Genomic DNA, 72,089 nt, shown 5'->3' with positions numbered 1-72,089 from the left:
ATGTTGATAGTAATTGCTAGCTCCCTTAGGTTATTAGTAACCTTTGCGATAGTCCTTGAAGTTCGTGGTATTTCCTTCTTCCAAATACTATGAACCGCTTATGGCAGATGTTTATTGGATCAATAGATCACAATTAGAGTACTCTTGAGGAGTTCTCGATTCATAAATCGTGACTCTGCCAGTCCTACCTCTCTGCATGGCTTATCCGGAAGAAACATGTTGAACTTGGTTCGACATACTAATCTATGCATCCACAACTCAGAAAATTATATGTTCTTGAGTTGTCCCTCTTAGTTGTCTTCTGACCCTCGTCTATCATTTGATAGTCAAGAGTATGCGTGCATTTCTATTACTCTTGTGGTCCGTCAAGCCATTCTATTCCGGAATAACTTGGAGAAACAAACTCTAGTACCTTGTCCATTTCCAGGATTGGGTCAAAGCAGTCGTACTCCACAGATCAAATTGCTAATCCAGCTTTTGTTCTGCTCTACCTTGGAGTATTACCATCTTTATATCGGGATTGTTATAGGAATTGCACACCATCCTATGAACTCTTGGTACAGTGATACTTCTTGCCATCATTGTTCATTCCTCGGTTCCTGTGTTATTGTAACCGGAATACCGACAAATGAATTGTGATGTGTGAAATCAATACTCCTAGCAACCTCGTTGCTTGGTAGTTAAAGGACAATAATTTCATTCTTAGCGTGTTGGTTTTTGGATCATCCTTCTAAGACTGATCGTGCTACCTAGTCCTTATTTAGGTGCACCCTTCGATTGATGAGTTAGGATCTTGTCAAGCCCTCACTCATTTGATCATATCGTCTTGCCCTCAAAAGCGAGATTGTTCTCGAGCTTAGTAACATACAGGTGGTTCGTGATTTTCCGAATATCTTCTCGGAAGTATTACCAGGTTGTCCCCTGACTGTTATGTTGAGCTCGTGATCAATTTGGTTTCTTGTGAACCACCCTCTCTCCAAGAATCAGTGTTAGATATCCCTGAGCTAGTTGGTTAAGCTAGACAACAACTTGGAGAGTTGGAAGATAAAAGCTTGCCTGACTTAGTTCGTTCCAAAGGGATATTCTTGTGTAGTGTGTGTTGAAGAAAGATGATATCTTCATCGATTGGTCCCTGTGATCAGTTGCTAGACCTATTGTCTTATCAATCCTTTGATTTGAGTGTGGGCTATCGTCAAATCAAATCGGTACCAACGATGCTCGTAATGATGTCTTACTCGTGGTTGATCCCTCGAGCATACACCATTACATCTTTGGTCTGACCAATGCTATCACCGTGTTCACATGATGGTGGAAGTCTAGTGATATGGAAATTCCGATGAGTTGCTGTTGAGCCCATCAGTAGCATTTTGTCTCCCCCCATGAATCATGTTGAACATCAACCTAGTGTTGAAAATTTTGTAAGCAATGCCTTCGTGCTCCGTTCATGAAGCCTATGTTTGGATGAAAGTAGTGACTTCCTCTAATTCATGTGCATCTGATGTAAGTTGCCGCCATGAATTCGAGGAAGATTGTTTTGTTTCCTTTGGAATCATCACAAGGTGAACATTTATTTGGGACCTAAATGCAATTTTGAACTACGCACTTTTTTCCTAATTCAAATAAAACACCGAAAAAACTCCGAAATAAAATCTTATTTGATTTTATTATTAAATCCTCAATATTTCTTTATTTTGGGAAAGTCATTTTATTCCCTCTCTCATATTTTTGTAATAGAAATATTTGATGATAAAATAAATAAAACCAAATGATCCTATTCTCAAAATTTGAGAGAACTCAAATATGAAAATACCGAAATCCCCAACTCTGTCCATGGGTCATTGAGTTACGTAGAATTTCTAGGATCAACCAAAATGCAAAAGAAATATGGTATGCATTGATGATCTAATGTATAACATTCCAAATTGAAAATTTGGGATGTTACAAGTTGACACCTTGCTTCCGTCTCACAAACAAATTAGATAAATGCCACTCTAATTATGGCGATTCAGAAAAATGCCACTACAATTTCCAAACTTTGAAAAATGCCACTTCAATTTTTGCAAACTTTGAAAAATGCCACTGCAATTTTTGCGAACTTTGAAAAACACCACTCCATACTTTGAAAAATGCACTGGAAATGGCATGAAATGGCATTTTTCAAAGTTTGGAAATTGCAGTGGCATTTCTCGGAATCACCAGATTTGGAGTGGCATTTATCAAATTAACCCGAAAAAAATAACTGGGCACTTCCTTACGTGCGAATTAAGGAGGCACTTCTTTGCGTGTGAAGATATAGTTGGTGAGTCCGACCTGTCAGTGGGGGGAACATTTTTTCGCAGAATACAGAGGCCCTTCCGGTGGGTCCCAGCTGTTAGGTGGAGGAACCATTATTTTACGCATAATAAGGAGGCATTTCCTTGCGTGCGGCCGTGGACCCAGCTGTCAGCCTCTCCACGTATAGTCCACTTCCGATGGATGTCGTCCGTTGACCGCGTTGACCACACCGCGCCGAGAGCACCAGGGCGGTGGACGACGGCGAGGCCTAGGAAGGGAACGACACAGAACTAGGGAAGACTCGGCAGTTGATTCCCACGTGGATGGGAGTACGAGGGTTTACAGGTTCGTTTGCCATCGCTGGAGAATAACAACAGGTGTGGGTGAGTAGAGGGATGGCTAGGCCAGCGATGGGACTACGGTGGGGCAGTGAGGCCTGCGCGGCAGCATATCCGGCCATGGGAGGAGAGAGCAGGCAGTCCCGCCGGCGCTTGTTTGAGCGGCTGGAGCAGGAAGAGCAGAGATTGAAGAAGCACGACGGCCGTTGGATGGACATCCAATAGTCACTGCTCTCGTGTGTTGACTAAGTTGACATGACGTTGTGTGTGCGTCAACCTTTTTTTAGGAAAGCATACGCGTCAACCTGTAGTAGGCGCACAAGTCAGCCTCAAATCTGTGGAAAAGAGCATACATCCCATCTGCCATTATTTCTAATAATTTACAACTCATTTTCTAATTCTTAAGAATTTTTTTGGAGCCCATCTTCTTTTTCTTAGCACTACACCCAATATTGTGGCCATGGTTAAAAATTATACGAAATTTTGCATATTTCGGTGCGATCAACTGTTTTTAATCCCGAAATATCGAGTCACATTCAAACTATTTTGAAAAATAATTTATATAAATATAAAATCCAAATAATTGTCCACGCATAAAAATCAATGGAATTTTAAAATCTTGTAATGAAAAAAAATTGAAACTAATTCCCGGTTTGATGTGTTTTAAAAATGTGCGACCCATTTCTGGGCAAACCGAATGAAACTCTCCTCGTCTTGAAAGATTTGTTGCCCAGCAGGGCTGGTAAAGCAAGTAGGCCTCGTTTGGGTATTTCTTTAAAAATATAGAACTGGGCTAGCCATTTTTAACAAGAAAAAACACAACTAGGCTCATGATGTGGTAAACATAAATAAAACCCTGGCTAGATGGGCCACAGCTCCCGCACAGCCTCGTTGTTACCCTGATCGCTAATACTAGTATAAATAACAACTACTTGTTCCTAAAAAAGTAAATAACAACTGCACGACCTGCTGGGTCCCTGGTGTCAGCCGCTCATTGTGTAATTCTCTCGTTTATTGACTATGTTAACAATGACGTGAGCCCCAGATGTCCAACCATTAGGAGGAACCATTTTTTGGGCTTGTAATAATAAGGCACTTTCTTACGTACTGCCATGATGCTGGTGGGTCCCTACTGTCATCCTCTCCATGTACAGTCATCTCCTTGTTCCTCTCGGTTGTTGACGACATTGAAAACACAAGAGGGCGGCGCACCACGCACGGCGAGCGAAAAAAGGTGGAGGACAACAGCGAGGCCTCGGACGGAACGAACAAGAGCCGTGGAAGATGCGCCGGTCCAGTCGCAGGCGGAGGGGAGTAAAAGGGTTGACTGGTTCGGGTGCGGATGCGTGTTGGGGCTGACATTGTCGGAGAATAACATGACGTGTGGGGGAAAAGAGGGAGGGACTGGCCAACATTGGAGGGTACGGTAGGGCGGCGGAGGCGCAGCCAACTATGGGAGGCAGGAGTAGGCGGAGCCGATGGGGTGGTTTGGTTTGGGCGACTTGAGGAAGAAGACAAGAGGTAGAAGATACACGGCAGATGTTGGATGTCAATCCAATGGCTGGTAGGCAGAATCGTTTGTTGACTAGCTAGTAAGTCGATACCACCTTTGGATAGGCTATTTCCTTGTGGGTCCCAAATGTCAAAATCCAAATCATTCGCGGTCATGTAGCCTTTCCTATGAAAATTTACAGCCCATTTGGTGTGCTAGTTCGAAATAAGTTTGTGGGTGCTGGTGGGGGCTAATCACTTGGCTTCCGTAATGCACAGTGAGCTCAAGCAGCTGGTGAGAGTGATGTTATTTCCCTTTGTTTGGATTTTGTAACACCCACGATGCGGCTATATCTCCCACGTATCGAAGCACGACTTAGAGGCATAACCGCATAGTAGGCATGTCGCAAGAGGGGTAATGTTTACACATCCCATGTACTGAATAAGAAGGGATAAAGAGTTGGCTCACAATCGCCACTTCACACAATACATAAATATAGCATTACATCATCTAGAATACAATCAAGGTCCGACTACGGAACCGAAATAAAGAAAGACCACCCCTAATGCAATAGATCCCCGATCGCCCCGACTGGGCTCCACTACTGATTAACTGGAAAATGAAACAACGCAACGAACACGATCGTCATTGAGCTCCCACTTGAGCTCGGTTGCGTCACCTGCATGGTCATCATCGGCACCTGCAACTGGTTTTGGAAGTAATCTATGAGTCACGGGGACTCAGCAATCTCACACCCTCGCGATCAAGACTATTTAAGCTTATGGGTAGGAAAAGGTAGTAAGGTGGAGCTGCAGCAAGCACTAAGCATATATGGTGGCTAACTTACGCAAAATAGAGCGAGAAGAGAAGCAAATCACGGTCGTGAACTAGAAGTGATCCTGAAACTACTTACGTTCAAGCATAACACAAGAACCATGTTCACTTCCCGGACTCCACCGAGAAGAGACCATCATGGCTACACACGCGGTTGATGCATTTTCATTAAGTTAAGTGACAAGTTCTCTACAACCGGATATTAACAAACTCCCATCTGCCCATAATCGCGGGCACGACTTTCGAAAGTTCAAAACCCTGTAGGGGTGTCCCAACTTAGCCCATCACAAGCTCTCACGGTCAACGAAGGATATTCCTTCTCCCAGGAAGACCCGATCAGACTCAGAATCCCGGTTACAAGACATTTGGACAATGGTAAAACAAGACCAGCAAAGCCGCCCGATGCGCCGACAATCCCGATAGGAGCTGCACATATCTCGTTCTTAGGGCAACACCGGATAGGTCAAGCTACGAGTAAAACCAACCCTGAAGATTCCCCGAGGTGGCCTTGCATGCTGCCCGTTTCGGACCAACACTTAGAGAAGCACTGGCCCGCGGGGGAGGGGGGGGTTAAAATAAAGATGACCCTTGAGTCTGCAGAACCCAAGGGAAGGTGGTAGGTTGTTAGGGCAAATGTAAAACCAAGGTTGGGCCTTGCTGGAGGAGTTTTATTCAAAGCGAACTGTCAAGGGGTTCCCATTATAACCCAACCGCGTAAGGAATGCAAAATCAAGGAACATAACACCGGTATGACGGAAACTAGGGCGGCAAGAGTGGAACAGAACACCAAGCATAAGGCCGAGCCTTCCACCCTTTACCAAGTATATATATGCATTAAATAAATAAGAGAGATATTGTGATATCCTGACAATAATCATGTTCCAACATGGAACAAACTCCAATCTTCACCTGCAACTAGCAATGCTATAAGAGGGGCTGAGCAAAGCGGTAACATAGCCAAACAACGGTTTGCTAGGAAAGGTGGGTTAGAGGATGAACATGGCAATATGGGAGGCATGATATAGCAGGTGGTAGGTATCGGAGCATAGCAAAAGAGCGATCAACTAGCAAGCAAAGATAGAAGTGATTTTGAGGGTACGGTCTAATGCCTGCAAAGTTCTTCGAGAAGACGAAAGCTTGATCCTCGTAAGCGTACTCAACGGGTACCTCGAACACGAACTCGTCTCCCGGCTCTACCCAAGGCAAGAACACAAGCAAAGGAAACAACAATCAACCACGGTGCAATGCGCAAGCAACATGATGCAAAACATGGCATGATATGCGGGATGTGATATGCAAAGCATATGCATGCTTCACAAGGGAAATATTGAACCAGGCCTCAACATGGAAAACCAAGCGCGCCGCTGGAAAGATGAGATGATTTCGGTCGAAATCGATATAAAGATCACCGGAATCGGATGCACGGTTTGCAAATGGCAAGCAAAACAATAATGGCACAATCCTGCGATTAACAGCATGATGCCATCTAAATGCAACAAGAAACTAAGCTACTGCACTCCAACATAGAAACAATGCACATGGCAGTGATCTAGTCAAGATGCTTGACAACAGATGAACACTGAGCTGCGACTAAATCACACAAGAGCAGGTTCAAACAAGCATGGCAAAAGTGCAAAAGATATTAACATCACAGACTTAGTGAAAATACTAACATGTCAGGAATTAACATCTGGAAGCAATGTTTAGAGCAAGATAACAACATGCTACAGGATCAGATCATAGCAATACAAGGCATGGCAAGAATCTACTCAGAGCATATAACAAAAGTCCCTTACTGACCATAAGGCAAAAAGGATCAGAAGATATGATGGCACCCATGTAAACATAGCAAGTTTCGTTAACAGATTCAGACTTAGTAGAAAACTGGACATGGCAGAAACAGAATTATGAAGGCATGTTTGCGAGCTCGATTCACTCAACACAAGGCATTGCATGACAAGCTAAGCATACTACCAGCAAGAAGACATGATCAAGAAGCTAAACATGGCAATAACAATCTCATAGCATGCATGGATCAACTACAACAACCTTGGCAAAATTGATTAACACGTAAAAAATCTTCCAGGAACATTTTATAGCAAAAGTAGAGCAAGATTGAGTCATGCTATGGCACTCCATAAATGCAAACAAGGACATGGATGGATAGAGCACAACCATATGCCCAAATCATCCTTACTGAACATAATCAAAAGAGGCATGGATCACTCTGTAGCAACATGAATACATGTCATTAAAATAACAGCAGGGAAATGACTTAGTGAAATTCTAAGTCCCTGAAATCAGCAACATTACGAGAGCTACTTTGCATGCTTGTGCTAGTCACCACATTGATCACAAAAATACATGGCATACACCCCTGTAAAGATGGCATGGCATATCCCAAAACACCTGTAGAGCTCATAGCCATATGCATCACACAATAATCATGGCAAAAAATGACAAATGCTCATAAACTGATAAGAAACAGGAACTAACATTTTATAGCACTCTTGCATCAACTATTAGGGCATCAATATGGACTCAAATAAGCATGGTGCAATGGAACAAAATGAAGAGGACATCTAGATGAAAAATTTTATATCTCATGCATGCAAAATGGAGCAACGGTGATGAAGTTATGATGCGATGAATAGGGGCTCAGAATGTTAGAAAACAGGGACTTAGGATATGTCGGATTTCGAGGATGGCCGGGGTAACTCACCGGGGATGAGGAGGACGACGGCCGGCGGGGCTCGGGGATGGCCGGAGATGCTCGGGGTGGCCGGATCCGGTCCGGCCCGACAGGATCTGGCCGATGAAGACGAGGGGGCACAGTGGAGGAGATCCCCGGTGGCGGGCGGAGGCGAGTTCCGACACGGCGGACGCGGCGCCGCAGGAGGCGAAGCCGCGCGGCACGGCGAGCGAGGTCCGTGGGCGGCGGCGGGAGGCGACCGGTGGGAGGCGGAGCCGAAGTGGCGGCTGCGGGAGGCGCGATGGAGCGCTCGGGCTCGCGGGGCTCGGCGGCGGGCGCGGTCGGGCTCGTGCGGGCCCACGATGGGCTCGGCGGGCCGCGGCCGCGGGGAGGAGAGAGGGAGGCCGGCGGGGTGCCACGTGGCGGCGCGGGAGAGGCTGCGGGCGACGGGGACGATGATGTGGCACGATGCGATTGGCCGGGGCGATGTGGCTGGAGGCGGTGGACGCGTCCGGCGTCGGAGTGGACATGCCCGGTGGCGCGAGGAGGAGGGAGACTAGGGTTTCATCCGCGAATTTTCAGGGAGGCACACATATTTATAGGTAGAGGGAGCTAGGAGAGTCCAAATGAGGTGCGGTTTTTGGCCACGCGATCATGATCGAACGGACAAGGGGATGGAGGGGGTTTGGATGGGTTTTGGGCCACTTTGGAGGGGTGTTGGGCTGCAACACACACGAGGCCTTTACGGTTCCTCGGTTAACCATTGGAGTATCAATCGGACTCCAAATGGCACGAAACTTGACAGCCGGTCTATCGGTGGTATACCAAGGCTGCTTGGCAAATCTCGCTCCATTCCGAGAAAGTTTAACACCCGCTCACGGAAAGAGGCAAAAGGGGCACCGGAGGACATAGGAGTGTCGGAATGCAAAACGGACAACGGGGAAAATGCTCGGATGCATGAGACGAACACGTATGCAAATGCGATGCACATGATGACATGATATGAAATGCATGAAACGCAAACAAATGACAAGACAACAACAGCGAATAACTGGAAGACACCTGGCGCAACGGTCTCGGGGTGTTACAACACTCCACCACTACGAGAGGATCTTGTCCCGAGATCTAGGATGGCACCGGAGGGAAAACGGAAGAGGAAGATAGCAGGTAAAACTAAGTTACCTCTTTGACAAATGAGTGAAACCAAAGAACCTTGGAAGGTTGAACAAATTGAAAGAAAGAATGCAACAGAGATGAACAAAGTTGATAACTCTCCATTAGAAAAGAGGAACAAGGTAGAACCAATTCGGGCAGCACTCCGGTTGAAAAGCGATGAAAGACTTGATAAGGTGAAAAGAACTTGAGCAGAGGACACAACACTCCGGTTAAATGGATAAGCACGAAAAAGAACACGATCCTCACAACTAGAGATGATGAGAGAATAGAGAAACATCACAAAGCCTCCATAAGAAGAAATAATATAGATCATTGAAATGAAAGGATGGAGAAGAAAAAGGTCAACTTATGCCACAAATGAGCTTGAAGATCACCCTTCCAAGAAAGTTTAAACGAAGTTGTTGGAAAACCAACAAAGAAAAGGATAAGCTTGATATGGACTTATAGAAGACATCTTAAAGTTATGAGGTGACAACTTGCCACTACCGGAAACAATGGATTTGAATTGATATGAACAAGGAGACGAGAAAATATTTCACCGGGAGGATAGAAGAAGAACTTGGGTCATTTATGAGCATCATAAATAGCAACAATCCTTAGGGAAGGATTTAGGTGAAATATAACCCAAGATAACTATAATGACGAGATTGATGGATTTAAAAATATATCATACTTGACAACTTGTGAATCATGAAACACGAAGGGAAATTATCAAGAATGATATAACACCATTCCAAAAGATAAGGCAGAAACAATTGCACTCCGGATTGCAAGATGAAAAAAAACTTGCGCTCCTCTGAAAAGAATCTCGATGAACACTTCGAGAAGAAATTAAATCTTTAAAGAACCATCATGTAGAGCCTCCATGAAGAACTCCGGTAAAAAAAGGATGATCAAATGGAAGGAAAGAGAGGTTGAAAACACAAGGTGAAGCCTTGAAATGATTGGATGAAGCTTTGCGACAAGATAAAGTGGAAACTTGGAACTCCGGAAGGAAAGATAAAGCATCTCGAACTGAGAATGTGATATGATGAACCACTCCGGAAAGCAGGAAATTAGATCACTTGGATGAAACAATAATAAGGATTACATTATGCGTATCCTTCACCAATTAAATTGATGACAAACAACGGATTTGGCATACTACTTATTCTCGTAGAAAGGATTAAGATAGATATAGCGCCAATTTGATAAGGTCTTCAACCATCCACCGGTAGGATTGAAAAAAACGAATGAATTGATATTATAACAAAGGAAGAGAGATCTTGAACAAACCACCGTAAGAATTGAAAATGGAAGTAGCAAAGGCACAATTCATCAGGAAGAATGGGAAAACGAATGAAGATACTTGCTAGCATTTAGATACATGAGAACAAAGAGATCCTGAACTGATTAGAGGATATTTGAACGATGCACTGGTAAGATTTGGAGAATGAGAGCTGAAAGCTGGAATGAATAATCTCGAAATGATGGCCTTCGGTGAATCAAACTGAAAAGGCTCCTGATTTGCTCCGGAAGGGTGAAAAGAATAGCTCACAATCGAAAATAATTATGAGAGGATGACATCAAGCTAGAATCATGAATCTTCGAGAGAATGGACAAGATTGAGAGAGAGAAAAAAAATCTCCTTCGGTCTTCAAATCCGAGAATGACGACGAGAAACACCACCATGAATTGTTGAGATACTCCGGGATGAAAATTAGAAAGGTTGAACCAACAATGAAAAGAGTTATAAAATCTTGGAGAAACCAACTGACTGATGATAATTCATTCTTACGTCAAACTTTGAAAGATCTGAGAATAACTCCGGTAAAATTAGAAGAGTCAGGTAAGATCCTAGAAAGAGACCTGTGTGTTAGGGCCCACTCAAAGAAACACCGTTGAATGATTGCTTGAAAAGAGAGCTTGCACCGGTTGAATTAAATGGCTTGAATGAGATTACAACCTCGAAATAGGTTGAGCGGATCTTGAATGAAAAGACGAGCCTTCTGAGATATCTTCAGCACTCCGGAACAAATGAACAATGAGAGATGAACGATTAAAAGGTGTGCCGGTATGAGAAAAAATTTAAAACAAGGAAAGGATATGATCAACAAAACTTGAATTGGATCCACCAGAGAAAAAGAACGAATAATGATGAACTTGTAGAGCATCTTCATGAGAATCACCGGATAAGAATATTGACGGAAAAGAATGGAGAGACTTCACATCAATAAGATGGATACTTGATTAAGAAATCCGAGTCCTCGAAGAAAAAGGGTGGGTGGGAGGGAAAAACAAAGGCAACTTGAGGACAGATGAAACGAACAACATCGGGAAAACCGAGAGGTGATCTTGCGGATGTTGAAAATGATCGGATCCACTTGAAGAGAAGCATGTCGGTTGAAAAGGATTGACACGGCAACCTCGATGATCAAGAAGGATTAGTATTCACATAGAAGTATGAGAACACCGCTTAGGAAAGGTATGGATTCCACATTTGACTTCGAAGCAACTCGAATACCACAACTCAAAACAAAAACAGAGGATTGGCTTGCAGAAAAAGCCGGAACAAACATATGATAGAGATCTTGTCCGAAGTTTTCATGGTGGGGCCCACACGGGCTCGATCGTATAGCACCATCATGTACAAGGCAGTGCACATGACATATGAAGCGTCCCTGAGTCATCATAGCCAAGGACTCTTTAAGACACAACGAGACCATTGTAAAACCAACCGTGGATAGGCGGACTACTAGACGTCGAACCCCAATTTCATATCATACATCTGTCGGAAAGATATCCTAGGAGCTACTTGAATTCCCACTTATAAACACCCAAAACTTTCTGGTTATGCAATCAGGTGTTGGGGATACAGGGGAAGCATAATATCTCACCCAAACTAACAATACCTACATCCAGCTGTATCCATCCTTCAACACATAACTAAGCAACCTTCGGAAATCGTTTACCTCAACCTTCGAAAAGCATCCGGTATACGAGTTATGGCAATACTCCCAAACTGCCACCCTAGTACTGGGTGGCGTCGAGGTTATCTCACCAACAACTGCATAAAAGAGATTTTCGATGTTGGCGAAACTCAAGTATTCCAGAACTGCAACGATAAAATTGTGACGACAACACCTCGGAGCTCAACTCCCCGGGACAGTGCCACAACCCCTAAATGTCAGGAGGCACTAAGAACAATGTTCTTGTCACAAAACCATCAAAACGATTCCAAGATACCCGCGTGATCCTAATTTTTTAGTGAAATTTGTGAAGAGAATAGTCAAAACTCTATGCCAGGAGGCCTCACCAGAGCGACGAAGGGACTGAGGAGTAAAAAGAATCCTACTCTCCTATAAGACTCAAAACATTTTTCTAGACTCAACAACGCCAACAATTCAATCAAGCAGGGGGCTACTAAGTCGGGGAAGGCTCTGATACCAACTTGTAACACCCACGATGTGGTTATATCTCCCACGTATCGGAGCACGGCTTAGAGGCATAACCGCGTAGTAGGCATGTCACAAGAGGGCTAATCTTTACACATCCCATGTACTGAATAAGAAGGGATAAAGAGTTGGCTTACAATCGCCACTTCACACAATACATAAATATAGCATTACATCATCCAGAATACAATCAAGGTCCGACTATGAAACCAAAATAAAGAAAGACCACCCCTAATGCAATAGATCCCCGATCGCCCCGACTGGGCTCCACTACTGATCAATTGGAAAACGAAACAACGCAACAAACACGATCTTCATCGAGCTCCCACTTGAGCTCAGTTGCGTCACCTGCATGGTCATCATCGGCACCGGCAATTGGTTTTGGAAGTAATCCGTGAGTCACGGGGACTCAGCAATCTCACACCCTCACGATCAAGACTATTTAAGCTTATGGGTAGGAAAAGGTAGTGAGGTGGAGCTGCAGCAAGCACTAAGCATATATGGTGGCTAACTTACGCAAACGAGAGCGAGAAGAGAAGCAAAGCACGGACATGAACTAGAAGTGATCAAGAAGTGATCCTGAAACTACTTACGTTCAAGCATAACACAAGAACCGTGTTCACTTCCCGGACTCCGCCGAGAAGAGACCATCACGGCTACACACGCGGTTGATGCATTTTAATTAAGTTAAGTGACAAGTTCTCTACAACCGGATATTAACAAATTCCCGTCTGCCCAAAACCGCAGGCACGGCTTTCGAAAGTTCAAAACCCTGCAGGGGTGTCCCAACTTAGCCCATCACAAGCTCTCACGGTCAACGAAGGATATTCCTTCTCCCAGGAAGACCCGATCAGACTCGGAATCCCGGTTACAAGACATTTCGACAATGGTAAAACAAGACCAGCAAAGCTCCCGATGCGCCGACAATCCCGATAGGAGCTGCACATATCTCGTTCTCAGGGCAACACCGGACAGGTCAAGCTACGAGCAAAACCAACTCTCCAGTTTCCCCGAGGTGGCCCCGCAGGCTGCCCGTTTCGTACAAACACTTAGAGAAGCACTAGCCGGGGGGGGGGGGTTTAAAATAAAGATGACCCTTGAGTCTGCAGAACCCAAGGGAAGGTGATAGGTTTTTAGGGAAAACGTAAAACCAAGATTGGGCCTTGCTGGAGGAGTTTTATTCAAAGCAAACTGTCAAGGGGTTCTCATTATAACCCAACCGCGTAAGGAATGCAAAATCAAGGAAGATAACACCGGTATGAAGGAAACTAGGGCGGCGAGAGTGGAACAAAACACCAGGCATAAGGCCGAGCCTTCCATCCTTTACCAAGTATATAGATGCATTAAATAAATAAGAGAGATATTGTGATATCCCAACAATAATCATGTTCCAACATGGAACAAACTCCAATCTTCACCTGCAACTAGCAACGCTATAAGAGGGGCTGAGCAAAGCGGTAACATAGCCAAACAACGGTTTGCTAGGAAAGGTGGGCTAGAGGCTGAACATGGCAATATGGGAGGCATGATATAGCAGGTGGTAGGTATCGCAGCATAGCAAAAGAGGGAGCAACTAGCAAGCAAAGATAGAAGTGATTTCGAGGGTATGGTCATCTTGCCTGCAAAGTTCTCCGAGAAGACGAAAGCTTGATCCTCATAAGCGTACTCAACGGGTACCTCGAACACGAACTCGTCTCCCGGCTCTACCCAAGGCAAGAACACAAGCAAAGTAAACAACAATCAACCACGGTGCAATGTGCAAGCAACATGATGCAAAACATGGCATGATATGCGGGATGTGATATGCAATGCATATGCATGCTTCGCAAGGGAAAGTTTGAACCAGGCCTCAGCTTGGCAAACCAAGTGCGCCACTGGAAAGATGAGATGATTTTAGTCAAAATCGATATAAAGATCACCGGAATCAGATGCACGGTTTGGAAATGGCAAGCAAAACAATAATGGCACAATCCTGCGATTAACAACATGATGCCATCTAGAATGCAACAAGAAACTAAGCTACTGCACTCCAACATAACAACAAAGCACATGGAAGTGATCTACTCAAGATGCTTGACAAAAGATGAACACTGAACTACGGCTAAATCACACAAGACCAGGTTCAAACAAGCATGGCAAAAGTGCAAAAGATATTAGCATCACAGACTTAGTGAAAATACTAACATGTCAGGAATTAACATCAGGAAGCAATGTTTAGAGCAAGATAACAACATGCTACAGGATCAGATCATAGCAATACAAGGCATGGCATGAATCTACTCAAAGCATATAACAAAATTCCCTTACTGACCATAAGCCAAAAAGGATCAGAAGATATGATGGCACCCATGTAAACATAGCAAGTTTCGTTAACAGATTCAGACTTAGCAGAAAACTGGACATGGCAGAAACAGAATTATGAAGGCATGTTTGCGAGCTCGATTCACTCAACACAAGGCATTGCATGATAAGCTAAGCATACTACCAGCAAGAAGACATGATCAAGAAGCTAAACATGGCAATAACAATCTCATAGCATGCATGGATCAACTACAACAACCTTGGCAAAATTTATTAACACGTAAACAATCTGCCAGGAACATTTTATAGCAAAAGTAGAGCAAGATTGAGTCATGCTAGGTGTCGGAGTAATGGGCCACGGGTAGGCCAACCCGAGCCCCACGACCTTTCAAGACATCGGGGCAGGCTGCGCCCCTCAAGACCACAGGGCGAAGAGCCGCCTCCTGGGGAGTCTACGGCAAGGCGGCCAACTGCCCGCTCACGACCGAGTCCCGGGGATGACTTCCATAGAAGTCGGCTTTGGGGAGTCGGCCGGCGACTCCAACAAACCGTGACCTCATCGAGGGGGACGGGGCAGGGGCGTGGCTACAATGAAGCCCACTCCCCGCCCCTTACCAAGGGCAGGCATGGCTACAGCGCGCCGTACTTGGGAAGATCTCCCCGCGGCGTGGCACTGTTGCCCAGCCGGCCCTGACATCAGCACCACTGTACCTGGTCCTGTGCCCACGACGGCTTGTCTGTACGGCCTGGAGGCAGCAGGGCCCACCAGCCAGCGAGACCTCGGGAGACGGCGGGGGCATCGCCAGTCGGACCCAACGGGAGTCGGCCCGGGGGAGTCGGCCGAGCCCTCCCCCGGGCCCACGCGCCATTAATCAATAAGAGACGGGGAGTGGCCACAGTGATCGCCCGCCAGGCGGCGGGGCTGCTGCCACGACCCCATGACCAAGCTTGCTTCATCAGGAGCACGGCTATAGTAAACAACAGCCGGCAAGACCCGCCCACGGCGGACGCGGCCAGTCGGCTCCGTACTAGACCAGTCGGCGGGCCCTAGCAGTCGGTGGAGAAGTCGGAGGTCGGAGACGCTGACGGCTGGGCCCGTGCCCAGTCACATTACCATTGTACCCCTGGGGGGTAGGCCTATATAAAGCCCCCCAGGGCACCCACGCAAAGGGTTGGATCCCAGTAGTTCGATACCTCACCAGATAGAGGGAGAGAGCTAGCCTTGCCCTCTCCTACCACCATACACAGCTCAAGGAGCAACCGTGTTAACACTTGACCATAGTGATCCTGCGGAGACCCCGCAGAGCAGCAGTAGGGGTATTATCTCCCCAGAGAGCCCCGAAGCTGGGTAAGATTCGCCGGCGTGCATGTCTTCGCCTCAGCCCGTTTCCAGGCACCGGCGACGTTCTACTCGCCCCCACCATGATAGGCCATCTGTTGGCATATGTCGCACCAAACCCCCAACACTAGGGCACTCCATAAATGCAAACAGGGACATGGATGGATAGAGCACAACCATATGCCCAAATCATCCTTACTGAACATAATCAAAAGAGGCATGGATCACTCTGTAGCAACATGAATAAATGGCATTAAAATAACAACAGGGAAATGACTTAGTGAAATTCTAAGTCCCTGAAATCAGCAACATTACGAGAGCTACTTTGCATGCTTGTGCTAGTCACCACATTGATCACAAAAATACATGGCATACACCCCTGTAAATATGGCATGGCATATCCCAAAACACATGTAGAGCTCATAGCCATATGAAACACACAATAATCATGGAAAAATGACAAATGCTCATAAACTGGTAAGAAACAGGAACTAACATTTTATAGCACTATTGTATCAACTATTAGGGCATCAAGATGGACTCAAACAAGCATGGTGCAATGGAACAAAATGAAGAGGACATCCAGATGAACATTTTTATATCTCATGCATGCAAAACAGAGCAACAGTGATGAAGTTATGATGCGATGAACAGGGGCTCAGCATGTTAGAAAACAAGGACTTAGGATATTTCAGGGTCAACCTTCTAGATATGGATCTTGCATGGATTTCGAGGATGGTCGGGGTAACTCGCAGGAGATGAGGAGGAGGATGGCCGACGGGGCTCGGGGATGGCCGGAGATGCTTGGGGTGGCCGGATCCGGTCCGGCTCGACCGGATCTGGCCAGCGGAGACGAGGGGGCGCGGTGGAGGAGATCCCCGGCGTTGGGCGGAGGCGAGTTTCGGCGCGGCGGACGCGGCGCCGCAGGAGGCGAAGCCGGGCGGCGCGGCGAGCGGGGTCCGCAGGCGGTGGCGGGAGGCGACTGGTGGGAGGCGAAGCCGAAACGGCGCTGCAGGAGGCGCGGTGGAGCGCTCGGGCTTGCGGGGCTTGGTGGCGGGCGCGAGCAGGCTCACGCGGGCCCACTATAGGCTCGGCGGGCCACGACCGCGGGGAGGAGAGAGGGAGGCCGGCGGGGTGCCACGTGGCGGCGCGGGAGAGGCTGCGGGCGGCGGGAATGATGATGTGGCGCGATGTGATTGGCCGGGGCGACGTGGCTGGAGGCGGTGGACGCGTCCGGCGGCGAAGTGGACATGTCCGGTGGCGCGAGGAGGAGGGAGACTAGGGTTTCATCCGCGAATTTTTGGGGAGGCACACATATTTATAGGTAGAGGGAGCTAGGAGAGTCCAAATGAGGTGCGGTTTTCGGCCACGCGATCGTGATCGAACGACCGAGAGGATGGAGGGGGTTTGGATGGGTTTTGGGCCACTTTGGAGGGGTGTTGGGCTACAACATACACGAGACCTTTACGGTTCCTCGGTTAACCCTTGGAGTAACAAACGGACTCCAAATGGCACGAAACTTGACAGGCGGTCTACTGGTGTTATACCAAGGCCGCTTGGCGAATCTGGGTCCATTCCGAGAAAGTTTAACACCCGCTCACGGAAAGAGGCAAAAGGGGGCGCCGGAGGACATAGGAGTGTCGGAATGCAAAACGGACAACGGGGAAAATTCTCGGATGCATGAGACGAACACGTATGCAAATGTGATGCACATGATGACATGATATGAAATGCATAACACGCAAACAAATGACAAGACAACAACAATGAATAATTGGAAGACACCTGGCGCAACGGTCTCGGGGCGTTACAGATTTGTTATAATATTTCACTCTAAATTAAACGAATGTCAAGCCATTTTCCCTTTTTCAAAGAAAATATGACAGTCACAGATGAGTTGAAAAGGGCAAGAACATATAACTCCAGCTTACAAACTGTACAAAAGCACGAGGGTTAATTGTTCATCAGGTTTATACAAAACCCAGGTTGAAAAGGGTAACAACATCTAACTCCAACACTGTTTTCGGCAGTCACTGTCAAATGGACCGATCAGGTCCATAGAATGAACATCCTGGGTCATAAAATTTACTGGATTATGACCACAATATGTTGTAAATAGAAGCCCGGCATGTTCAGAAGCTCTTTTGCCCACCTGAAAGACCTTTTTTGCTCTTTGATAAACTTAAGTCTGATGGATAATGGTAACCTCGCATTCAGCAGGAAGAATGTGACAAATCTAGTGTTTGCATGGTTGGCTACATATTGTTCTAGTGTTATTGTCTTCAATCGAATATCATGAGAAGTGAGAAAATCTCGGTGCTTACGAATCCACCGACTGGTAATAACCTTCTTACCTCGTCCTGTTGCCTAAATAGACATGAAGATTGAAAACATTTAAGGTCTAAAAAAAGAGTGTCGAAAAAGCAACAGCTGAACAGTTAATTCTAGTACACTGTATGCGTGCTACAAATGTGCGTGAAATTATCACCTTTATATACAACTTCTCCAGACATGGAAAGCATTGTAGAAAGCCAATAATCTTGTTCATATCAAAACTATTCATTTGGATATATAAGATCTTGACAGAATCCAGCACCATTGATAGGCTATCCATGGAGAAACTCTTCATTGAGCATAGAATATAATATTAGTACAAAATGTGTACTCCGATATGATATATAACTTATGCACAGAAATTTAAAATGTAGCTTATGGTTACAAGTGTAGATGATAATATAAAGTACCTGAAGAACTATGGAGCCAAACACCATATTGAAATGAGCACAGAAATCATGTATTACACCCAAGGTCTCTAGTTTAGGCGCAGAGAGGACGGTTATTTGTGACGGTGAATAACTAGAATCAAGGATCAACCTTTGAAGTGCAGGGGCATCTTGGATCATGAGATGCCTTCCGTCAAAAGAAATTCCAATTCTTACAGGGTTAGGTGATGACCCACAAGTATAGGGGATCTATCGTAGTCCTTTCGATAAGTAAGAGTGTCGAACCCAACGAGGAGCAGAAGGAAATGATAAGCGGTTTTCAGCAAGTTATTCTCTGCAAGTACTGAAATAAGTGCTAACAGATAGTTTTGTGATGAGATAATTTGTAACAAGCAACAAATAACAAAAGTAAATAAACTGCAGCAAGGTGGCCCAATCCTTTTTGTAGCTGTAGGATCGAAAGTATGTCTAGAGGGGGGGTGATTAGACTACTTGACCAAATAAAAACTTAACCTTTTCCCAATTTTAGTTCTTGGCAGTTTTTAGCTACTGTAGGACAAGTCAAGCAATCATCACACAATTCAAGCAAGCATGCAAAGAGTATATTGGCAGCGGAAAGTAAAGCATGCAACTTGCAAGAATGTAAAGGGAAGGGTTTGGAGAATTCAAACGCAATTGGAGACACGGATGTTTTTCCCGTGGTTCGGATAGGTGGTGCTATCCTACATCCACGTTGATGGAGACTTCAACCCATGAAGGGTAACGGTTGCGCGAGTCCACGGAGGGCTCCACCCACGAAGGGTAATGGTCGCGAGAGTCCACGGAGGGCTCCACCCACGAAGGGTCCACGAAGAAGCAACCACCCACGAAGGGTCCACGAAGAAGCAACCTTGTCTATCCCACCATGGCCATCGCCCACGAAGGACTTGCCTCACTAGCGGTAGATCTTCACGAAGTAGGCGATCTCCTTGCCCTTACAAACTCCTTGGTTCAACTCCACAATCTTGTCGGAGGCTCCCAAGTGACACCTAGCCAATCTAGGAGACACCACTCTCCAAGAAGTAACAAATGGTGTGTTGATGATGAACTCCTTGCTCTTGTGCTTCAAATGATAGTCTCCCCAACACTCAACTCTCTCTCATAGGATTTGGATTTTGTGGAAAGAAGATTTGAGTGGAAAGCAACTTGGGGAAGGCTAGAGATCAAGATTCATATGGTAGGAATGGAATATCTTGGTCTCAACACATGAGTAGGTGGTTCTCTCTCAGAACATATGAGTTGGAATTGTGTATGTGTTCTGATGGCTCTCTCCATGAATGAAGAGGAGGTGGAGGGGTATATATAGCCTCCACACAAAATCCAACCGTTACACACAGTTTTCCAATCTCGGTGGGACCGAATCAACAAACTCGGTCGGACCGAAAAGGTAAACCTAGTGACCGTTAGAGATTTTCGGTGGGACTGACATGCAACTCGGTAGGACCAAGTTGGTTAGGGTTTGGGCATAACGTAATCTCGGTGAGACTGATTACACAAACTCGGTGAGACCGAGTTTGGTAATAAGCTAACCAGAGTGTTGGTCAGGCAAACTCGGTGGGACCGATTTGCTCTTTCGGTGAGACCGAAAAGTTACAAAAGGGAAACAAAGAGTTTACATTGCACTCTTGGTGGGACCGATTCGCTCTTTCGGTGAGACCGAAAAGTTACGAAAGGGAAACAGAGAGTTTACATTGCAATCTCGGTGGGACCGATTCACTCTTTCGGTGAGACCGAAAAGTTACGAAAGGGAAACAGAGAGTTTGCAATCCCATCTCCGTGAGACCGAGATCCCTATCGGTAGAACCAAATTGCTAGGGTTTGGCAGTGGCTTATGACAAGTGAAACTCGGTGGCGCCGGATAGAAAGAATCGGTAGGACCAAGTTTGGCTTAGGGTTTAGGTCATATGTGGATATGGGAAAGTAGTTGAGGGTTTTGGAGCATATCACTAAGCACATGAAGCAAGAGGCTCATTAAGCAACACCTCATCCCTCCTTGATAGTATTGGCTTTTCCTAAAGACTCAATGTGATCTTGGATCACTAAAATATAAAATGAAGAGTCTTGAGCTTTTGAGCTTGAGCCAATCCTTTGTCCTTAGCATTTTGAGGGTTCCACTTTCACATCCATGCCATGCCAATCATTGAGCTTTCCTGAAATAGTCATCTTGGAATAGCATTAGCTCAATGAGCTATATGTTGTTATGAATTACCAAAACCACCTAGGGATAGTTGCACTTTCAATCTCCCCCTTTTTGGTAATTGATGACAACATATAGATCAAAGCTTCGACAAATGATAATAAGCATGAAATATATCGTCGTTTTGAGAAGTATGTGACAAGTAAGAGCTCCCCCTAAATTTGTGCATATTTAAAATTTGCTTTGGACTGCAAATGCACAAAGAGTTAGAGTCATGGGTTATTCTTCCATGTCAGATACATCTTGGTGGAGCGCTTAAAATGATAAGAATGAAATACATGCACTCATCACCAAGAATAGTGAATGATCACATAAGATAGATAAGATGATAATATTAAGCAAACATTAAGTGTAGCTTATGATCAAACACATGATCATCAATGTCTCACGAGCAATGACATAGTATCTCACACAAAAGCAAACAAAGTTCGAAAAACCACCAAATAAGACAAGAGAGAATAAAAGCAACACTCTCTCTCGAAGCCTATGATCTATACATTTTCTCCCCCTTTGGCAACAAGTTACCAAAAAGTTCCTAGAAAATGCATAGTGCTAAATCGACACTCAGGCTTGATCTTTAGGTGGTGGTGGAGTCCGGAGCACTCCAAGGACGAAGCCTTCTGTAGACGTGGTCGGAGTCGAGGCTGAAATGGACGCTGGAGCTGGTGGAACTGAGGCTGTAGCTGGTGCAGACGTGGTCGCTCTGGGGTCAGCAACTGGCACTGCAGACGACCTCGGACCTCGTGGCACTCTGGCAAAGGCATCAGTTGTAGTCTTGCCTCTCCTCTCCTGCATGTCATCCTGGAGCTGCTCCATTGCAGTCTGAATCTCTGTCACTTTAACATCCAAGTCATAGAACTTTTGTTCCATGATCCTCCCTAAGCTTGCCTGGTTCTGAGTTAGGGTGGCTAGTCCTTTCTCAATCCGCAGGGTGGATGCAATCAAGTAACCAAGCTACTCTTGTTTGGTTTTCAGGAAATATTCAGATGCCTCCTCTTGAGTAGGCATCTTGGCAGCTTTCTCCTTCCTCGCCTTCTCCTTCTTGGCTTGTGCTTGGGCAGATGATGGCTCATTCTCAGTCATGACCACTTGATTATCTTCAAAGTCTAGACAGATGGGCAGGTGTTCCTTGTCCAATAAGTATATGCCCGTGCCCATCTTAGAGTTGATATGTTCCTGAATCTGTGGGGCATATCCACAGCTCTTCTTCTGGTCTGCTGCTGTCCTCTTGATTGTTTCAATCATAAGGCTCATGACTTTGAATTTCTGTGGCACGTCAAAGATATGAAGCAAGTTGATCGCGTGGCCCCTGACCATCTTGTGATCTCCAGACTTGGGCAATAGGGTGTGCTTAAGAATCCAGTTGATGGTTGGCAGCCCTGACAGAAGATAGTGTACTGAGCCAAACTTGAACGTATCAAGTGCTTCATTTGGAATCTCCTTGTACATGTTTCACATTGAGTTGTGGTCCATCTTCTTCTTGGCATAAATGTCCAAGTCATCGTCATGCTCTTCTAGGGCATTAATCAGCTGAGCCCATTCAGCAACTGTAGACTGGTACCTCGTACCCTCTGACATCCATACAATCCTGCCATCTGGATAGAAATGGGCTATGGAGTAGAACTGCATGATGAGTTCCTCGTTCCACTTTGTGAGCTTCTGCCCAACAAAGTCCTCTACTCCACATGCCTTGAAGCTGTCCTGCACTCCAGGGTAGTACTCTTCGTTGTCCTTGATGTATTGCCAATCAACCCATCTCATATCACAAACAATTGGCTTCTTGTCTAGCAGCACTGTCTCATAAAAGTCTTGCTGCTCCTTGGTGTGAAACCTGTAGTCAACTGCAGTCCTTCTCCTTGAAGCATACGGGTTTGCTTCTCTCCACTTCTGGAGCCCTGAATCTCTCCTGAGTTTCATATCCTCAGCCACAGGATGAGCATCGTTGTGGTCTGGGATCTTGGGCTTGAGCTTTCTAAGAACATTCTCTTCTTCTTCTTCTGCAGCTTCAGGCACTGGGGCCTTGTTCTTCTCAGTAGCTGAGATGCTTCTTGTGTTCCTCTTTGGCTTTGGCTTTGGAGCTGGCTTGGCCTTGGAAGCAGCTGCCCCTGTTCTTATGGCATCACCCATTAGCTTGGGTGCCTTAGGTGCTGGTGCAGCTACCTCTTCTTCTTCCTCCTCATCTTCCATGATGGAAGCCTTGCCAAGCACTCTGGCTACAGTTTTCTTCACCCTTTCTTTCATCTTCTTGCCTTCAGCAGCAACTGGCTCAATGGGAGTGGGCTTCTCAGTTGAAGCTCTGGCCTTTGACATAGGTTGCTTGCCTGCTGGCCTTTTGATCTTCATCCCTGGTTTTATGCCCTGTGCTGGCTCAACTCTCTTGGAAGTTGCTTCCTCTTCTGCCACATAATCCTCATCTTCTGAGTCTGAGGTTCTCTTCTTTATCTGTCTTGTGGCAACTTTAGGCAGATAGTGCCCTCACTCATCTGCACTTGCTGCTCTGACAAGTTCTGGCTATCACTTTGGTCTGACATGATGCAAACTCTGACTGCTGACCCTGTGAATAGGTTATAGATGAGATAGAGTGGATAAGCATCACAAAATGCAGATATTTTTGCAAAAGAATAATTCAAAAACTTAGTTTTAGTTTCCCACTGAAAGCATCTCAGATCTACCGATTTCTAAACTCGGTGATATCGAAGCAGTTTTGGCACCTAAACTAGTGAACTCGGTCAGACCGAGTCACAGTTCGGTGGCACCGAGACTGCTAGGGTTTCGCAGAGTTCCAAAATCGGTCACACCGATAAGTAATTCTCGGTCAGACCAAGTCTCACTTGTGCAATGGCATAAGCCAAATCGGTGGGACCGAGTTTTTCAACTCGGTGGGTCCGAGATGGTTTCGGCGGAAACCTAACCCTAAAATTTTCGAATTAAACCTAATCTACGAGTTCATTGACTGGATAGAAGTTTAACAAACATGGCAAGAATCATGATGATCACAATGTGCTAAGAATCGGATTGGGGAATAGCACAAAGATCGAGTCCATACCCTAGTTCGGCGGAGACTCGCTACGGCGGCAACGGTGGGGTTTAATTTCCGTTGACGGCGACGGAGACCAGCGACTGGAGGCGGCTGGCGGCAAGGAGACGATCCGGAGACCAAGTTGGCAGAGCAGGCTATCGCGCGGGCGAAGGGGTTCGGAGAAATTTCCAAATTTTTGCCCATGACTGTATATAGCCCGACCCTATCGGTGTGACCGAGTGGAACAACTCGGTGGCACCGAGATGCAAAATTGTATACAGTTGTTGCAACTCGGTGTGACCGAATGGTTCAAATCGGTTGCACCGAAATCGAAAACCTAGATCAACTTAATGATCTCGGTAGGACCGAAAGTAGGGTATCGGTCAGACCGAGAATCATAAAGAGGTTTTGGAAGTTTAAGTCTATGACGAATCGGGGACTCCGAGCGCTCCTCACACAGAGTGGTTCGAATCTGACTTGATCAAATTTTGTGATGCAGCATGAATAGAGTTTGAGACGAGAAAAGCATAGATAGCTAGAGGAGGTTCTTAGGCATTCTTGTCCATCCACTTGGCAAAAGGAAATAAAACCAAACAATCAAAACAACAAGTGGATGTCCTCGAATGAGTAAAATATGCAACCAGCATGCTCACACAATAAGATGGCAAATGAAATATGTGACAAGGCATGCACAACCAATTCTAGCATCTATCAAGCAATTTGCGATGACAAGGTCATCTATATATGAGTATATTGACTTAGGAGTCAAGTGAGAACACTTGATCATAGGTCATACTCATCGTTTAAGCTCAAGTGGGGTTACCCCTTTTACATAAAGCATTGTTGTGTTCACATCTTTAGAGTTGCTTTAGTTCAAGTCTTAGAGTAAAGCTCCCCCTAGATGTGATATCCCCCCTTAGAGGGATGAACTAACCTCGGGTTTTGTCGATGATGACTTCATGTAGATGTTGAAGATGTGGATGCTCAATGTTGATGTAGATCACTGGGAGCTATCCATTTGAGTGAATTGCACTTTCAATACCTACATGGGTTAGTCCCACAAGGAACAAACAAGGATATCCATAGACATAGAGTGATGCACACACAAGATGATGTCCATGAAAACTTTTAGGTTACCTTGTCCCTTGTCTTACCAACAAGAGGGTTTGTGACTCCTTGAACTAGTGCAAGATGTGGAAGTTGATTGCACTTGTTCTTGCCAAAATGATAAGAGTGAAGTATGTTGGCGGAGTCACCCTCAAGAACTATCTAGTTCTTCTTCTTTTGGATCCACACCATCTTGATGGGAATCCTTGGAGTTGTAGGCGTACTTGATGAAGTGGAACTTGAAGTAGTCTTTGGAATCCACTTGACTAAGGTCTTAGGAGCTTCTTCAAATGCATCAATTTCCTCTTGAAGCTTCTCCTTGCCTTTTTGCTTGTAGTCTTGTGGTGGAAGATCATCTTGAGTTTGTGTCCCCTTGAAAGAAGTATCATACTTCTCTTGTTGAGGAACAAACTTTGTCTTGGGGTATTGATCTTCTTCCCACTCATCTCCATTGGCATTGAACTTTCATTCAAAACCAACACCTTGATTCTTCCGGTGCATTCCTTGCTTGCGCACAATTTCCTCGAATTGCTTACTCCCGGAAAGGCTTTTGTACACTCCTTTCTCTATAATTCCCTTCAATAAGCTATTTTCTTGCTCAACTGTAACTTGGCTAAGAGAATCATTAGTGGAATCAAGAGAACTACTAGAAGCAACAATATTGGATTTAGCATGATCATTGTTACTGCTTGAGGAAGAATCTTTCTTGTTCTTCTTACTAGACTTGACTTGAGGCATGTAAGTGGATAAGAGTAAACGCTTGGCAAAAGTTCTCGATGATCTTCGAAGATAGTTTCATGAGCTAACTTAAGAGTGTTTAGTTCTTTAGTTAGAGCCTCAATCTTCTCCTTATCATTGTCATTCGTTTTATCTTGATTAGCATGATTAATTGACGTTTCATCATAGTATTCATCACTAGAGTTGTCAACAAGCAAATCATCACCTAACAAGTCATCTTCATCACTATTGAAATCAACATACTCGGGGTGTGTTACCTTAGGACCTTTGGCCATGAAGCATCTTCCAATTCCTTCATTTGGTGAGTCAAATATGTCGTAGGAGTTGGTTGGAACAAGTGCTAGACCGGCAACACCTTCATCTTGAGTATCTTCGGAGTCGGAGTGATAACTTCTCTCGGAGTGGCTGTCGGAGTCGGAGCCGGATACCCATTCACCAACATGAGCTTGATGTCTTCGTTTTGTGTAGCTCCTTGATGATTTTTCCTTCCTTTCCGAATCCTTGCTTCTCCGTGAGTATCTTCGTTCATAACGATCATCTCTACTCCTTCTCTCTCTTGGTGGTGATTCTTTGCTTCTTCTTTTTGGAGAATCTTCTTTCTCTTGTAGGGAGTCGTACACTCATTGGAATAGTGTCCGGGTCTTCCACAACTGTAGCAGTTTCGCTCTCGACTAGAAGATCTTTTGTCATTGTAGGACCTTGACTTGAAGCTTCTATCTTTGCTTCTACTCTTGTAGAACTTGTTGAAGTTCTTCACCATTAAGGTCAATTCTTCATTGAAGTTTTGTTTCTCACTTGATGATGTAGGGGCTTCACATGAGGCTTTGTAGGCACCACTTGATTTGTTGTGAAGTTCCTCTTTATCCTTAAGTGACATCTCATGAGCAACAATTCTTCCAATCACCTCCGTTGGCTTGAGATCTTTGTAATTGGGCATCATTTGGATCAATGTGCACACGGTATCATATTTTCCATCCAAGGCTCTTAGAATCTTCTTGATGATGAATCTATCGGTCATCTCTTCACTTCCTAAGCCGGCAATCTCATTTGTGATGAGAGCAAGCCTAGAGTACATTTCAGCGACACCTTCACCATCCTTCATTTTGAACTTGTCAAGTTGACTTTGAAGCACATCCAACTTGGATTCCTTGACGGAGTCGGTACCTTCGTGCATATCAATCAAAGTGTCCCAAATTTCCTTTGCATTCTCAAGACAGCTGATTTTGTTGAATTCTTCGGGGCACAATCCGTTGAAGAGAATATCACAAGCTTGAGCATTGTATTGCAACATCTTCAACTCATCCGCGGTAGCTTCACGGTTTGGTTCTTTCCCATCAAAGAAGTCACCTTGCAAACCAACACACACAATAGCCCAAACGGCGGGGTTATGTCCAAGAATATGCATTTTCATTTTATGCTTCCAACTAGCAAAATTAGTACCATCAAAGTAAGGACCTCTACGGTGATAATTTCCCTCGCTAGACGCCATACTCTCCGAGGTTGTGAAACCAAGGCTATGACCACCAAAAGCTATGGAGATCAAAGCAAATGGAGACCAAAGCTCTGATACCACTTGTAGGATCGAAAGTATGTCTAGAGGGGGGGTGATTAGACTACTTGACCAAATAAAAACTTAACCTTTTCCCAATTTTAGTTCTTGGCAGTTTTTAGCTATTGTAGGACAAGTCAAGCAATCATCACACAATTCAAGCAAGCATGCAAAGAGTATATTGGCAGCGGAAAGTAAAGCATGCAACTTGCAAGAATGTAAAGGGAAGGGTTTGGAGAATTCAAACGCAATTGGAGACACGGATGTTTTTCCCGTGGTTCGGATAGGTGGTGCTATCCTACATCCACGTTGATGGAGACTTCAACCCACGAAGGGTAACGGTTGCGCGAGTCCACGGAGGGTTCCACCCAAGAAGGGTAATGGTTGCGCGAGTCCACAGAGGGCTCCACCCACGAAGGGTCCACGAAGAAGCAACCACCCACGAAGGGTCCACGAAGAAGCAACCTTGTCTATCCCACCATGTCCATCGCCCACGAAGGACTTGCCTCACTAGCGGTAGATCTTCATGAAGTAGGCGATCTCCTTGCCCTTACAAACTCCTTGGTTCAACTCCACAATCTTGTCGGAGGCTCCCAAGTGACACCTAGCCAATCTAGGAGACACCACTCTCCAAGAAGTAACAAATGGTGTGTTGATGATGAAATCCTTGCTCTTGTGCTTCAAATGATAGTCTCCCCAACACTCAACTCTCTCTCATAGTATTTGGATTTTGTGGAAAGAAGACTTGAGTGGAAAGCAACTTGGGGAAGGCTAGAGATCAAGATTCATATGGTAGGAATGGAATATCTTGGTCTCAACACATGAGTAGGTGGTTCTCTCTCAGAACATATGAGTTGGAATTGTGTATGTGTTCTGATGGCTCTCTCCACAAATGAAGAGGAGGTGGAGGGGTATATATAGCCTCCACACAAAATCCAACCGTTACACACAGTTTTCCAATCTCGGTGGGACCGAATCAACGAACTCGGTCGGACCGAAAAGGTAAACCTAGTGACCGTTAGAGATTATCGGTGGGACTGACATGCAACTCGGTAGGACCGATATGGTTAGGGTTTGGGCATAACATAATCTCGGTGAGACCGATTACACAAACTCGGTGAGACCGAGTTTGGTAATAAGCTAACCAGAGAGTTGGTCAGGCAAACTCGGTGGGACCGATTTGCTCTTTCGGTGAGACCGAAAAGTTACAGAAGGGAAACAAAGAGTTTACATTGCACTCTCGGTTGGACCAATTCGCTCTTTCGGTGAGACCGAAAAGTTACGAAAGGGAAACAGAGAGTTTACATTGCAATCTCGGTGGGACTGATTCGCTCTTTCGGTGAGACCGAAAAGTTACGAAAGGGAAACAGAGAGTTTGCAATCCCATCTCGGTGAGACCGAGATCCCTATCAATAGAACCGAATTGCTAGGGTTTGGCAGTGGCTTATGACAAGTGAAACTCGGTGGCGCCGGATAGAAAGAATCGGTAGGACCGAGTTTGGGTTTAGGTCATATGTGGATATGGGAAAGTAGTTGAGGGTTTTGGAGCATATCACTAAGCACATGAAGCAAGAGGCTCATTAAGCAACACCTCATCCCTCCTTGATAGTATTGGCTTTTCCTAAAGACTCAATGTGATCTTGGATCACTAAAATATAAAATGAAGAGTCTTGAGCTTTTGAGCTTGAGCCAATCCTTTGTCCTTAGCATTTTGAGGGTTCCACTTTCACATCCATGCCATGCCAATCATTGAACTTTCCTGAAATAGTCATCTTGGAATAGCATTAGCTCAATGAGCTATATGTTGTTATGAATTACCAAAACCACCTAGGGATAGTTGCACTTTCAGTAGCAAAGACAAGCCTGTACAAACTCTTATATAAGGAAAAGCGCTCCCGAGGACACAATGGGAATATTGTCAAGCTAGTTTTCATCACATTCATATGATTCACGTTCGGTACTTTGATAATTTGACATGTGGATGGACCGATGCTTGGGTGCTATTCTTACTTGAACAAGCATCCCACTTATGATTAACCTCTATTGCAAGCATCCACAACTACAAAAAAAGTATTAAGGTACACCTAACCATAGCATGAAACATATGGATCCAAATCAGCCCCTTACAAAGCAACGCATAAACTAGGGTTTAAGCTTCTGTCACTCTAGCAACCCATCATCCACTTATTACTTCCCAATGCCTTCCTCTAGGCCCAAATAATGGTGAACTGTTATGTAGTCGACGTTCACATAACACCACTAGAGGCTAGACAACATACATCTCATCAAAATATCGAACGAATACCAAATTCACATGACTACTAATAGCAAGACTTCTCCCTTGTCCTCAAGAACAAACGTAACTACTCACAAAGCATATTCATGTTCATAATCAGAGGGGTAATAATATGCATAAAGGATCTGAACATATGATCTTCCACCGATTAAACCAACTAGCATCAACTACAAGGAGTAATTAACACTACTAGCAACCTACTAGCACCAATCCCGGACTTGGAGACAAGAATTGGATACAAGAGATGAACTAGGGTTTTGAGATGAGATGGTGCTGATGAAGATGTTGATGGAGATTGCCCTCTCCCGATGAGGGGAGCGTTGGTGATGATGATGGCGATGATTTCCCCCTCCGGGAGAGAAGTTTCCCCGGCAGAACAACTCTGCCGGAGCTCTAGATTGGATCCGCCAAGGTTCCGCCTCGTGGCGGCGGAGTTTCGTCCCAAAAGGCTGCTTCTTATTTTTTCTCGACGAAAGACTTCATATAGGAGAAGATGGTCATCAGAGAGCCACCAGGGGCCCCACGAGGTAGGGGGGCACGCCCTAGGGGGGGCGCCCCCCACCCTCATGGACAGGATGTGGGCCCCCTGGTCTTCATCTTTGGCGAGGATTTTTCATTATTTATTATAAGGTATCCCGTGGAGTTTCAGGACTTTTGGAGCTGTGCAGAATAGGTCTCTAATATTTGCTCCTTTTCCAGCCCAGAATTCCAGCTGCCGGCATTCTCCCTCCTTATGTAAACCTTGTAAAATAAGAGAGAATAGCCATAAGTATTGTGACATAATGTGAAATAACAGCCCATAATGCAATAAATATCGATATAAAAGCATGATGCAAAATGGACGTATCAACTCCCCCAAGCTTAGACATCGCTTGTCCTCAAGCGAAAGCCGATAACAATAAATATGTCCCCATGTTTAGAGGTAGAGGAATCGATAAAAATAAAATACGGACATGAGGGCATCATGATTATTCTCATAACAGCAACATACATAGATATTGTCATATGATTACTTATGTTCAAGTGATGATCTATTCACAATGCAAAAGTATGAATCAGAAACCTTATTGAGAACCAACAAGCTATAACCTCAGTCATTGAAGCAATTGCAATTTATCATAACATCAGAAAGAGTCCATGTCAGAGCTAAAAAGCAAGTCCACATACTCAACTATCATCTAGTCCTTCATAATTGCTAACACTCGCGCAATACTTGTGGTTACGGTGTTTTAATCAGATACAGAGAAAAATAGGGGCATATAGTTTCACCGCACAACCTTTTACCTCGAGGGTAATGTCAACAATAATAACTCATGCCCCCTACATCCAATTAGATATATATATATATCAGGTTCTTTCCAACATGCTGGGGTTGCCAAAGGATAAAATGAAAAAGGGAGAGGTGAAGATCGCCATGACACTTGCATAAGGTAGAAGATAATAATAAAAGATAGGCCCTTCGCAGAGGGAAGCAGAGGTTGCCATGCGCTTTTATGGTTGGATGAACAAAATCTTAATGCGAAAGAACGCCACTTTATATTGCCCCTTGTGATATGAACCTTTATTATGCAGTCCATCGCTTTTATTACTTCCACATCACAAGATCGTATAAAGCTTATTTCTCCCACACTAATCATACATATTTAGAGCAATTTTTATTGCTTTGCACCGATGACAACTTACTTGAAGGATCTTACTCAATCCATAGGTAGATATGGTGGACTCTCATGGCAAAACTGGTTTAAGGGTATTTGGTAGCACAAGTAGTATCTCTACTTGGTGCTGAGAATTTGGCTAGCATGAGGGGGAAAGGAAAGCTCAACATGTTGGATGATCCATGACAACATACTTTATCTCAGATATAAGAAAACATAACCCATTACGTTGTCTTCCTTGTCCAACATCAACTCTTTAGCATGTCATATTTTGATGAGTGCTCCCAATCATAAAAGATGTCAATAATAGTATATTTATATGTGAAACCTCTCTTTCCTTATTACTTCCTATTAATTGCAACGATGACCAAAGCTATGTCTGCCAACTCCCAACAACTTTTAATCATCACACTCTTTCTATGTGAAGTCATTACTATCAATAAGATCAATATGAACTTTTGTTTCTTCTTATTCTTTTCTCTTTTCTTTTATTCACCCAAGATCATAGCAAGAAAATCAAGCCCTTGACTCAACACTAATCTTTATTATATAGCTCACGGACTCGATTACATAGAGAGATCATAAGGCAAAACTCAAAACTAGATCATGCCATAAACTTTATTCTACTAGATCAAAATACTACTAATAGGATCGAACTAAGGAAAACGGTAAAGATAGGAGTTGTGATTGTGATACGATACCGGGGCACCTCCCCCTAGCTTGGCAGTTGCCAAGGGGAGTGCCCATACCCATGTGATTATATCTCCTTGGTTGGTGAAGAAGGTGGAGGTGTTGTTGATGATGCGGGCTTGTCATCCATCTTCCAAGGCATAGGTTCATCATCATAGAAGGATGATCGATTCTCCGAAAACCTCAAATCTGCAGCCAAACTCATTCTTTTGAATCTATATTCATACTCACAGTTTTGGTTTTGCAGGTCATAGATTTGGGCTTGGAGGTGCTCGATCTTCTCATGTAGCTTGAAGATGGCCTCCTCGGTGTTCTTGGCATCCGGCTTGTAGTTGTTAGTGAACTCCGCGAGCATTGTGTGGCTAGCGTTGATTCCATGCTCCACCATCTCCTGGCACTTGAAAACTTGTTGCTCCATTGCTTCGAGCCTCGTCTCCACGCTTCCGGTTCCCTTTGGTCCCTCAGCATCGCAGATGTGCAGCAACCCATCATGCATCTCAATGGTTTGAGGGTGTCGCAGCACCTCCGTGAGGTAAGGTTTGATGACCTTCTCGAAGAACTTGTCCTTGGAAGCACTTGGGGACGTCATGATAATCTAGATCTGTCAGAAAAACAGCTCAAACAAGAACAGAGAATATTTACATGATACGGGAGTCAAAACCTTCGAGAGTATATATAGTGAATTTTTACCGACCAAAATACATATCGTGCAAGAAAACGGAGTCCGGAAGGCACACGAGGTGCTCACGAGGTAGGGGGCGCGCCTAGGGGGGTAGGGCGCGCCCTCCACCCTCGTCGGGCCCTCGTGTCATTCCCGGACTGCTACTTAATTTTCTATTTTTCTAAATATTCCAAAACGGAGAACTATTGCCTTCAAAGTTGTTTTGGGGTCGGTTTACTTACCGTACCACATACCTATTCCTTTTCGGAGTCTGAAACGTTCTGGAAAGTGTCCCTTATGTATTCCTCCGGGGTTACGGTTTCAATAATATTGGTTTCAATATTTATGGGATTACCTGAGATATAATGTTTAATTCTTTGACCGTTTACCACCTTCGGATTTGTGCCTTCGAAGTTGTTGATTTTTATGGCACCGGAACGATAGACCTCCTCGATAACATAGGGGCCTTCCCATTTAGAGATAAGTTTTCCTACAAAAAATCTTAAACGAGAGTTGTATAGCAATACATAATCACCTACATTAAACTCACGCTTTTGTATCCTTTTGTCATACCATCTTTTAACCTTTTCTTTAAACAACTTGGCATTTTCATAAGCTTGGGTTCTCCATTCATCAAGTGAGCTAATATCGAATAACCTCTTTTCGCCGGCAAGTTTGAAATCATAGTTGAGCTCTTTAATAGCCCAATATACCTTATGTTCTAGTTCGAGAGGTAAGTGACATGCTTTTCCATATACCATTTTATACGGAGACATACCCATAGGATTTTTATATGCAGTTCTATAGGCCCATAATGGATCATCAAGTTTCTTGGACCAATTCTTTCTAGACCTATTGACAGTCTTTTGCAAAATTAATTTGAGTTATCTATTACTCAATTCTACTTGACCACTATACTGTGGGTGATACGGAGATGCAACATCATATTTAGCAAGCATTTTACGGAAGGCACCATAAATAAAATGTGAACCACCATCAGTCATTAAATATCCAGGGACTCCAAATCTTGGGAAAATAACCTCTTTAAGCATTTTAATAGAAGTGTTATGATCAGCACTACTAGTTGGAATAGCTTCTACCCACTTAGTAACGTAATCAACAACAACTAAAATATGTGTATATCAATTAGAGGCAGGAAAAGGTCCCATATAATCAAAGCCCCAAACATCAAATGGTTCAATAACAAGTGAATAATTCATAGGCATTTCTTGATGTCTACTAATATTACCAATTATTTGACATTCATCACAAGATAGGACAAACTTACGGGCATCCTTGAAGAGAGTATGCCAATAAAAACCGGATTGCAATACCTTATGTGCAGTTCTATCTCCTGCGTGGTGTCCTCCATAAGTTTCGGAGTGGCACTTGCGTATGATATGTTCCTGTTCATGCTCAGGTACACAACGTCTAATAACACCGTCCACTCCTTCTTTATAAAGATGTGGGTCATCCCAAAAGTAATGTCTCAAATCATAGAATAACCTTTTCTTTTGTTGGTATGTGAAGCTAGTTGGTATGAATTTAGCAACAATGTAATTAGCATAATCAGCATACCAAGGGGTACTACGAGAAGTACTTATGACATTTAATTGTTCATCAGGAAAGCTATCATCAACAGGTAGTGGGTCATCAAGAACATTCTCTAACCTAGATAAGTTGTCTGCAACGGGGTTCTCAGCTCCTTTTCTATCAACAATATGCAAATCAAATTCTTGTAGCAAGAGAACCCATCTAATAAGTCTAGGTTTAGCATCTTTCTTATCCATAAGATATTTAATAGCAGCATGATCAGTGTGGATAGTTACTTTAGAATCAACAATATAAGGTCTGAACTTATCACAAACAAATACAACTGCTAAAAGTTCTTTTTCAATAGTAGCATAATTTCTTTGAGCATTGTCTAGAGTCTTACTAGCATAATGGATAACATTTAATTTCTTATCAACTCTTTGCCCTAGAACAACACCTACAACATAATCGCTAGCATCACACATAATTTCAAAGGGTAAATTCCAATAAGGTGGCTGAACAATAGGTGCATAGACTAATGTTTTCTTAAGTATTTCAAATGCTTCTACACAATCATCATCAAATACAAATGGTATATCTTTTTGTAATAAGTTAGTAAGAGGCCAAGAAATTTTTGAGAATTCCTTAATGAACCTCCTATAAAATCCGGCGTGACCAAGGAAACTTCTTATACCTTTGATGTCCTTGGGACATGGCATCTTTTCAATAGCATCAACCTTGGCTTTATCAACTTCAATACCTCTTTCAGAAACTTTATGCCCCAAGACAATACCCTCATTAACCATAAAGTGGCACTTTTCCCAATTCAAGACAAGATTAGTTTCTTCACATCTCTGCAAAACTCGATCAAGATTGCTCAAGCAATCATCAAAATAAGATCCATAGATGGGAAAGTCGTTCATGAAAACCTCACAAATCTTTTCACAAAAGTCAGAGAATATAGCCATCATGCATCTTTGAAAGGTAGTAGGTGCATTACATAAACCAAAAGGCATACGTCTATAAGCAAAAGCACCAAAAGGGCATGTAAAAGTAGTCTTTGATTGATCTTTAGCCGACACAGGTATTTGAGAGAAACCAGAATAACCATCTAGAAAGCAGTAATGTGTATGTTTGCATAATCTTTCTAGAATTTGATCGATAAAAGGTAAGGGGTAATGATCTTTCTTAGTATCCTTATTTAATTTGCGGAAATTAATTACCATCCTATAACCTGTAATAATTCTTTGTGGAATCAATTCATCTTTATCATTAGGAACAACAGTAATACCTCCCTTCTTAGGGACACAATGAACAGGACTTACCCACTGACTATCAGCAATGGGATAAATTATACCTGCCTCCAGAAGCTTTAGTATTTCTTTTCTTACCACTTCTTTCATTTTAGGATTCAAACGTCGTTGAGGATCACGAACTGGTTTGGCATCTGCTTCCAAATTTATTTTATGTTGACATAGAGTGGGACTAATGCCCTTAAGATCATCAAGAGTATATCCAATAGCATCACGGTGCTTCTTCAGAATTTTCAATAATATTTCTTCTTCATGCTCTGAAAGGTTAGCACTAATAATAACATGATATATCTTATTTTCATCAAGATAAGCATATTTAAGATTATCAGGCAACGGTTTAAGCTCAAACACGGGATCACCCTTAGGTGGAGGGGGATCCCCTAGGATTTCAACAGGCAAATTGTGTTTCAGAATAGGTTCCTGTTTAAAGAATACTTCATCTATTTCCCTTCTTTCATTCATAAACATATCATTCTCATGGTCTAGCAAATATTGTTCTAAAGGATCGCTAGGAGGTACGGCAATAGAAGCAAGACCAATAATTTCATCCTTACTAGGCAATTCTTCTTCACGGTGTTGTTTACTAAATTTAGAGAAATTAAACTCATGAGTCATATCATCTAAGCCGACAGTAACGACATCCCTTGTGCAATCTATGGTAGCATTAACAGTATTTAAGAAGGGTCTACCAAATATAATGGGACAAAATCTATCTTGTGGGGAACCAAGAACAAGAAAATCAGCAGGATATTTAGTTTTCCCACACAAGACTTCTACATCTCTAACAATTCCCATTGGTGAAATAGTATCTCTATTAGCAAGTTTAATAGTAACATCAATTTCTTCTAACTCAACAGGTGCAATGTCATGCATAATTTCTTTGTATAAGTCAATAGGTATTGCACTAGCACTAGCACCCATATCACATAACCCATGATTACAATGATCTCCTATTTTAACAGAAATAACAGGCATGCCTACCACAGGTCTAGGTTTATCTGTATCACGGGGTTTAGCAATTCTAGCAGTTTCATTACAGAAGTAAATAACATGCCCATCTATATTATCAGACAAAAGATCTTTAACAATAGAAATATTAGGTTCTACTTTAACTTGCTCAGGAGGTGTATATGTTTTAATATTGCTTTTACGAACCATAGTTGAAACTTTAGCATGATCCTTTATCCTAATAGGGAAAGGTGGTTTCTCAACATAACAAGTAGGAACAATAGGATCATTATAAGTGACAGTCTTTTCTTCAACTTTAATAGGTGCAGCTACTTTTACTTCTATGGGAGGATGATATTTAAACCACTTCTCCTTAGGGAGATCAACATAAGTAGCAAAAGATTCATAGAAAGAAGCTACTATCTCAGAATCAAGTCCATATTTAGTGCTAAACTTACGGAAACTATCGGTATCCATAAAAGATTTAACACAATCAAACTTAGGTGTCATACCTGACTCCTTACCTTTGTCGAGATCCCAATCTTCAGAGTTGCGTATTTGTGACGCTCGGATAATTAGGCTACAGTAACCCCACGTTAACGATGCCACGTCACCTCGGATTACTGTTGATAATCTCGCGTTAGTTCAAAACGATTCATATTCAAAATTTGAATTTAAGTTAAACAATTAAAGTTTTCAAAAGTCGAAACTAAATTGTTCCTAATGTGTCTAATAATCCTTAGTAAATATTGGTGGATAAATTATCTTTTAATAAAATATTTAAATGCACTAAAGTAATAGAAATGACAGCAAAAACAATTAATTAGATGCCTCTTATAAAGTTATAATAATAAAACTAAATTAGTAGTGTGCCAAAATAATTGTGGCAGTGGACTAATTAGTAATACTAATTTAGGTGCTGACTGGGTATTTTATAAAACTAAAATAAAAGAAACTTTAAATGAAAACATTAAAGAAAATAAGTAAAAAAAAGAAAAAAAAGGAAAAGCAAACCCCCCATCACTGGGCTTCGGCCCAGCAGGCCACCAGCCCAACTGGGCAAAGGCCCAACCGGCCGGCCCACCCCACTCCCTTAACCCCCTGGTGCCGAAACCCTAGTCACCGACACCCCCCACTCCCCGTACTCGCGCCCCCACTCTCCCTCCCCCCGATCCACTCCTGGATCGGGATCGAGCCCCCCCACGTCTCTCTTGTTCTCCCCCACCCTCGCTGGATCTGGATCGAGACCGATCCCCTCCCCCTCAGTGCTCGTTCTGGATCGGGGCACGGAACCGCCGTCGCCAGCCACGATCGCCGGAGCCACCCCCCCCCCCCCCCGTCTACCTCCACCTCATTGGACGCCTCTACATCATCTCGTCCCCGCCGCCCGAAGCTCCTCCGCCCCGACCCGACGCCGTCGCCCGTCGTCGTCGGACCACCTCGTTGGACCGCCTTCGTCGCCCGCTTCCTCGTCCTCCTCCTCGACGGCCTCACCAGACCTCGTCGTCCCCTTCTCTCCTCGCACGTGAGGACCCCTTCTCCTTCCCTCCTCTGCCCTCGCTCACACACGGTCCCCGTCCTCGTCCTCGCTCGCCTGGGGCACACTCGAACCCGCGGTCACCGCGCCCCCGTCTGTCCCGCGCCGCATCTCGCTGCCGTCGTCGCCCCGTTACCCTCCGTGCGGGCGCTCGCGCTCACAGCGCGTCGACCACGCCCGTCCATCGCGGCGCCCACCATGTTCACTGGCCGCGCTCGCGGGCCTCTGGCCGTGCCAATTGTCGCGCGCGCTCGCCCAGCCGCGGCCCAGTGCGCGCCCGCTCACACCACCGCACCTCGCTGTGCCGCCCCGCTCCGGCCACTGTCACCGGCGCCGGGCCAGGCGCCGCCCCCCTTCACCCGTTGGCCGCAGCGCCCTACCGGGCGGGCTGGAGACCGAGAACTGCCACCCACGACCCGTTAAGGCCCCTGTCCGAATGACAAGTGGGACCCGCCCTAGAAAACGATTAAAAAAAGTAATAATAAAAAGAATTAAAATTAACTAATTAATTAAGCGGCTTAATTAACTTAACTTTAGTTAACCTGCTAGTTAACTAATTAAACTATAATTAGGTAAATAAGAGAATGACAGGGGGCCCCACCCCTGTTGACCAGTCAAGCTTTGACCGGTTAACTGGGTCCCCCTTGGCCCACCTGTCAGCCTCTGGGTACACATCTGTGTACACAGAGCTGGGTACTTGTAGCATTTTAGCTTCTATTTCAAATTAAAATAAATTCAAAAAAATGATTAAAACTTTGAAAATTAATAATAAATAATCCATAACTCGGATGAAAATACTTTGTACATGAAAGTTGCTCAGAATGACGAGACGAATCCGGATACGCAGTCCGTTCGTCCGCCACACACCCCTAACCTATCGAACTCGCAACTTTCCCCCTCCGGCTCCTCTGCCCGAAAACGCGAAACACCGGGAATACTTTCCCGGATGTTTCCCCCCTTAACCGGTACCACCTCATACCACGTTAGGGCACACCTAGCACCGCTCATTGTCACGTCACGCATCGTCGTGTTTATGTTTGCATTGTATTCATTGTTTCTTCCCCTCTTATCTCCGGTAGACTACGAGACCGACGCTGATGCCACCGAGTACGACTACGTCACCAACGACCCCTCCTTGTCTGAGCAACCAGGCAAGCCCCCCCTTTGATCACCAGATATCGCCTACTCTTCTCTATACTGCTTGCATTAGAGTAGTGTAGCATGTTACTGTTTTCAGTTAATCCTATACTGCTGCATGGCCTGTCCTTGCTACTACTGTTGTTACCATTACCTGCTATCCTACTGCTTAGTATAGGATGCTAGTGTTCCATCAGTGGCCCTACATTCTTGTCCGTCTGCCATGCTATACTACTGGGCTGTGATCACTTCGGGAGGTGATCACGGGCATATACTACATACTTTACACTGTTACATTACCTGTGATACTGTTCGGAGATGGGGGGCTGAAAGGGCAGGTGGCTCCATCCCAGTAGAGGTGGGCCTGGGTTCCCGACGGCCCCCCGACTGTTACTGTGGCGGAGCGGCAGGGCAGGTTGAGACCACCTAGGAGACAGGTGGGCCTGGCCCTGTTCGGCGTTCGCGGATATTTAACACGCTTAACGAGATCTTGGTATTTGATCTGAGTTGGCTACGAGCCTATACGCACTAACCATCTACGCGGGAGTAGTTATGGGTATCCCGACGTCGTGGTATCAGCCGAAGCACTTCAGACGTCAGCGACGGAGTGGCGCGCGCCGAATTGGACTGGAACACCACTAGGCTAGGTCTGCTTTCGGCCGCGTACGCAACGTGCATGTGTGCTATGGGCGATGGGCCCAGACCCCTGTGCGCTTAGGTTTAGACTGGCGTGCTGGCCTCTCTGTTGAGCCTAGGTGGGGCTGCGACGTGTTGATCTTCCGCGGCCGGGCATGACCCAGGAAAGTGTGTCCGGCCAAATGGGATCAAGCGTGCTGGGTAAGTTGGTGCACCCCTGCAGGGAAGTTAATCTATTCGAATAGCCGTAATCTTCGGTAACAGGACGACTTGGAGTTGTACCTTGACCTTATGACAACTAGAACCGGATACTTAATAAAACACACCCTTCCAAGTTCCACAGACAACCCGGTGATCGCTTTTCTACAGGGCGACGAGGAGAGGATCGCCGGGTAGGATTATGCTACTGCGATGCTACTGGAGATGCTACTTGGAGATGCTACTTGGAGATACTACTTGGAGGACTTCAATCTACTCTCTTTTACATGCTGCAAGACGGAGGCTGCCAGAAGCGTAGTCTTCGACAGGAATAGCTATCCCCCTCTTATTCTGGCATTCTGCAGTTCAGTCCACCGATATGGCCCTTTACACATATACCCATGCATATGTAGTATAGTTCCTTGCTTGCGAGTACTTTGGATGAGTACTCACGGTTGCTTTCTCCCCCTTTTTTCCCCCTTTCCTTTCTTTCTGGTTGTCGCAACCAGATGCTGGAGTCCAGGAGCCAAACGCCGCCGTTGACGACGACTACTACACTGGAGGTGCCTACTACTACGTGCAGCCCGCTGACGACGACCAGGAGTAGTTAGGAGGATCCCAGGCAGGAGGCCTGCGCCTCTTTCGATCTGTATCCCAGTTTGTGCTAGCCTTCTTAAGGCAAACCTGTTTAACTTATGTCTGTACTCAGATATTGTTGCTTCCGCTGACTCGCCTATGATCGAGCTCTTGTATTCGAGCCCTCGAGGCCCCTGGCTTGTAATATGATGCTTGTATGACTTATTTTATGTTTTAGAGTTGTGTTGTGATATCTTCCCGTGAGTCCCTGATCTTGATCGTACACATTTGTGTGCATGTTTAGTGTACGATTGAATCGGGGGCGTCACAAGTTGGTATCAGAGCCGACTGCCTGTAGGAATCCCCCTTTCCAACTCCTTGGCCGAAGTTGAGTCTAGTCATTGCAAAACTTTTACTAACATGGCTGTGCGGCCCATGGGCCCACGTTGCCATTGGGTGGTACTAGGATCTTTTACTCCTCGATCTATACTCTGGGACTCTGAACTCTTTTCTATTCGGGTTTAAATGGTTTTACTAACTCTAACATTAGGATCTCGTGATCACTTCCTCCCGGAGGGCCCCTTAGTACAGATGATCGCCTACTGCACCAGGAGATTCCGAAGATACTTTATAGTGTTCTCTCAAGACCTTGTGTCATCGCTTTTGCATACCCTACCACTGTTATATCCTTAGGGATAACCGTATACACTTGCCAGTCTTACGTTCAACCCCATTGATCTTGTTAATACAAGATGCCTCGAACTGCTCTTGTTATTCCGATAATCCTTTGAGCTTACCGCCTTGTATTTCTTGCCCCATGAATACCCCTACGGATAATTTTCCCACACTTATCGAGTATCCGCTCAACCCCAGTTGATTCATGTATTTCAGAAAGGTCTTCGAAATACTATTCGATCTTCCGAAAGTCCTCAGCAGCTTATTGCCCTTGAAATTCTCGCTTGTTGCATTATGGTTAATCCCATAAGCATAATAATCTTATTGACATCCTTTGTCACTATCATTTTTAGTCCATTGATTCAATAAGTTGTGAATGCTCACAATCATCAGTCGAATCCTAGGATTATCCTTCCGGCTCAGATGACATTTGGATATGAGCCGGTTCTCGCCAATTAAATTGTAGTCAATTGTGCCTCTGGTCTATCCAACTTATCCATCTTTAATCAGAGCATTACTTCTGATCCTTCGATTTGGATTCATAATTCCTTTGCATTTATGCTTCGAATTAGTCAGATGATTCTATAACCTGATGCCTTTGCATTCTTTCCTTTTCTGGTTGAGTAGCGATACTCACATCAGATCCTCTGTGGACCGTCAAGTCCTTTGTTGGATTATTATCCGACAGTGTCCTTCATATTCAATCACCTTATGAGTTCTTCCCCTGATACATAATGCCTTTGGTAAATTGTATCCTCTGCTTGGCCAACCATGCTCTGCTTTTGAGCTTGTGTATTTACTTTTGAAACTTATGGTATATGTTACTAAGATGCCCTGATGGGTTGAACCTATGCCTTCCTTAATCTGTGTGAACCCGAAAGTTTTCCAAGGTTCATACTCCTCTGGTAATTCACCAGGTAGGTCTTTGCACTCAAATCATTTTTTAGAGTAGTGAATGAAAGGTTATGCATTGAAGAAGTGGGAGTCGACCTTGAACTTTGTGTTCATGCCCATGGACACGATGTAGATCTTATCATGGAAGCTTCTCTTAAAGTAATTATCCCCTTGGTATAAGTTCATCTTATATCTGGGTTTTGATCTTTTACAATCGTGGTTCCGACCATAATTACTTCCTTTGATTCCATTTCTCAGACAAGTAAAAGCGCTTGCCTTCTATAGATCAATACACCCCACTTCAACCTTTAATTTGATATGCCTTCGAGTATTATCTCCCTAGTATCTCGTGGATATCATGCCATTGCACTACATCTTATGAATTTGTGCGGAGTAATACCTTCCCCTATCATAGTCACTCCGTGAGTTCTGGGTTGTCGTCAACCGAGAACACCAAATAGTGAATCGAGTCCGCACGGTGATTCGACAACTCTTAGTAATCTTCATTGCTTACGAGTTTAATACTCCATCATGTCATTCCTAGCCTTATCAGCTACATCATTATCGTGCTAAATTTAGCTGTACTATCTGGTTCTTCCTGGAGCACAAATTTCGACGGTGAGCTAATCTTACGTCGATTTTCCTCGTCATATCATTTCACCTTGAACAACAAGCTTGATTTCAAGTTTGTGTTGTACCCATGGCTCCAATAACCTTTTGCTTCATAATTCCTTTAACTTGATGTCATCGCCGATGCATTACATCTTCGTGGAGCCTCTCGACAAAATTTGTCGTGATCATCATCAACATCTTGACTCCTTCCTAGATATCAATTGAATTCATGATGAGAAATACCATCCTTGCCCTCGATGATTTGTGTTGTCATCGACCACTTTAATGCCTCCCCTCCAACACAAACTTGTTCGTGTTCTGTGTTATACCTTGAATTCCTTGCTATCCAGCCTTTGTTCTTAATTACCTTGGAGTATTACCATCTCTTTTTGTCAAGAATGTGGTGAGAATTTCACCACCTCTTAAAAATTCTTGATATAATAATAATTCTCGCCATCTCCGTTCATTCCTTGGACCCCGTATTGTTTTTTTAACCGGAATACCGACAATTGAGCTATGACGTGTGAATTCAAAACTTCTAGCAACCCTATTGCTTTGAATTTAATGGTCGATAGTTCATTCTTAGACTATTGGTTATGGAATCACCATTTTAACATTGATCATGCTACCTAACCCCATATTTCGGGTGCACCTTTCAACCATTGTTTAATTGTGGATGTTTTTCTCGAACATACATCATTATATCATTTGATGTGACAATTGATATCTCCTTCTTCACATAATTGTGGAAGTCCATCTTTTGAAAATCTCGGTGAATTGTCGCTGAGTTCATCAGCTACCTCCTCTTCCTCTCCTTGATTTAATGAGGAACTCTTGTTTCGGGACTCGCTTCCATTGTACATTTCCTGAGAATCTTGCCAGGTCATCTCGTCAATTTGTTTTGCACCTTTTCTTCTCGGGCATCCTGAGTCTGAGGTATCCTAACACCAATCAGATCTGAACCTCGGTCGGATATGATGGTTGGAGCATATTTCCAAGAGTTATAACATTGGTCCTTGTATGACCCGGTAAGGTGATGGCATGCCTAGCACACTTGACCGGAGGACCTATTCTTATAGTATCCTCTTTAGCAATGTTACCCATTCTTTCATGAGGAAATTGTAAAACTTATTCTACAAGTTGTTCCTGATGGATCCTTTACATATCCAAAGTCAGACCCTTGATTGAAACACCATATCATTGCTACCTCGAAGCATGACTATGATACCCCGCTCATCAACAAGAACATTGGAGGCGCGATGCTAAATGTTTCTTGGTCAGTTATCCAAACACCATTGTATGGGTAACATCTTGATTAATCCTTGCCTCTTTATCTGAATGGTTGGGTACTTGCTCTCCTACCCTGTATGCCATGTTCTGCTTGCCCATGAGAAGGATATACTCCTAATAATTGTGTGTAATCACAATTTTTCTTTCCATTGGTCTGTTTAATCTGATAATCACGTTTTCCTTTCCATTCTTTTGTTTAACATTTCCTGTAATTTGACTTAACTGAGCAGAGATAATTCCCTGCTTAGGTAAGCACCTTGTTGTACCACTCTGTTTGTAAGACCCTGTTACTATTGTTGATGACATTCCGGTAACCACCGATGGGTGATAGCTTGCCAATTGATTTGCCTCGTTCAACAAGCAGGAAAATTGCTCTATTCGTTCCCCGTCCTTGGTACCGACATTGCTGCCGGCATAGCTGACAAGCTATTCACTGACATGCCTCCCTGTCGCGGCTGTGCAAGATGTCACCACCCTTCCTACTTTCAACCCACATGGTGGGCCCATAACCCACAGGTCCACTGGATCGAAACCTGACTCTTCGTTACAACCCGGATTCTAATGTGTCCTGTGCACTTGGCTTCGTATGTGATTCACAAGCTAAAATCTATACCATTATTCATCCTGGAATCAAACAGCATGTTATTCTCGTTGTTCAAACCACCATTCCAGCTTCTGTCTAGTCATCGAATGATTGCCTACCCGTTTGAAACTTTGGTACCATCGTATATTGCACTCAACGAATTCACGGTAATACAACTCGCGGGGTACCTTGTGTATTTCCCATTGAGTTCACCGTCAGATGCCCAGCTTTGTGGAGATGCATTCTTCCGGAGTTTTTCCCCTTGGTCGCGTTCGTAGCACGATGGAGATCCCGAAGAAAGGATGACGACTTGATCATGGTGCCTTGAAGCAGAGAAATGAAGACATCAACGAAAGGGATCAACCTCTTCGAAAGGGCAGCCAAGACTGAGAAGACTCGTTAGAATTTCGTAACCAGAACTTTCCCCCTTACTTCCCCCTTAAATCTCGGGACGAGATTTCTTGTAGTGGAGGAGAATTGTGATGCCCGGATAATTAGGCTACAGTAACCCCACGTTAACGATGCCACGTCACCTCGGATTACTGTTGATAATCTCGCGTTAGTTCGAAACGATTCATATTCAAAATTTGAATTTAAGTTAAACAATTAAAGTTTTCAAAAGTCGAAACTAAATTGTTCCTAATGTGTCTAATAATCCTTAGTAAATATTGGTGGATAAATTATCTTTTAATAAAATATTTAAATGCACTAAAGTAATAGAAATGACAGCAAAAACAATTATTTAGATGCCTTTTATAAAGTTATAATAATAAAACTAAATTAGTAGTGTGCCAAAATAATTGTGGCAGTGGACTAATTAGTAATACTAATTTAGGTGCTGACTGGGTATTTTATAAAACTAAAATAAAAGAAACTTTAAATGAAAACATTAAAGAAAATAAGTAAAAAAAAGAAAAAAAAGGAAAAGCAAACCCCCCATCACTGGGCTTCGGCCCAGCAGGCCACCAGCCCAACTGGGCAAAGGCCCAACCGGCCGGCCCACCCCACTCCCTTAACCCCCTGGTGCCGAAACCCTAGTCACCGACACCCCCCACTCCCCGTACTCGCGCCCCCACTCTCCCTCCCCCCGATCCACTCCTGGATCGGGATCGAGCCCCCCCCCACGTCTCTCTTGTTCTCCCCCACCCTCGCTGGATCTGGATCGAGACCGATCCCCTCCCCCTCAGTGCTCGTTCTGGATCGGGGCACGGAACCGCCGTCGCCAGCCACGATCGCCGGAGCCACCCCCCCCGTCTACCTCCACCTCGTCGGACGCCTCTACATCATCTCGTCCCCGCCGCCCGAAGCTCCTCCGCCCCGACCCGACGCCGTCGCCCGTCGTCGTCGGACCACCTTGTTGGACCGCCTTCGTCGCCCGCTTCCTCGTCCTCCTCCTCGACGGCCTCACCAGGCCTCGTCGTCCCCTTCTCTCCTCGCACGTGAGGACCCCTTCTCCTTCCCTCCTCTGCCCTCGCTCCCGCACGGTCCCCGTCCTCGTCCTCGCTCGCCTGGGGCACACTCGAACCCGCGGTCACCGCGCCCCCGTCTGTCCCGCGCCGTGTCTCGCTGCCGTCGTCGCCCCGTTCCCCTCCGCGCGGGCGCTCGCGCTCACAGCGCGTCGACCACGCCCGTCCATCGCGGCGCCCACCATGTTCACTGGCCGCGCTCGCGGGCCTCTGGCCGTGCCAGTTGTCGCGCGCGCTCGCCCAGCCGCGGCCCAGTGCGCGCCCGCTCACACCACCGCACCTCGCTGTGCCGCCCCGCTCCGGCCACTGTCACCGGCGCCGGGCCAGGCGCCGCCCCCTTCACCCGTTGGCCGCAGCGCCCTACCGGGCGGGCTGGAGACCGAGAACTGCCACCCACGACCCGTTAAGGCCCCTGTCCGAATGACAAGTGGGACCCGCCCCAGAAAACGATTAAAAAAAGTAATAATAAAAAGAATTAAAATTAACTAATTAATTAAGCGGCTTAATTAACTTAACTTTAGTTAACCTGCTAGTTAACTAATTAAACTATAATTAGGTAAATAAGAGAATGACAGGGGGCCCCACCCCTGTTGACCAGTCAAGCTTTGACCGGTCAACTGGGTCCCCCTTGGCCCACCTGTCAGCCTCTGGGTACACATCTGTGTACACAGAGCTGGGTACTTGTAGCATTTTAGCTTCTATTTCAAATTAAAATAAATTCAAAAAAATGATTAAAACTTTGAAAATTAATAATAAATAATCCATAACTCGGATGAAAATACTTTGTACATGAAAGTTGCTCAGAATGACGAGACGAATCCGGATACGCAGTCCGTTCGTCCGCCACACACCCCTAACCTATCGAACTCGCAACTTTCCCCCTCCGGCTCCTCTGCCCGAAAACGCGAAACACCGGGAATACTTTCCCGGATGTTTCCCCCCTTAACCGGTACCACCTCATACCACGTTAGGGCACACCTAGCACCGCTCATTGTCACGTCACGCATCGTCGTGTTTATGTTTGCATTGTATTCATTGTTTCTTCCCCCTCTTATCTCCGGTAGACTACGAGACCGACGCTGATGCCACCGAGTACGACTACGTCACCAACGACCCCTCCTTGTCTGAGCAACCAGGCAACCCCCCCTTTGATCACCAGATATCGCCTACTCTTCTCTATACTGCTTGCATTAGAGTAGTGTAGCATGTTACTGTTTTCAGTTAATCCTATACTGCTGCATGGCCTGTCCTTGCTACTACTGTTGTTACCATTACCTGCTATCCTACTGCTTAGTATAGGATGCTAGTGTTCCATCAGTGGCCCTACATTCTTGTCCGTCTGCCATGCTATACTACTGGGCTGTGATCACTTCGGGAGGTGATCACGGGCATATACTACATACTTTACACTGTTACATTACCTGTGATACTGTTCGGAGATGGGGGGCTGAAAGGGCAGGTGGCTCCATCCCAGTAGAGGTGGGCCTGGGTTCCCGACGGCCCCCCGACTGTTACTGTGGCGGAGCGGCAGGGCAGGTTGAGACCACCTAGGAGACAGGTGGGCCTGGCCCTGTTCGGCGTTCGCGGATATTTAACACGCTTAACGAGATCTTGGTATTTGATCTGAGTTGGCTACGAGCCTATACGCACTAACCATCTACGCGGGAGTAGTTATGGGTATCCCGACATCGTGGTATCAGCCGAAGCACTTCAGACGTCAGCGACGGAGCGGCGCGCGCCGAATTGGACTGGAACGCCACTAGGCTAGGTCTGCTTTCGGCCGCGTACGCAACGTGCAGGTGTGCTATGGGCGATGGGCCCAGACCCCTGCGCGCTTAGGTTTAGACCGGCGTGCTGGCCTCTCTGTTGAGCCTAGGTGGGGCTGCGACGTGTTGATCTTCCGCGGCCGGGCATGACCCAGGAAAGTGTGTCCGGCCAAATGGGATCAAGCGTGCTGGGTAAGTTGGTGCACCCCTGCAGGGAAGTTAATCTATTCGAATAGCCGTGATCTTCGGTAACAGGACGACTTGGAGTTGTACCTTGACCTTATGACAACTAGAACCGGATACTTAATAAAACACACCCTTCCAAGTTCCACAGACAACCCGGTGATCGCTTTTCTACAGGGCGACGAGGAGAGGATCGCCGGGTAGGATTATGCTACTGCGATGCTACTGGAGATGCTACTTGGAGATGCTACTTGGAGATACTACTTGGAGGACTTCAATCTACTCTCTTTTACATGCTGCAAGACGGAGGCTGCCAGAAGCGTAGTCTTCGACAGGAATAGCTATCCCCCTCTTATTCTGGCATTCTGCAGTTCAGTCCACCGATATGGCCCTTTACACATATACCCATGCATATGTAGTATAGTTCCTTGCTTGCGAGTACTTTGGATGAGTACTCACGGTTGCTTTCTCCCCCTTTTTTCCCCCTTTCCTTTCTTTCTGGTTGTCGCAACCAGATGCTGGAGTCCAGGAGCCAAACGCCGCCGTTGACGACGACTACTACACTGGAGGTGCCTACTACTATGTGCAGCCCGCTGATGACGACCAGGAGTAGTTAGGAGGATCCCAGGCAGGAGGTCTGCGCCTCTTTCGATCTGTATCCCAGTTTGTGCTAGCCTTCTTAAGGCAAACCTGTTTAACTTATGTCTGTACTCAGATATTGTTGCTTCCGCTGACTCGCCTATGATCGAGCTCTTGTATTCGAGCCCTCGAGGCCCCTGGCTTGTAATATGATGCTTGTATGACTTATTTTATGTTTTAGAGTTGTGTTGTGATATCTTCCCGTGAGTCCCTGATCTTGATCGTACACATTTGTGTGCATGTTTAGTGTACGATTGAATCGGGGGCGTCACAGTATTATTCTATCCAATAAATCCCATCTAAATCCAATAGTCTTCATCATAAAAGAGCCAGCACAAGAAGTATCGAGCATGGTGCGATTATTTTCAGAAAGCCGAGCATAAAAGTTTTGAAGAATTGTTTCTCTTGGGAGCTCATGATTGGGGCATGAATATAACATTGATTTAAGCCTCCCCAAGCTTGAGCGATGCTTTCTCCTTCGCAAGGACAAAAATTATATATATAATCGCGGTCATGATGAACAAGATGCATAGGGTAATACTTTTGATGAAATTCCAATTTCAATCTTCTATACCATGTCAATGCGTCTCCCTTCAAAGATAAAGGGAAGACCTTCTTCTTAGCAACATCATTGGGTATACCTACAAGCTTAAATAATCCACAAACTTCATCCACATATATTAGGTGTTCATCAAGATGCTTTGTTCCATCTCCTGTAAAAGGATTAGCTAGCCGTTTTTCTATCATACCTGAAGGATACTCATAAGGAATTTCATTTTCAATAGGTTCAGTAGGTTGAGGAGCAACTCTTTGCTCTACTGGTCGGGGTGAGGATACCCCGAACAAGCCCCTCAGAGGATTACTTTCCATAGTAACAAGTGACAGTAAATTTCAGCACACTATATAAATTTTTTCCTTACCAAATTCCACCTACCAAAAGCGCTTCACTCCCCGGCAACGACGCCAGAAAAGAGTCTTGATGACCCACAAGTATAGGGGATCTATTGTAGTCCTTTCGACAAGTAAGAGTGTCGAACCCAACGAGGAGAAGAAGGAAATGATAAGCGGTTTTCAGCAAGGTATTCTCTGCAAGTACTGAAATAAGTGGTAACAGATAGTTTTGTGATGAGATAATTTGTAACGAGCAACAAATAACAAAAGTAAATAAAGTGCAGCAAGGTGGCCCAATCCTTTTTGTAGCAAAGGACAAGCCTGGACAAACTCTTATATAAGGAAAAGCGCTCCCGAGGACACAATGGGAATATCGTCAAGCTAGTTTTCATCACGTTCATATGATTCGCGTTCGGTACTTTGATAATTTGACATGTGGGTGGACCGGTGCTTGGGTGCTGTTCTTACTTGAACAAGCATCCCACTTATGATTAACCTCTATTGCAAGCATCCACAACTACAACAAAAGTATTAAGGTAAACCTAACCATAGCATGAAACATATGGATCCAAATCAACCCCTTACAAAGCAACGCATAAACTAGGGTTTAAGCTTCTGTCACTCTAGCAACCCATCATCTACTTATTACTTCCCAATGCCTTCCTCTAGGCCCAAATAATGGTGAAGTGTTATGTAGTCAACGTTCACATAACACTACTAGAGGCTAGACAACATACATCTCATCAAAATATCAAACGAATACCAAATTCACATGACTACTAATAGCAAGACTTTTCCCTTGTCCTCAGGAACAAACGTAACTACTCACAAAGCATATTCATGTTCATAATCAGAGGGGTAATAATATGCATAAAGGATCTGAACATACGATCTTCCACCAATTAAACCAACTAGCATCAACTACAAGGAGTAATTAACACTACTAGCAACCTACTAGCACCAATCCCGGACTTGGAGACAAGAATTTGATACAATAGATGAACTAGGGTTTTGAGATGAGATGGTGCTGATGAAGATGTTGATGGAGATTGCCCTCTCCCGATGAGAGGAGCGTTGGTGATGATGATGGCGATGATTTCCCCCTCCGGGAGAGAAGTTTCCCCGGCAGAACAGCTCTGCTGGAGCTCTAGATTGGATCCGCCAAGGTTCTTCCTCGTGGCGGCGGAGTTTCGTCCCAAAAGGTTGCTTCTTATTTTTTTCTCGAGGAAAGACTTCATATAGGAGAAGATGGTCATCAGAGAGCCACCAGGGGGCCCACAAGGTAGGGGGGCGTGCCCTAGGGGGGGGCGGCGCCCCCACCCTCGTGGACAGGGTGTGGGCCCCCTGGTCTTTAACTTTGGCGAGGATTTTTCATTATTTATTATAAGGTATTCCATGGAGTTTCAGGACTTTTGGAGTTGTGCAGAATAGGTCTCTAATATTTGCTCCTTTTCCAGTCCAGAATTCCAGCTGCCGGCATTCTCCCTCCTTATGTAAACCTTGTAAAATAAGAGAGAATAGCCATAAGTATTGTGACATAATATGAAATAACAGCCCATAATGCAATAAATATTGATATAAAAGCATGATGCAAAATGGACGTATCATTAGGCGACTTTATTTGGAGATTACCGATTCTAACTGTGAAAACAAGCACCAAGCACTTCAGGGCAGGGCAACTGGAGTGGATGATGCTGTGCAATTAGGCCTCCGATATACGAACCCGCACAAGTGAAAGTTTCTTGAGAAATGAGAGTCGAAGGTTTAGTACCAGTTTGTCTGGTAGGTAGCATAGCGTAAAGGTGGTAGTGTGGAGAGAGGAGGAAAACCGCGAGATGGACATCGGTGCTGAGGGCACAAGTACATGGCGTTCAGTATCTGGTAGGTGATTTCCAGGGGAATAGTAGAACTGAAGCAGCTGTAGTTCTGTGAATTTAGGGGATTTCAGCCTGGTGTCCACCGTGCAGGGCATGGTATGCTTTCTTAGGTAGCATGATGGGATGCAGAGGCTTTGAAGGGGAGCTGGGTTTTTCTGTAGTGGTGAGGAAGAAGGGGAGCTGGGGTTTTCTGTAGGAGTGAGGTGAGGAATTTAGGGGTACGAGTGGAGCGAGCTGACGGAGGTGGGTGGGAGTGAGGAGGAAGAAGAGCATCTAGGTTTTTTGGGGGGCAGTGTGCTGGGTGTGGGTAGCGCCTCTCATTAAGTAAATATATGGGCTTTTGAATTGATTTTATTATTTACTAGGGTGGATGGGCTGTTTTGTCTGGGCCCAAAGAAACAATTAATAGTAGTACAGTAGAGACACTCTACAACTACCCAAAAAAACAATTACTACTAGTACAGTGGATACACTACCGCTTCTGGCTCCTCCTAGGGCATCGAAACGTCTCCCTCTACTGAATGTCGTTTTACTTTTGTTCACTGACATGCGGGCCATGCCGCGCGCGGGCCCAAATGCAGGCGGAGAGTCACCCCGGTCGTAGCGTGGCAGTAACGAGCCGTCGTATCACAAAACCCCACCTCCCCGCAGTCTAAGTTTGACGGACAAAGCAACCATCATTTCACTATTCGCTGAATCCCCTTCTCCCTCATCGTCTTCAAGAAAGCCAACACTCACAGCTGCCAATGTTCTTCTCTCCCAACAAAGGGAAGGTAATCGGATCCGTGATGTTGGTATATTTTCGTTTAGAGAAAAAAGAACTTTTGCAAAGAAGACCAATCCTCACTCTCTTTTTTGTTCATTGTCATTGCGATTGTGTTTTCCTTTCAGTGGTCTCCTAGTATTCATTAGTTTCATGATGGACCAAGGAGAACCAGGCAAGGTGATTTTCTTCTTTGAAGATCTCGATTGTGGTTTTTCATCTATGTATGTGGTGATGAATAATGCAAAATTTTATTACAACTTCGATGCCATGCTATACATAGTGGTTTAAATAACTTGTGTTTCTTATACTGGAAAGTAATTCAGAATTTTTTCTGTTTCAATTAGAGCCCTAATGCAGACAAGGATTGTGTGGTAGTACATGTCACTCGCTATGAGGCGGATGACCTGAATATACGCACTGGAAAAATAGAGTTCTTAGGCTGTTGGATCTTGGAAGCCATCTGCGCTTATACCGATGTCTAGTTGTATTCCAGCCTCACTGTTGTCAGGCGTGTTGTCCAAGGTGTACTGAAGCACAAGAAGTTCAAAGCTACTCCTTCGTCTCTGAGCAAAGGGCCTCCCGGCAGGCTTAAATTTCCTAGAGTTCACTCTGGTTTTTTTCCTGTTGCCACCATCCAGGGTTAGGTTCTCTCATTCCAGAATAACCAATTATAATTGTGTTCTCAGCTGGAATGCTGAACTGAACCATGTAGTGTACTCACAAGGTGAAATTCTTGTGCATTCCACTAAATTTAAGCACAACTATTTGCAGAAATAAGCATACCACAGTGCCTCTTGTCCACGCACTTGTCCCAAAAACCTCCATGCAGCCTTGCCAGCTAGTCCTTGGTCCATGGATCAACTCATAGAAAGTGCATTCCGAACTAGAATGCAGTTGTTTTCGCTCGTTCCTGCACTGCAATCAGGAAGTAAAACGTACGAATCAACTTATTTTAGATTGCGTTGGTCATTCTACCTAGTTACTACCAATGTAGGAATACCTGGAACACTGGTGGTTAGAGGACAACAGCTAGGAATAGCCATCTCATTTTGTGTAGTTGTACTAAAACTGAGGTGTGTACTTCTGATTGCGTAGATAGAAACGATATGGAGAAAGACATTCCTATTTGCTCAAATACGGAATACGGTTATTTAAATAGTGACAGATATTTACAGTGGCATATGATTAACAACATCATCTATTGTGTTATAATTGGCACTCGATTGACAGTATGAAAGTGCCCTTAAGTAAGTAGCATCACATCACATCAACACTACCACTAGATTAACATGCAGAACAATAGCATTAGTATTACTGTCATGAGAGTAGCACATGGTCAGTAAATGTGCAATCAAATTTGTGCAGTTCCACTGGGATGAAGCAATGTTAGCAGTGTGAGATTTAAGTGTAATTGCAAAAACACAATTCATGGGAAATAAAGCAAAGACGGAAGCACTTCATAAAATGGTGGTGGCATTGCTTCAATTTATCAATGTCACTACACCATTACTTATAGTGACATTAGGTGGCATTGCTTAATGCTTCATGTGATTTTACATTAACGGTAGCGATATGGGCGTAGGGGCATAAAGTGGTGAGGCAGATGTGGTTGCCGAGAGCGGCAAACACTCAGGCAGCATGTCTGCATTTGTCCCATTTTTATCTCCTCGGCGACATTTTCCTATGTGAGCACAGGAAATCTAGACCTGCTCATTCTCATTTGCGTTGTCCCCCAACACCCCCACTTTCTTTAGTTTTTCAACCAAGAGACAGGTCCACTTCCCCCACCCTTTGCCATCCACCATGCTTTCTTCACCTTTTCAACCAAGAGACCGGTTGGGTAGCCAGTATTTACTACTTTCCCCCGTTTCCTCTTAAAAATAAGTCCTAGATTCATGCTACACCTTTCCCACTTTCTTCCCTATTTGAACCAACTCTTAGATTCGACTGTATGAACTAGCTTTACCTCTAATAATAGTAAAAGTCTAGGTGGCTATGGAACAACTGACGGAAGTAGAAAAAGATCCACACGTAGCCACGTGGGGAGCTGGGGCAGCAAAGCAAGGTAGGTTTCAAAGGAATATATACCTGAGGGTCATCAGCATGTGGCAAAGACGGCGTCGGGAAGCCGCATCTTGGCCACAGTACCGCAGGGAGGAAGAAGGGGTCGGAGGCCCTCCCAAGCCGGCGCTCTCTCGAAGAGAACGGCACGGCCGCCAATCGGGGCGCGTGGGCATCCGTTGGTCTCCTCCCTCGCCACCGACGACAGCGTGAACGATGCACCTACACCCCTGCCCTGGTCAAGGTGGTCCGGCTGGATTTGTGACCAGCCGTGAGCAGAGAGAGAGAGTGTGGCCACCTATGTCTTGCTTAGATCTGGAGAGCATGAGAGAGTGAAAAAGAGGAACCCTAGTAAAGCAAGCGCTAAGGCTCCTGCTTATATATATATATATATATATATATATATATATATATATATATATATATATATATATATATATATATATATATATATATATATATATATAGGGTGGGTCTATTCTACAACTGATTGTAGAATAATATTCTACAATAGGCACGCCCCTATATAAGGTAGTTTTGAATCAGAGACCGACTCGACCAGACAACACCTGCCCGGATCCCGAAAACAGATCCCCCGATCCCGCCGCCACCTCCCCACCCCGATCCCGTCCTCTCCCTCCCTCGCCACGCGTACCTTTCCCTCCCCAGCAAGCCATCCCACCCCTGCCACACACCTCTCCCTCCCCGGTGGGCCATCCCACCCCCGCTGCGCACCTCTCCCTCCCCGAGCGAGCCACCCCACCCCGCCGCGTGCACCTCCCTCCCCGGTTAACTAGGCTGCCCCTAGTTCCCCTCCAGCGGCAAGGACAGAGTAGGACGCGGCGGCGGTGCTGGGCGCAGACTCGGTGTCGTTGACGGCGCTGCTGGGGGACCTGGCGTCGCCGGCCAACGAGGCGCGGTCGCGGGTGGAGCGGACGTTCCATGCCCTCCGCGCGTCACACACATACGCCCTCGCGCTGCGCCTCGCACACCTGCTGCTCTCCCCGGCGCACCCCGCGGCGCCCATGGCCGCCGTGCTCCTCCGTCGCCTCATCTTCCCGGGCTCCTAGGCCTTCGTCTACCCGACGCTCGCCCCGGCCACGTAGTCCTCGCTCCACGCGCTCCTCCTGTCTGCCGCCTCCGCGCCCGGCCTCTCCAGGTTGTATTATTCTCCTCTCGCTGGCGAGGAGATTGAATGAAATTTTGACCTGCTGAGTGGAGAATTATGGGAAGTACAAGGGTAGCAGTAATGAGAAGTACATACAATATTTAGGTAGAAGTACAGAGCAGTACAACATGCGAGCGAGGAAGTACCTGCTGAGAATTATTCCTTCTAGGGAGGCAGTACCATAGTTACACCGAGAGAAGTACCGAGTAGTTTGAAGTAGCAGTACAGGGTGTCCTTTATGCTAATTTGGTACTCATCTTTTGCAGCTGCTACTTGGAGCTGTGGAATTAGCAAAGCTTAGGGAAGTGCAAAAAGGTTCTCTGTAGTGAAGAGTAGCAGTAAAGAATATCTTGAAGCAGCAGTGCAGATAAAAATGTAAAACTAGCCTTAATAAAAATTGTGTAATTGAGAAGTACAAACCCTATAAGATTAAGAAGTACGAAAACTGATATTCCCAAGAAGTACAAGATACATGTCGAAGGAAACTGACGTATGTAAAATAATTTACGAGCAATACAAATTAATCATTTTGAGTAATACAAAAAAATATTATTGCAGAGCAGTACAAAACTCGTATTCTATGGGTGCGGGGTTATTACGGGTTCCAATGTCGAGCACAAGCACGAGATCCTTCTCCAGCGAGAGGTGTGAGGGTAAAATGTACTTCTCTTAATCGTGGTATTATGTGGCATTCTTTTTACTCCGGCGGGCGGCGAGGAGATTGAATGAAATTTTGACCTGCTGAGTGGAGAATTACGGGAAGTACAAAGGTAGCAGTAATGGGAAGTACATACAATATTTTGGTAGATGTTCAGAGCAGTACAACATGCGAGGGAGGAAGTACCTGCTGAGAATTATTCCTGCTAGGGAGGCAGTACCATAGTTACACTGAGAGAAGTACTGTAACGCCCTCGATGCGGTTATATCTCCCACGTGTCGAAGCACGACTTAGAGGCATAACCGCATTGAAAGCAATGTCGCAAGTGAGGTAATCTTCACACAACCCATGTAATACATAAGAGAAAAGATACATAGTTGGCTTACAATCGCCACTTCACACAATTACATGAATAAAACATTACATCAACCAAATACAATCAAGGTCCGACTACGGAACTAAAATAAAAGAAGAACCCCAAATGCGACAAGGTCCCCGATCGACCCCAACTGGGCTCCACTACTGATCAACTAGAACGAAACAACACAAAGGACAAGATCTTCATCGAGCTCCTCCTGAGCTTGGTTGCGTCATCTGCACGGACTCATCGGCACCTTTGTCCTTTAATTATATTTTTTTTAAATAATACCCAGTCGGCCTATTGTTGGCCGATTGGATCCAGTCGGCCTGCTGCTGGCCGATTGGATCCAGTCGGCCTGCTGCTGGCCGATTGGACCCCAGTCGGCCCACTGTATGCTGATTGGATCCAGTCGGCCCACTGCTGGCCGATTGGCTCCCAGTCCGTTTCCTCTAGGCCGACAGGTGCATGCAGCCATTTATCTTTGAAATGAATATTTGAAAAATGTTGAAGAAGTATTTTAAAAAATGTTGATTATGCATATAAAAATGTTAATCAAGCATTTGAAAAAACAATATTGAACAAGTATTTGAAAAATGTTGAAAAAATATTTGAAACTGTTGAATAGGTATTTGAAAAATGTTGAAGAAGTATTTTCAAAAATGTTCACCATGTATAAAAAATATATTAATCTAGCATTTGCAAAAAATATTAAACAATTATTTGAAAAAAGGCTAAACAAGTATTTGAAAAAATGTTGATGATGTATATAAAAATGTTGAACAAGTATTTGTAAAAATGTTGATCAATATAAATATATTGATCATGTATATTATACACATGTTAAACATTTTCTCAAATACTTGTTCAATTTTTTAAATACTTGTTTAACATTTTATCAAATACTTGTTCAACATTTTTATATACATGATCAACATTTTTTAAAATACTTTTTTAACATTTTTATATACATGATCAACATTTTTTTTAAATACTTGTTTCATATTTTTATATACATGATCAACGGTTTTTTAAAATACTTCTTTAACATTTCTCAAATACCTATTCAACATTTCTTAAATAATTTTTCAATATTTTTTAAATACTTGTTCAACATTTTTTTTCAAATGCTTGACTAACATTTTTATATGCATGATCAACATTTTTTAAGTACTTCTTCAACATTTCTCAAATACTGATTCCAGAGATAAATGGGTGCATGCACCTGTCGACCTAGAGGAAATAGACTGGGAGCCAATCGGCCAGCAGTGGGCCGACTGGATCCAATCAGCGTACAGTGGGCCGACTGGGGTCCAATCGGCCAGCAGCAGGCCGACTGGATCCAATCGGGCAACAGTAGGCCGACAGGATATTATTTTTGAAAAATATAATTACGGCATAATATTTCTGAAATTTAATAAAAAAGATGTATTATTTAAAAAAAATTGGCCTAATTATTGTCATACAATCTGCATGTATGTATATGGTACAAAACTCTTCGCTAGAATTTACTACCTTTTGGATTACGCATGCACATATCGTTGAATATGTTTTAATGATTCTTGCAAGTGTGGAATTTATATTCATTATGCTTACACGCATATAGTGTATGTACATCTATAGATTATTTTTTATTCAGCCTTTAGCTGCAGATTGAGTTATTTGTGCATGAATGAGAAATAATAGTTAGTACGCCTCATCTCCTATCGTATTATTATTGATATTTCAGAAGGTAATTAGAGGCAAGATTCTCTAAGTTTCTCAAAATCATATTTAAAAACTGCTATATGCTTCAGGTGAATACATATCTTCTGAGATTCTTCGAGGAGAGAGATTGCTCGGTTAATTTCTTACAATGTTTAGATTCCTGTTTGACTCGACTTGATGCATGCCAGCTGCAGGTCATATACCTGGCAATAGTAATTTTTGGAACATGGGACTCGATTTCCATCTTTAACATGCCTATTCTATATGTTGCCAGGATGTTCCCCTTCTGCTTTTAATGTATAATTTGTTGTCAGTCACTACTTACCCCTGGAACTTGCAACTGCTATCTATTTAACATTTTTGAAAAACGTATTAATTTATCATCTTGCTTTTGTTTTTTTGTATGGACAACCAAGCAAAAAATAGTATCAGTTGTTTCAATTTCAGAACATGACAGATTTTATGATCGTTTAGTTATCAGATGCTTAATAACATAGACTATTAATACCCAAATTTTTTATTTTTTTAAGCATTGGAATTTCTTTCTGATGTGGCACATGTAATGTTTCCTTTTGCGTTTAACATCAGTTTTAATTACATTGGATGTCCGCTGCAATTTCCTGCACCTAGACTCTTCTATTCCATCTAAAGAAAATACACTCCACTCTAGGTACAATCTTCTACCAAACGATCGCTCATTGTGGTGTATTCTCTCCTTAGTCGACATAACAAAAACCGAGTCCCGGGCACTAGAAAGAGAAAGGTCGTCGGTGAAGAGATAAAAGATGACACTTACTCAGGACTGTGGTGGATAATGCAGAGGTTTCAAACGGTCAACCTGAGCCATGGGAGAAGGACCTGTATGGCCAATATGCATGCCCCATAAACAACACAACTTGAATCTCATCATTAGAGACAAGGCCAAGGACGAGATTGATCTTTTACTAAGGTACTAACATTTTCGTTTGCTGCATACACAGAAATAAGGGTCCAATATTTTTGTAAACTAAAGAGACCACCCTACCTGTTTGTTTGTAACAATAACTGATAATTACAGATGTAGCAGACATGTAAACTGCAGGTGCAGGCATGTAAACTAGAGAAAAGGAGGAATGTCCTTAAGTGTTATTAGTCATAAAATATACTTGCATGTTATTAAATTATTCTCTTACACTGGTTTGTGAGCCTATACTGACCTAGGTTGCTGCACGTACGATTAGCACTATATATTCAAGTTTTCACATGATAGCTCTTTCCTGGCTTCAAACTAATTGAAGTATTTTTCATAAAGCTCAAATAATTTGTTTAGCCTATTTCTAGCCTGTATATCTCCTCCATGCCTCAATACACATGTACCTTGCTAGCTAAGGGCAAAGAAACGCTGCCAGGCAGACCACCATCCAATTTGCTGTTCTTGATCATCATCGTTATGGGGTTTGGACGAAACCACGGAAACATGAGAAAGGCCGTACAAGCATGTAATTTCTACATTTGTCATTTATTTGTCACATATTTACCATGATATGATTTGATTTGATTTCTTCTGTATGTTCATAGCCGGGTTCTTATTTTTGACAATAGCAACTACGCCCATCATGTCATGTGACAATTCAATTGCAGGGCTTCGATGAAGATATATATACCACCCGATCTATTTATTCCTCATCGCGTTGTATTCATTTATTTCTCTGTATGGACACTCATGGACTGATTGGGTTCCATTTCTTCAGTCTCATAGCCCAATTCGCTTGCTGTTGTTCAGGTCTTCATGTTCTAATCAGTGGTGGAAGGAAATTTGCACATACTTAATACAAAGGAATGAATATCGCCCCAATGTTGGTTAGGGTAGCTATCTTTTTTAAATTTTATTTAATAAAGTTTAGTAATGCAGTTGGCACCAAAGAACACAAAAACGATTATAAGGTAAAATATCGATATTGGAGTGGCACCAAAGAAAATAAAAACACTACAAGTCACTTGAAAAACTTTGATGTCCGTTTACAATGTCAACATAATTTCTGAGACATTTTATGTGTTCCTTTACCAAAGTCTACGGTAAAATAGAAATGGTAACAACCTGCTTTTGTTTTTTAGGTAAAAATTTTCATGGGAAGGACGAGTGGAAAGTTTTGGTCTGATCAAGCTTGCGTTTGGTTGACATTACTATTTAGACTCTGCTGAAATTCTAACGTACGACAGAGAGAAACAAATAGTATATCAAGACAATTGTCCAGTAAGACTGAGTTACAATGGCTTATTCAAGAAGATTATTTCTTGCAATGCGACATTATAACAACTTAGATCGATTTGCATAAAGCTAAATGTTAACACATAAAATGCTACGAGTATTAATTTCCCGCTCAAGGACAAAGACTAGCATAACATAGGATACACTTAAAAAAGTATAATAAATTCCACTATTTACTGTATGAAGAACATGTGGAAGTGTAGTATGCTTAGCCTACTTGCTCATTAGGAATGATTAGGCTCATTAGTAGTTAGTCTATTAAAGATTTCTCCTAAACCTCTCAATATATAATGTTACAGTTTATCGTTTAGAGTATAACACACAACTACAAAGCTTCCAGTGAAACATTTGTCTTGGAAGCATTGCAAAGTGCAATCTCAAGTTTCAATCTTTTGTATATGTCACAAATTTTTTTTGGTCCATCTCAGGAATAAACTTCTTCAAAGTACCTACTTAGTAATTATATTATTAAAAGTGCACACAAACTAGCCCGTGCACATGCACGGGTTGACGACTAGTAGTATAAGTGTGTGACGTGTGAGCTAAAATAAAAGGTGCGCGACGTCTTTTGTTTTTTAGAAGTTCTGAGGATAGGGTGTGAAGAGCACATATGTGTGTGACATCTACCTGCAGATAGACGGTGGGTGCGAGAGGACTCGGGAGAGTCGTGACTCGTGAGGGTGGATGTGTGCGTGAGAGAGAGGGGACACGTATCAATGCAATGCATGTGTCCGTAAATCATTATCCGACAAACGTTCGCCACAAGCCGTTTCCTGACGAACGCTATAAGAACCGTTAGATCGGCATCCGAGAGTTTTAGTTTTGCCATGTCATTTAAAAGAGCAGCCACTCCTCCTACACACAAATCTTCCACGTGAGTGTTAGCAACTGTCGTATGCTCCTCCCTTCGTTCCAAAATGCAGTGCATATAGCTTTATTGAAAATTCGAACCTCGCAAACTTTTACCGTGTTTTCGTGTAATGCAGATCTAGAATACCCAGTATATATCATCTCATTCATTTTCGAGAGGTAACTATAAAGATGGGGGAGGAGTCTACAAACAAAGACCATCGTATCACCTGCAGCAATTTCAACCATCCTTTGGCGTGGAGGAATATCATAGAAACTCTATATGATATGATTTTTATAGGATTTTTTCCTTTAGAGCCAATTGGTTCATATGAATAGATTCATATACTCCACATTTCAAAGGAAATATACATGATATCATTTTTATAGCTTTAGAGCCACTTGGTTCATATGAATGGATTCCTATACTCCTATAATTTCAAAGGAAAATAAACATTAGCGTATATTCAATAGAAAAGTTCCTATGATGTGAACCAAATGACATCTCTTTTCTAATCCCTCCTCATAGGAATTGAGATACATGTCATCTCTAGATTCAATAGAAAAGTTCCTATGACGTGAACCAAATGACATCTCTTTTCCAATCCCTACTCATAGGAATTGAGATACATACCATCTCTTTCACTACAATTTTCATGTATACATCTTCTATTCCTAAATAGCTAGTACAAGCCACTAGTAGTTTTTTTCCTAGACATGCAACTATGGCACAAGAACACATCATGCATGCAAGTCATAAATCACATTGTTTTTCTACTCTATATGCATGCAAGTACCACATCATCAATTCGTGCATGTTACTCATAAGTTATTTCTTGCACTAAATTTTGTATTGACAATGTATGTGCTGGCTACGTGCACACATATGTAGTTCACATTCACATTTTTGTTAGAAATATCATTCTTTTAACTGCAATTCATTTTTTTCTCTTTGTACTCCCTCCGTCTAGGTGTGTAAGTCATCTGCCGAAAACCAAATAATCCCAAAACACTTAGGCACGACACATTAACTCCCTCCCCATTTCTTGTTTTGTGACATATCAACCAATAAGAGATGTGGGTTGTGCATGCTTTCAATGGCTTGAGACTTTCAAACATGACATGCAGTGGTTAATTCATTGCATGCATGCTATTAACTAGCAAAAAACCTAAGATGACTTATACACCTAGACGGAGGGAGTATTATATTTTTTTTTCATTTTAAGCATACATTCACTTCCCATTAGTTATAGATGTTTTTGGAGGAACTTTTATGCATTATCTATACACCTATATAGTGTGCGAATAAATTTAAAAGATGGTCGTTGGATGAAGCCAATTTGACAGTGCAGAGATGGCAAATCCGAGCACTACTGGCCGTTGGATATCATCAACATTCCACCAGATTCTGTCACATGTACAATCTAGAAGACTCCATGTTTGAACTTAAGCATAATGCACAAACCTCTAAACACAAGCACTTGTCCTTTGTTCTAAAATCTTCCATGTCATAATTGCCCAAACTTTTTTTATAAATGAATTGCCATTATTTGTTTTTTTTACTTTATGCTTTACAATGCACAATCCCATGAATCTTAACCTTTTTATAAAACTAATTGATTTTGAATGAGATGAACTATAAGAACTAAATGAACATCTACATCATTCATATATGACCCAAAGCTTTACATGCTATAGTGTGTATTTATTCATAATTTGGTTTCCAAATCTCATGCGTTCAATGCATGTATGTACCTTACTAGTTTTGAGTAGAGTAGCAAATTCCACGCGGCCGCGGGTATATGAAAATGCAGGGCCCATGTATCATTGCATTTCGGTCGAATCTTGCTACCTCTTGAGCATGCGTTGGTTTTCCCTTGAAGAGGAAAGGGCGATGCAGCAAAGTATCGTAAGTATTTCCCTCAGTTTTGAGAACCAAGGTACCAATCCAGTAGGAGACAACGTTCAAGTCACCTAGTACCTGCACAAACAATCAAGAACCTTGCAACCAACGCGATAAAGGGGTTGTCAATCCCTTCACGGCCACTTGCAAAAGTAAGATCTGATAAAGATAATAAGATAAATATTTTGATATTTTTGTTGTATAGATTGCAAAGTAAAGATTGCAAAATAATAAAATGAGATGTGATGTAAACAAAAGAGATGCAATATAATAAGAAAGAGACCCGGGGGGCATAGGTTTCACTAGTGGCTTCTCTCGAGATAGCATAAATTACGGTGGGTGAACAAATTACTGCCGAGCAATTCGTAGAAGAGCGCGTAATTATGAGAATATCTAGGCAATGATTATGATTATATGCATCACATCCGTGTCAAGTAGATCGAAATGATTCTGCATCTACTACTATTACTCCACACATCGACCACTATCGAGCATGCATCTAGAGTATTAAGTTCATAAGAACAGAGTAACGCATTAGGCAAGATGACATGATGTAGAGGGATAAACTCAAGAAATATGATATAAACCCATCTTTTTATCCTCGACGGCAATAATACAATACGTGCCTTGCTGCCCCTACTGTCACTGGGAAAGGACACCGCAAGATTGAACCAAAGCTAAGCACTTCTCCCATTGCAAGAAAGATCAATCTAGTAGGCCAAACTAAATCGATAATTCGAAGAGACTTTTAAAGATAACAAATCATGCATATAAGAATTGAAAGAAGAACCAAATAATATTCATAAATAATCTTGATCATAAATCCACAATTCATCGGATCTCGGCAAACACACCGCAAAAGAGTATTACATCGAATAGATCTCCAAGAACATCGAGGAGTACTTTGTATTGAGAATCAAAGAGAGAGAAGAAGCCATCTAGCTAATAACTATGGACCCGAAGGTCTGTGGTAAACTACTCACGCTTCAATGGAGAGGCTATGGTGTAGATGTAGAAGCCCTCCATGATTGATTTCCCCTCCGGCAGATCGCCGGAAAAGGCCCCAGATGGGATCTCACGGGTACAGAAGGTTGCGGCGGTGGAAAAGTGGTTTCATGGCTCTCCTGGATGTTTTTAGGGTACAAGAGTATATATAGGCGAAAGAAGTATGTCGGTGGAGCTCCGTGGGGCCCATGAGGCTGGGGGCACGCCTACCTGCCTCGTGGCCGCCTTGCGGACTTCTAGACTTCCACTCCAAGTCTCCTGGATTGCATTTTTCCAAGAAAGATCCTCGCGAAGGTTTCATTCCGTTTGGATTACGTTTGACATTCCTTTTCTGTGAAACACTAAAATAGGCAAAAAACAGAAACTGGCACTGGACCTTCGGTTAATAGGTTAGTCCCAAAAATAATATCAAAGAGCATATTAAAGCCCATTAAACATCCAAAACAGATAATATAATAGCATGGAACAATAAAAAATTATAGATACGTTGCAGATGCATCAAACCTACGTCCACAATTTTTTGTATGTATATCTCCACTGGTCCCCGAACCCAAAATGCTGCCTCGTTCCCGTAAAACCAAGCAGCCCACACATATTAAAGCGTCGACTCGAACTCAATCCCTCTCCTGTTTAGGCTGGTCGTAATGGTGAGTATCATGTACTAGTATCATGCATATGATACTAGTGTATGATACTACATCCATAGTGCATACTATCATATGTTAGTATCATAGATGACTTCATTTATTGACATGCATGACACACAGTAGTACAACATTTAATATGATACGGTATCATGATATGATACTCAACCCTCTCTTTCTTCATTTAATTTTATGCCACCTCATCAAATTTGCCTAGTTGGCATGCAAGATACTACTTATAATACTCTCATTACAACCAACCTTACTACGACGTGGCCTCGCACGCCGTAGTACTCCTACAAACCCTACCGCCGCACGCATCATCGGTTTTCTTCAAGAGGACGAGGGAGAAGCGGATTTGTAGTGGAGGCGCTTTCAAAAAAAGGATTTGTAGTGGAGGCCCCTACCCAAGGGTGCCCTAGGTAGCTGCCGCTCGCATCATTGGTTTTCTCTTTTCTTTATGCTCTTGCGCCCTAGAGTGAAATGATGGTTGCTTCGTCCGTCCAGCTTAGTGCGGGAAAGATGGGGCTGTGTGATTTAACCCCTCATCGCACATTTACTACTACTACGGCGCTACGCCCGGGGTGCCTCCAAGTCCAACCACCGCTCCGAACTATAATTTGGTGCATCGCACGTGGAACAAGACGGTGGATGAGGATCCTCAAAAAAAGGAAAAAAGACGATGGATGAGCCACATGTCGGCCAAACGGGTCCTGTTAAGTGTGTCGCCATTTTATGTGCGGACCGACCCTACTTGAGTTGCTACGCCAACATGACAGGAGTAGCCTACAACTTGGTTTTGCTCCTTGGTGAATCCCGACTATATTGATCTAAAAAGATACGTATTGTACTACCCTCTCCGTCTCGATTTATAGGGCGTGCACGTAGTTCTATGTCATCCATTTGACTAACTAAATATGAGTTACTATGTCACAAAAAGTATATCATTGGATTCTTAAGTGGATGTAGTTTTTAAACATATACTACCTTCGTCTCGGTGAATAAGTCATTCACGTAGTTCTAGGTCGACGATTTAACTATCTAAATATGTATTATATGTGACAAAAAAATATATTTGGAAAATACATTCGTGTAAAAATCTAGTGATATACTTTTCATGACATATAACACATATTTAATTCCTCAAATCGATGACCTAGAACTACGCAAATGACTTATTCACCTAGACGGAGATAGTACTGTTCATCACATATATATCCAGTTAAATTCTCAACCTCGAACGACGTGCATGCCATGTAAACTGATACGGAGAAAATAGTAAAAATGAGGTGATTTTACCGAGCGATGGGCGGGGGAGCATGGCCTGTCATGTGGTCCCATGTGTCATGATGTACCAAGGCGATGCGCGTGTCCCTCTTGAGGCAGAACAATGGCAGAAGTAATACTACGAGGTTTTATTGAAGGAGATGATGGCGAAGCGAAGTGTGAAATAATGGTTGCTTCGTTCGTCTAGAAAGGCACTACTAGGGAAAATCTTATACGCAGAATCTTACCAGCAGCGCGGTTCAAAAACAGACGCTCCTGCTACAGCAGCGCGGTTCAAAAACAGACGCTACTTAGCAGTAGCGCGCTTTGAAAAGGCACGCTACTAATACTCAGGTAGCAGTAGTGCACTAGGGGAAAAGAGCTCTACTACTACAATTGCCAGGGCGTTGCCTCCAAACTATGTATTGTAGCAGCGCCCTTCCTACATACGCGCTACTGCTAACGTACTTAGCAGTAGCGCGTTACGCCAATACTCGCTACTCCTAAAGTCTCATTCCCTCTTGCACCTAAGTTTAGTTCCATACTGCTAAGCGAACATGGTGTTTACTACCTTAAATACGTTACTTCTCAAACCATCACAAGCACTTCTTTACGTAGTATTTTTCATATCAACTCAGCCAAGGATTCATAATGTCTTCCCATTGTAAGTGAGCATGACACGTATTGGTAAACGAAAGCTAGATACTGCAGGTACGTCAAAGAAGGAAACCTTTAGTCCTGATTTCAAAAAAATAAACTTTTACCCCTTAATTCCAATCAGATCAGTATAACTGGCATCGGCTCGGCTCCAACTCTGGAAAGTATGCCCGAGATCCCATCTGGGCCAGCATCGGCGGAAGCTGTCCAAGCTTCATGAGACTTGAGAAGAACCTCATGGGCATCCTAGACAAGATGCCGTTGGCTGGGCCGCTCGTTGCAACACAAGAACAACGTTGTAGGAGAAGGCCACCATCCTCACAGGAATTGCAAGATCTCCGGCGAGAGGGACGGCAAGGCTGATCCCGACGCACCTCGAAACAGAGGCAGACACCGATGCCATGAGTGCTGCCTCGTCGAACAGACATCCGGCGTGCCACTGGACAGCAGACTGTGTCCCACTACTCGACATCATCGTCACCGTTGAACAACCTAGAAGTTCTTGCCGGAGCGACCCCGACTCCGTTGGAATTGTGAGTTCTACCGGCTTGGACAGCAATCACCTCCAAAATCACAACAACGGCCACTACAAGCACTGTCGGGAGTTGGGACATGAGCAGCGTGACAGCAGCATGCCAAGAGGGAGCAGAGGAAAGGAACTTGTGGGCTCGCTTAGGCTGCTGGTGCAGAGCGAGCTGCGTGTGGCGGCCGCCGGCCGCGAACCGCAGCTGATGCAGCAGTGGATGCGTATGCGTGGGGCGTGGTAACGAGCTGGAGGAAGAGCACGTACAGCTGCAGCGGCCCAATCCAAATTCGTAGGAGTGGTTCTTGCCAAGAGGACAACACGAATATGTAAAGTGGAAAGCGGGCCGATATAAAAAGCTTCCGCCGCGAAAGACTCCGGCAGCGCAACCGGCTCCGATGGGACTGCGAGGGACTGTGTGGTATTACAGCACGTACGTGGTGCATTGAATGTGATTAAGTTGATTCAGAGTCTGGTCTGAAAAGAGATTAGTGGTTTGCTAAAGTCTTATTTTCTTTAACCATAGGACGCACATTGGACCAGCCTTGACGAAGTCATTGGTCTTTTCTTCTGTGTAAAAAATGTGAACAAGATGGATGAGCTCCTAGGTAAACGAAATCTACTTTCACATGTCAAAACTTTGTATTTTTTTAGTCGTACGCACATTTGTCTTTTGTATGTGCAAAATTCCACGAAAGGTGATGAGATTTGTGTGACGTTCTAAAATAAATTTTCTTGATCATGAGGTTGTTTCCTCCAGAACATTCAAATGTTTTTCTACCATAAACAAACTTTTGTATGCAAATTTACACGTACTTGAAGCATGCATGACTATGTACACGTACATGCAAACAATCCAGTTGGTAATGTCAAGTTTCTTTTTGTAATTTTTTTCGAAAGATACAGCAAATTGCTGGCTTGATTCAGATTTAACAGAAAGCAGCAGAAGAACAACATGGTGAAGATCCAAAGATCAAAAAGAGAAAGAAAAAAATACTGCGGCCCTAATAGCTGCAGAGAGCTACACCCACCACAAACAACATGACTACACAATCGAAGCACCTATCCTAAGCTAAGCATCTATCACGGCCTGAGCCGCATGCTCCAGCATCATAGGACCAGCGCGCAGGGCCTGCGCGCGTCAAACACACCACAGATCTGGCCAGGTTCGACCAGATCCGGTCGCCACACGCCGGAGGGGCGCCGCCCTGCCAGCACACGCCGAATCCGAGGCACCTCCACGCGCCCTCGCCTGGCCGCCACCACACCAGGCCGCGCCCACCCTGGGCCGCGCCCGCGCGCGCCCTCGCCTGGCCGCCACCGGGCCAGGCCGTGCACCACGCCCGCTCGCCCCTGGACGCGCGCCGTCGCCGGCGCCAGATCCGCTCGCCTGGCCGCCTCCGCGGCAGGCCGCGCCACGCCCTCGCCGGCACCAGATCCGCCCTCACCTGGCCGCCCCCACGCCAGATCCACTCGCCTGCACACCGTACCTGGCCATGTGCGCCACCACGGGAGTCGGACGTCCAGCGCCGCCTGCGCCTCGTGGGGAGGGGAGGACCCCGCCGCCGTCGACACACCCACGGGCTTTGCCCGGCGCCGTCCCCTGGCGACGGCGAGGGAAGGGGAGGCGAAGGTGTGGGAGGCGGCGGCGACAGGCTGGGGTTTCGCCCGGCCACTCGCGGGAGCGGCGCGAGCGAAAGTTAGGACGAGTCGTCAAGGCCCTTTTTTTGTGAATTTATATTCCCTTAATTATTAGGTTTATGATAGGATGAAAGAATTGGATGTGACGGTAGGTGAGGAATGTACAAAATAGGACTAAAATATTTGATGGTTAAGGAGGGAAGGATCTCCAATGAAAGTATGGTCTATCAGCGTAGACTAGACAAAAGCAGTTGTGCGATCGTCAATACATAGTATAAAATAAATATGAGCTCGAAGATGTCGTCCAAAACTGACAACACGAAATCATATGGCAAGACATCAGGAATGGCCGCAAGTGCTCAATAGGATGGGTAAAAGTGTGGAATGGCGGCGAACCACAAGTGGTTTACACATAATGAACAATACATTTGTGCATCAAATTATATGTTTGATAAAACTAATAATATAGTATAGGAATGCATATTATGACATCAATTAATTGCATATATTATTGATAAGGCTAGAGTACTAGCAAACTCCACTTCTCTATCAATGTACCTATCACCTAACCTATAGTCATCATACACATACTTCAATGACGTACTAGGAGATAGGCTTGAAGAATTAAGCAAAGTATGTTTTTAAAATCGAGTTTGATGCACCGACTGAAGACAGCAAAATGGACAAATGGAAGAATAGCAAGTGACCAGAGACTACGACTACATGTATTTTATAATGACGATGACTGACGAAACATGCCAGCCAAGGAGAATATCATAGCTTCGTGGCTGAAGAAGGTAGGAGAGGAGCGAAGATACAAAAAAATGATGTACACATATTTAAATAATAAAGCTATACCAAGGTAGCCTCCAATGCATACATTGTCACAACACTTAAATGTAACATATTGTTATCTAAAATAAATAAATAGTAAATAAAAAATCTAGCCACGCAAATGTGCGGGTGGACCGGCTAGTTTATATTAAACCATCTATCAATTCTCATTGCAGCTAAGTGTCAGGACCCCGATCCTAAGTCACACTGATCTAGCAATCTAGCATGTAACACATCATGTCACTTTGCGGCCTCGCGCATGGTATTCCTACGAGTGACACCTTACCTTCCGAGACCGTTTGCGCCTTTTGGCTCACGTATATGATAGTGTCGCTAGCATCCATATGACAGAGAACCTGGGCCGACATGACTAGTCGTGAATCCAAAGTGGCACTAACTTACAGGAACAAGCATACATGACCCATCAATGAACGTGTCGGTCATCAACGTATGAACCCAAGTCGTAGCAAGCCACAAGGACTTAAGGGAACAACGTGTGACATTTCCCCGAAGGGACAGACACAGGAACGAAGAAGGACACAAGCCGGCCAGCCTAAATGTTCCGGAGCAGTAGCAAGCTACCATGGCTTAGTGGAAGCACTACGAGACATTTCCCGGTAAGAGAGGCTACCAAGGATAAATAACTAGGTTGTCGGATCCCACACATACCAAGCATTTCAATAACATACACACAATATGCTTGATATGTGCAAATACAACATGGCATCACAACAAAACTCTACGACTCAAAGTATTTATTCATTAGCCTCCGAGGATCCACATATTACAAACATGGGTCTGACGACCCGGCATTGAAGTCATACAATCAACAAGCACATGCGGAAGTTTAACTTGTCTGAGTACAAACAACTACAAATGAAAAAGGCTGAGAAGCCTGACTATCTAAAAGACCCTGCCGAGGTAACAAGCTAAACGTCGAAGTCCACGCGGAACTACTAGTGAGACTAAAGTCTCTCTGCAAAAACATAAATTAAGCAAACGTGAGTACAAATGTATCCATCAAGACTTACATCAGAACTAGCTACATATGTATCGGTATCAACAAAGGGGGTGGTGGAGTTTAACTGCAGCAAGCCAGCTTTGACTCAGTGGTATCCTAGACTGCGAATGCAAGTAACTCTTTTGAGGTGGCGCACACGAGTCCACATATTCACCATATCAATACACCACTATGGATCCGCTCCAGTCTCCCTACGAGAACGCCATCCATAGCACTCACGCTTATCTTGCGCATTTTAGAGTATCCACTTTCACTTGTCAATGAACTGTATAGGAAACCCAAAGGTCCTTTACCGCGGACGTGACTATTCAAGTAGATCAGTTATAACCTTGCAGGGGTGTACTTCTTCACACACGCTCTCGCCACTTACCACCATGTACACATCGTGTATCTCGACAACCTTCAAGCGGAAGCCTGGCGAGGGAGTCGGCCACGACCTGACTAAACACTCAAGTCTCTAGTCTAGGTTTATCGCCTATTTGGGATCCATCCGCAAGGAGATCCGGCTGGGGTGTTGCTCACCGCCCCAAACGATGTGTGCAGGGTTCCCGAGACACCAAACGGGCGACTCGGTACACTGTGCCACGGTGTATCTACCGCATCATAGCCCACCCTAGGGTCAGCGCTACGCACGGCCTCCAACACATATCCTACAAACACCAGAAACTAGTTGCAACTCCTGGACAGAGATCAAGGCGATTAATAAGTCGAGAGAGTCAATTAAGAATCCCAATGTGTGGTAGTATCTGTTCATGGATCACAAACACGGAACTCAGTTCCTGAGGACGGTTTCAATGAGACAACCCACCATGTACTCCTACATGGCCTCTCGCCGCTACCTTTACCAAATCGTGTTCACACACTTAGCTCTCAACAGTAAGACATGTTCACAAATTTCAAATTCATTTCCGATGAATCAGACCTGACACAACTCTAAGCAGTAGCAGGCATGACAAACAAGCATGAATGTGTAGGCACATCAGGGCTCAAACAACTCCTACTCATACTAGTGGGTTTCATCTATTTACTGTGGCAATGACAGGTCATGCAGAGGAAAATGGGTTCAACTACCACAGCAAGTAACAAATGAATCGGTGTTGTCCTAATGCAGTAAAAGAGAGAAGGAGTGAGAGAGTGGGATTGTATTAGAATGAACAAGGGGGTTTTGCTTGCCTGGCACTTCTGAAGATAGTATAGTTCTTCATCGGTGTCATCGAACTCATCGCCGGAACAACATCTACTAAAGGGGGACAATTACCGGCAACAGAGAGGAAACACAATCAATGCAATGCAACAATATGATGCATGAATGTGACATGGCAATACGCTGTGATTTGAGCTAATGCAGCTAGCAACGATTTAAATGGAGTTGGTTTGAACACTAGATTCAAATTCGAACTCCACATGAGGCATTTCAAATACCATTAACTCAAATTGTCATATACAGTGGTTGTAAGTTGTTCAAACATGCA

The sequence above is a fragment of the Triticum aestivum genome, chromosome 7A, assembly GCF_018294505.1.
Source record: "Triticum aestivum cultivar Chinese Spring chromosome 7A, IWGSC CS RefSeq v2.1, whole genome shotgun sequence".
In the NCBI taxonomy this organism is placed as follows: Eukaryota; Viridiplantae; Streptophyta; class Magnoliopsida; order Poales; family Poaceae; genus Triticum; species Triticum aestivum.
Note: the sequence above shows the minus strand (reverse complement) of the source record.